At 42.7% G+C, this 61982-nt stretch overlaps 1 protein-coding gene across 1 annotated transcript; it reads left to right on the top strand.

The window, feature by feature from the left end:
- Positions 1 to 24840: 24840 nt before the first annotated feature.
- Positions 24841 to 26112, top strand: LOC310870814 (protein pelota homolog; the record flags this gene model as incomplete). Its single annotated transcript, XM_083782134.1, has 1 exon — positions 24841 to 26112. The coding sequence occupies one exon, from the start codon at positions 24841 to 24843 to the stop codon at positions 26110 to 26112; it is 1272 nt and encodes a 423-aa protein (XP_083638260.1).
- Between the last annotated feature and the right edge of the window lie 35870 nt (positions 26113 to 61982).

The raw sequence follows: 61982 nt of genomic DNA, 5'->3' as shown, positions 1-61982 counted from the left end.
GTATGAAAGTATTATCAGCAGGCTAACGACACGCTCATGGACGCGTTGTTGGCTTTGGGGTCTGTTCTTTTCGGCAAGCGACAACACGGTCAGATCAGTTCTCAGTTGATCGAAATAGCCACAGATTGCTATACTCTCCTCTCCCTGGTATACCCGCATTATGACGCACGGTCTGTGGACTGTGAATGCCAATGGATGGTCCTATATCTGACGCAAAAATGTATTTAGTAAACGGCGAAATGCTTGAGAAACAAGTCTGTCAATTCCATTTTGTCGTGATTATAATTTGCAACGCTTTAATTAAAGGATGAAGGTGACATTATTATAGGCCTGCATGGCAAAAGTCTATAGTTTCCACGTATTCTCATCATCCTCCAGTCACAGAAATGCCGGTGAAACACAGCAATCATCATCATGCCTGCCATGGAATTCGTTCTTAGCTTGGGGGGAAATGCTCTTTTCAGCAAGCCTATATTGAGCGTTACATGTTCATGTCATTCGAACATCATAGCTTAATTTCCACAACATGCTGTATAGGCTACATGTTTACTCTTTACGTGGCAGAACACTCAGGCATGCTATATGTTATATCCATAGAGACATGCAATGGCGTTTTAACAGTGATAAATGTCGCTCTGCTTACCCCCATCTCGGCGCGGTCAGTCGGGTCTCTCCTCAGCAGCTGAAACGGTCAGGGTGGATGGATGCAACCAGAACAGCCGGTTTGAGGCTGTTTTTTTTTATATTAATAACGTCTCTCCTCAGTCACCAAACAAACAACTACTGCTCAAATGAAGCACAGGCTGTTGTTAATCAGAGGAGGAAATGTCGCTGGCTCTCATTAGGAAGAAGAACGGCCATAAAGGGAATTAACTTGTCGACTTGTCGAGGCTATAACGTTTCATTGAATGTACACCTCGCTGCGAACAAAGCCGCGCCCAGCTCAAATTTAAATAAAAAAAGGGGGACGTTTCCTTTTCAGGTGTGAAGACGTTTAAAATGACAGGCTGCGGTATTAAACAATGGAGCAGGCGTCCCGCTCGAGACTCCCTCGCGCCCTGTCAGGTGCAACTGATGCCAAAGGATCACACAGCATTTAAACCGCTGGCTTCTCCCGTTCGGATGCTGCCGTCTCCCTCCGCGCCTGTGCTCAGGCAACAAGCGGCCGTGGCGCTCCCCGTTTCTTTGCCGTGCTGCTGCAATTAAAGTACTCCGCGTGTGAAAGCAGCGCCGGTGGTTCCTGATGCAGGCAGCAGCAGATGACATGCACTGCCCATTCAGACTATGTGGTCGTGCAGCACCCAGTTACATCTAAATCATATAACAATCTTGAGAAATGTTTATATAAGTGGTGCTCAACGTTTTTCATGTCAACGACCACCAAAATGTATAGGCTATCTGGCCACACCGACTCTAGCCCTGGTGGTCCAGTACGTTCGCGAGTCAGAACTAGCCAACGCACTGGACCAGGGCTATAGCGCCGACACCACATCTCAAAATTGTTTTGTGCCATATGCAGGGACCGCCTGAAAATTGTTTTGTACCAGGGACCGCCAAAAGCAAACATTGGAATTCAAAATGTTCGCTTTGATAGACAAGCCATCAGTCCAACTTTACTTTGAGGGATGCTACTCACTCATTGGCCAGTAGCAGCAAGGACAGCTCAGTCACACATCTTTCCCCCCAAAATGGTCCTTTCTTAAGAGTGGATTAGAACAGCAGTTTTATTTTTTATATATTTGAACTGGGGACCCCCACCCTGACAAGCACTTGGAATTGTATAGGTAACAAGCTGGTTTACAAGCTCACAACTCATTGTGAGCTATTTTCACAATATTTTGTCTCTATACAATTTGGCAAACCTTAGTTAATAAGGCATCTATATGGAGCAAAGGAGGAGAGACGCAATACTACAATGGAGCTTTGACTTGCAATTATACAATAAAGACTTTAGGCCGTGCTATTTTGGGTGAAATAGAGCCCAGGCCATGGTGTAATGTAGGGCCTACAGCACACAATAGCTTCTAATCTACATAGTAGACATGTGTCTCCCTGACTTCAGAATCACAGTGTATTTCTGTATGCACCACCTGTTGTTGAAGATTAGACAATTATAGCGGTGTTTTCAGAACCTTCAAATTGGTTGGCTGAGTCATGTAGCATAGCAGGAGAGGAGACAAAACACATCATTGTGCAACAATGTGCGCACACATGTGGGGTAATTTTCTGATTTAACTCAAGTACTCAACACTGTTTTGCACTGAAAGGCCTAAGTATAAAACGTATATCATTGGGAAGTCAATTGATCAAAAATACAAAAAAGTACACAAAATAGATAGAGCCCTAGGCCTATTATATTTGTATTGTGTATGTGGTTGGTTGTGTGAGATAGTGTATACACGGCTGCATCCGAGTGTGTTTGTGTAACATGCCTGTTAATGGACAGTATTTGTCCATTGTTTATAAGCCTGGTTGTCTGAGGAAAAAAATGATCTGTCTCAGAGCCTGCTGGTCTGGGCCTTGAGGTTACTGTACTGCTTGCCAAATGGTAGCAGTTGAAAACAGTCCATAGTTATGATGGCTGGCATGATTTGGGGCTGCCATAACTGAATAGCTAGAGAGGCTGCCTGGGAATCAGAAGGTCCCCGGTTTGCCCCCCCCCCCCCCCCCTCCTGGACCCGGTCTATATGTCGTTGCGCAAGACACCTAAACTGTGCTGTGTTGGTTCACCCATTGCTCCAAATAATTGGGCTGAGTTAAATGTAGAGGACAAATTTCACATTATGTGAAAATGTACTGTGACCGAAATACCCCATTTACCATGATAATCCTATGGGCTTTACGGACCGTCTGCTACACTTTGGGGTTGAGGATTAGGACATTGCAGTTCCCATAAGTGATGCACGATATAATCGGTAGCATATTGAAATCGGCAATAAAAATTCCATATCGGTATCAGATTGGTCTTAAAATATTCCAGATTATTTTCACAGATATTCATGACGTAATAATAATAATGTGACCGTCAATGGCTTTGTAGTCACAGATCGGCCATGTCTGCCTGTCACTTTTGTTTTGTATATTTCTAATGTTTGAAGGCAGCAGAGGAATTTTGTCTAGTGACTCTATAGTCTAGAACGAAAGCCAAATCAGATACGATATGAAATCTCAAGTAAAAATAAACTTTAAATTTTCTACATTTAATTTGTGTACTCAATTATTATCATTCAGTAGTGAAAACAGACACTTGGAAAGAGTAAATGTATTTATTGATTGAATACTTTATTAACAGGCTTTGGGCAAAGCCCCTTAGGGCCTATAGGCTTGTTTCCATGGTCCTCTGTAGAATATCAGAATCGGTCGGTATCGGCAGATATGAGATCGGTCATAATTTCATAATTGTGCACCCCTAGTTTAGGCATCCAGCCAGGATGCTCTCAGTGGTGCCTCTGTAGAATAATAATAATAATAATAATAATAATAATAATAATAAAACTTTATTTGTATAGCACCTTTCATGACATGAAATGCAGCTCAAAGTGCTTTACAGAACAATGGCGAATAAAAAAGAAAAGCAAGGCAACGACATTAAAAAAACAAGCAGTAATGCAATACAGTGAGGACATGAATAACAAAAAATAAAAGATCAATTAAAAGCAATGTTGTAGAAGTGGGTCTTGAGCTGTGCTTTAAAAATGTCTACAGAGGCTGCCTGACGAAGGTACAGTGGGAGCTTGTTCCATGCCGACGGCCCGTAGAAGCAAAAAGCTGCTTCCCCGTATTTTTTAGTTGCCATTTTTTTAGGCAAAGCGAGCAGGCCAGCAGTGGAAGACCTTAGGGGACCTTAGAAGGCCCATAGGATATGGCTTGCCGGAACACGGCCACCCCTCTGGGCGCATTCCTGTGGGTATGGAGTTTATGGGGACCCCTCAGTTCACACAGGTGTGATTTTCACCACATGAATAATGTGCTCATCCCAGGTGAGGTCCCCAGAGATACAGAGTAACTTTAAACTGCTAACTCTCCCTACTGCAGACCCATAATTGAAGGAGATGGGGTCTGGCCTGGCTGTGAGCGTGTGTCTGTGTCTGTGTCTGCGTCTGCGCGCGAGTGTGTGTGTGTGTGTGTGTGTGTGTGTGTGTGTGTGAGCGCATGTGCGTGATGTAGGCATCCACTGTATCCAGATGAGATCAATATTACCTCCTGTAATAATTGAAGTTTGGCCTGGTTTCTGCGGTGCTTTGTCATCGCTCCCCAGTCCTCTATCAAAGTGAAAGGGAAAAACCCACTTTCTGTTATCACAATGAGAGCAGGAAAACTGTGAAAATACGAAAGAACATTCAACCTGAATCAAGGTTATTGTGTGTCTATTTCAAACAGTGTTTTTTGACTGCATGGGGAGTCATATTTTGACGGCAGTAACTGCCCGTTCTAATTTCACCCCCCTCCGTATCGAAGTATTGGACAGTATTAATATGTTGATATTAATGTTTAGGATACCAAATCACACCTTAGAAAGCATGAGTGACTATTTCAAAGTTCAAACACAAAGACCTTTTCTTTTACTATTAATATATTACGAGTTCATACTTCATATCTTACTGAAATGCGGAATCCAAAGGTTTTCTCAAAAATAAATGTATACCTTCATGGTATACAGTGACCTGAACATGTTCAGGTCTTTGACAGTGACCTCATGACCTGAACATGGAGGCACATGCCAGAAACACCACAAAAATATCATTTTACCATCTGAGAAACATTGCCAAAGTCTGACCATTTCTGTCCCAAAATGACACCGAAAAGCTCATTCACCGTTTTATCACCAGCAGGCTTGACTATTGTAATGCTCTCTCCTGTCTGGCTTACCTAAAAAATCCATTGGTCGGTTACAACTGGTCCAAAACGCAGCAGTGTAATGTGTGCTCTACGTTTGGTACAAAGACCAAACGTAGAGCACACATTACACCGATTTTAAAGTCCCTGCATTGGTTGCCTATACATTTTAGAATAGCTTTTAAAATTATTTTACTTGTTTCTAAAACATTGAATGGAAATGCACCTGTCTATTTTTCAGAAATGCCCAGCAGACCCCTTAGATCATCTAGTGCTGGTCCCCTAGAGATTCCAGAGACCCCTAACACAAAGAAATATGGCGAAGCCGCCTTTAGCTACTATGCCCCTGTGCTGTGGAACAGCCTACCAAGGGATCTACGGTTCTCTGAATCTGATGCTCTCTTGTTGTGTTTTGCTCTTTGTTATATTTTTGCTCTTACTGTAAAGCACTTTGAACTGCACTCGCTGTCTGAAATGTGCTATATAAATAAAGATTGATTGATTGATTGATGGCACTGAAGGCTCCATTCTCTTCTATTCAAATATGGGTATACAAGAGCAAAGAAAGACACTGAATTTAAGTTTAGCTGTTGAGACATGCAATAACTCCTAAACGCCACTATCTTCATATAATTGGTCCTCACTAATATTCATGATAAAAGTATAGTGGTTAATTGGAGTAGTCAGCTGTGGGGTGGGGGTAGGGAACTGTGCATTCGTTTGTTTAACTGTATGTAATGTGTTTTGTTTAACTGTATGTAATGTGTTTTATTTTCGTTTTATTTTTCGTTTTGTCATTATTACTTTTGTTCTGTATTTATTGTCAAATCATTTTGTGATAAGATTTTGTTTGTATTTGTGCTGCCATGGGGATGTGGGGGGGGGAAATATATGTAAATTGTTCTGAAAATACTTCTTTGTACTTTAAAGAAAATCAATAAACATATATATATATATTCATGATAAAATGGCACGATATTTTTCAACTCAGTCTGTGTCTCATAGGAGCTGTTGGCAGTTCAGAAACCCGTCCACCAGTGACATCACCGTTAGGCAGATATTATTTTTAAACAATATTTTCTTTTACAAAAATGTAGATTTGTATTATCATATCAACAATGGCTTCCATTTTCACATTGCAACTTTTCAGGACCAGAAAGCCTGCAGTTTCTATTAGCTTGGATTCCCCATCGATGATGTCACTGGTGGACGGGTTTCTGAACTGCCCACAGCCCTCCTATGAGACACATGACTGAGTAGAAAGAAATAGTGCCATTTTATCATGATTATTACTGAGGACCTATTATATGAAGATAGGTTGAAAAGTGAAGTGGTCCTTTAACTAGAGTGTGCTAGAGACAATGTTTTGCTGGCAGCAGCATGAGTCGCAGAGATGGAGTGTAGGAGGAAGGGAGCCATATTTAACTGGGCTTTGAGTGATGCTAGAATGTTTGGCTGATTAGAAACACTTATCCAATCAGCAGAGACTGACAGCTGAATACAGATACTCTGTCCTGCATGATGAACTAATGCAATGCTTCATGAAATGTGTGCGCCACAGCTCTCTTGCTATACAGCATATTGCTGTTGATCCATTGAGGGAGAGACAGAGTCCAGCCAAGACTCTCAGGACCACACCATGGTGTGAATGAGAGTACCTGCATGAATGTGAATCACGTGTGCCTATACGGGTAAATCCTGGATAGTGAAAGATTACAAAAGTCTGTGCGGAGGAAGACCTCGAGAGAATGAAGAAGAGGAAGAAGGCAAAAAAAAAAAATACATCACAGAGACCTAATCTCCATAGCAACAGGGAACCTCTCAGGTAACCTTGGCACCCTAATCATCTCGCTGACATGAAACAAAATTGCGGAAATGAGAAACAGAAGACACGAGGGATGAATTGAGACAGAGAGAGAGAGAGGGGAAGGAGAGGAAGGAAACTAAGAAAGAAATGAATCACTAAGAAAGTGATTGAAAGAGGGTTGAAGATGAACCCTTTAAGAGCTGCACTTTAATTAGTAAAAATCTCAATGCACCCCTATCTTCATGAGAGGGGGAGAGGGGGTGGAATTAGCTGCTTTAGCAGACAGTTTGAGGGTCCAATGGAGTTAAGAGGTTTTTTCCGAAGCGCTTTTGAATACATACATTTAAAAAATAAAAACAACCAACAGACAGATTTAAAGGGTGCTCAATAGCATTGATTTATACAAAAGAAATACCTCAAATATGGAATTATGTGGTTTCTCCCTATATTGTCAATAGTAGTGTGTAGCTGCCGGCACACTCATACAGACACAAGAAGCAGTAGTAGGCCTGGGGAGCGCTCTTGAGTCAACATGGAGTAAGACGCAGAACATGTAAAGTACTAGAACGGCACAAAACCTTCATTTTTCTGCGACATATTATCTTAAAAAGTTGTATTAAGTATTTGGATTGTTATACTTAGCCTAAACTTAGCAAGAAAGGCAGATGTCAGACTACAATCACCACGGCGTTGAGGCCTGCTTCGCCTACTGAATCCCCATCCTGGAGTGATAAGGGCAACGTGTGCTGGGACTTCTCCGCTCAGACTTCACTAAGATGATGCAAAAGGAAGTCAGAGCGGTCTTATGTTGCCTTCACATGGGCAGACGCAATGACACAGTCTACCATTCATTGTCAATGGAAGCCAGCGACATGCCGATTTAAAGACGCAATGATGCATGTAGCTGCTTCAAATGATACTGCCATGCGTCTTTGCGTCTGCCCGTGTGAACGCACCGATGCGATGCGTTGTAAGCTTGTAGATCAGCTATATCCACTATTTCGTAACACAGTTTCAGTATAAAATATAAAATATGGCGTATTTTGACAATAATACATTAATATTATTTTATTATTATTCTTGGTATCGGCCATTTTTTTGGTAGCCTTTTTATATCTGCCCCGTGCACGTTTTGTTTACAAAGCCTTTTAAAGCCGTAAATCAATTAATCGCCAAGTAAAGTCTCATAATCTTGACAGCCCTAGAAGCGTGTGCAGCAGCATGCACAAACACAGTGTGCCAAAATAAGATGTCATGTCATGTCACATGTGCTGTAAAGTGTAAACCCAAAGATTGTGGAACAGATGCACATGGGCGTTAACGCTCAGCCTGGAGGGCAGCAGTCCAAGTTTAAAATCTCTTACTCTGACCCGATCAAAAGGGTTTTATGAAACACATTTAACACTGTGGTTTTCAACCCTTTTCATATCAAGGCCCAGTATTTATTCGGTATTTGTATCACGGACCACCATATGATGAGATTTAGGGCCGATTCGTACTCCTATTTTACCGCTGTTTCGGCGCTGTAGTGCCGAAATGATTTCGGCTCGTCAGAAATTTTCAGTAGCACCGAAGAGCCGACTTTAGGACGGTACCCGCCCCCCCGAACCTCAAATGACGTCAAATTGTAGGCTCTAGTAGCGCCGAACCGACTTTTATTCGGCTCTAAAATAGGAGTATGAATCGGCCCTTAGCCTCTCAGACCTGTTGGATACGATTTTGTCCACAATGCTGTATCGATGTTGGTACCATACTGTAGAAGAGATAACAGGCAAACGTGGATCAAAATAACAATTCTTCTACATTCTCTAATTGTAGACTTCTTGTAAATTAACTAAGAAATGCAGTGTAACAACAATTGAACCCTCGAGAGTGTAAAATGAAAGTTTCATTTTACGATCTAAAGAGTTATAAGATCTATATGGACCTCCTCAAGGACCACTGGTGTTTCCCAGATCACTGGTTGAACCACTGTTTTAAAGGAGAATTCCATGCTAGAATGCTTTCTTATCTTTCTTACCTTTCTTTGTAGTTGTTACGTCCCCACCAAAGAGGTCCAGGTTTTTTTTTGTGCAAAAACTCCTTATTGGCTATTTTCCCTACCATAAGCACTCAATGAATTGCATTGCATTGAATGGGAATTGAATGGGGCTATGGGGTGTTATGCTAGTTCGCTTATTTCCATCGAAAGAAGTAGTAAAGTGTGCCGCTTGGGATATTATTTACATTATGAAGAGATGATATATACAAATAAATTATAATTTTGAGCAATGGAAATAAGCGAATTAGCACAACACCCCATAGCCCCATTCAATTCCCATTCAATGCAATGCAATTCATTTAGGGCTTATGGTAGGGGAAATAGCCAATAAGGAGCTTTTTCACAAAATAACACCTGGACCTCTTTGGTGGGGACGTAACAACTACAAAGAAAGGTAAGAAAGCCTTTTAGTATGGAATTCTCCTTTAACACTATGACTCACTGCATTTTGGAACACCTGGATTTTGCTGATGATCCAGCACTCCTATCACACATGCACCAACAGATGCAGGAAAAATCATTCAAGCTTGAGAAAGCAGCTGCTTCGCTTGGGCTCAAAATCAACGCATCAAAAACAAAAGTAATGAGAATCAACAATAAAAACAACTACCCAATAACGATGGACCAAAATCAACTAGAAGAGGTAGCCAGCTTTACGTATCTAGGAAGCATAATCGCTGTGGACGGAGGAACGGAGGAGGATGTCAGTGCCAGAATCGGAAAAGCAAGGATCACATCTTAAATAAAATCTGGAAAGCAAAAGACATATCACAAGACCAAACTGCAAATCTTCAACTCAAACGTCAAATCCACCCTACTACGTATACAGTTCTGAAACCTGGAAGATAACTACCAACATACTCAACAAAATACAGACATTCTTCAACCGCTGCCTCCTAGGAGTCTACTGGCCCAACACAATCTCCAATGCCAACCTGTAGGAACTCACTACACAAGACATGATAGAAACACAAATCAGGAGGAGGAAATGGACATGGATAGGACACACGAAGGACTGCGAAGACACAATAGATCAATCACAAAACATGCATTAACATGGAACCCGCAAGGCAATAGGAAGAGAGGAAGGCCTAGAGCCACCTGGAGAAGAACAGGAGATGAAGGCACAAGGGCTGTCATGGCAACAACTGGAGCGGAGGCAGTTGATAAAGGAGGTGGCAAACTGTCAAGAGAGACAAAGGCTTAACCAGGGTAGTAAGGCAGGCAGGGGTCAAAACTGGAGAAGCGGTACAACACTGGCAAACAAGTCCAAGGGTGCTGGCAAGAATCCAAATTCAAAGGACAGACAAAAAAAGAAAAGGTCAAACATACTGACAGCAGCCAGAACTGAAGCTGAGGTGGGATTAATTACATACATATATTCACTAATCACTAGTTTGGGTCCCGGGGAGACATCAAATTTCAGTATACAGTATGCACTGTAGATGTTAACCGTTGGGGGACTCGGTCAACGAAGTATACATGGTAGGGTTTAAGTGGTTCCATGCCTTACTCAAGGCCAGGGCACCATGAATATAGCTACTGATAATGCTGCTGATACTCCATCCATTGTCACGCTCCATGTGTTTGAACCAGACAGTGACCTTGGCTTTAAGCCACTCAACACAATGGCTTGAATGTGAAAGCAGAAATTAACCATGTGAACCCTGCCGTCCCGATTCTGCGTGACGTTTGGTGAAAATAGCACATCTAAGCTCACAACAAGGTGTCAAAATGCGATACATTGTAAGCTTGTAGATCAGCTATTTCCAGCAAAGTTGGAAAATTTGACGTTGAGGGATAAAAGGAGTGGACATAAAGCATATTATAAAGCCCTACAATTGTGCTACGGTTTCTATGATGTAGCATTGTATGGGATTCATGGTACAGTAGCGTGTGTGTGTGTGTGTGTGTGTGTGTGTGTGTGTGTGTGTGTGTGTCGAATATCGAATATATTATACAAAAAAGTCCCCATAGAAAATGACTTGTACAGTATATAGTAACAATGTTATTGTAAAAACAGGATACCAGTGGAAGAGGGACAGTGTGCACGCTGCTCAGATCCAATAAAAAACTAACTTGATACATGTTTTTGTATTGTCACTGTCAAATAAACACAACAACGTGATCTACTTTCCTACTATTTTGATTAATAGGTATGAACCAATCACCAAAGACTGCCGCTTTGGCAACGCCAAAAACGGCTGCCTTGGGAAGGGCTTTCAGTCTGAATAATGAAGAGAAATTAAATGAAAATTCAGGCTTTTTTTTATATTGAAATGTGTGTGCACGTGCATTTGTGAGTGCGTATGCACACATTTGTGTTGGCGAAGAAGGGTGTGGCTTTAATCGGCTATAATCTGAGGAGAGGGCAGAGAGGGGGAGGGTAGGGTAGCCTGGGGTATAGCGCAGCCAGGTCTGACTTTTACTTTAATCCCAATCCCTACTCATGTGTGAGCGTGACCTAATCTCACGCAGCAGAGAGGAGGGGTAGGGTTGAGAGGAGGTCGGAGCTGTCCACAGCTGTAGAGGAGATAGCATCCGAATGGACAGCACGTGTGTGTGTGTGTGTGTGTGTGTGTGTGTGTGTGTGTGTGTGTGTGTGTGTGTGTGTCCGTGAGTGTATGATTATGGTACATCAGACAAGTGATGTAAGTGACTTACTTTACTGGAATATTTCCAGTTAACTTTAATTAACCACTGCAGCCCTATAGATTTCAACCATTTGAAAATAAATGATACACAAGCTCACATGTATTGTATCGCTGCTGAGCTTGTTGCAGAATGTCACATTTGAAAACTTCAAATGTGACATTCTGCATAATGTGTAATTTCTTATTACTAGTACTTTACTTTAAGTATAGCCTATATTTTGATACAAATACTTATTATGCAGATGTACCAATGTAAAAAACTTTTGAAAATAGCAGATCTACAAGCTCAGAATGCATCGTGTGCGTAAAAGTACAATATTTGCCTTTGAGATGTAATGGAGTAGAAGTAAAAGTATTGGAAATCGGAAATACTCAACTCAAAATTACTTTCCACCACTGCCAAAATGACACAATCCGTCATTTTCAAAGGAAACAACACCCACTCACAATCCCTAGTAATGACTATACTAGCATGACACACATTACAGGTTATCATTAAAGCTATGAGTCAGATCTCTGCATAAGAGATAATTCCGTTTTCAAAGAATGTCCCACTCACCCCCAGCCCCCATTACTACCTGCGTCATCACCTGTACGGAGTTCAGAGGCCCTGTAACATTTATAGTCCAAGAGGTGAAGAGGCCCTGTAACATTTATAGTTCTAGAGGTGAAGAGGCCCTGTAACATTTTCCTATTTGAAATACTACTAAAACTGCATTTCAGGTAGTTCATCTTTTCCAACAACTGCCACATTCAAAATGAAATATGTGATGGTGTTGTAGGAAACACACCTACACACAAAACACCCTGCTGATGATGTGTTTGATATTATGGTTATATCAAAATGTAATAGTATGTTAGGTATGTTAAGAAAAAGTCCCCTCTCTTTTTCCTTTGACAAATCAAACCCTGCACTTAATGGAACAGCATGTCTAAACGAGGAGAGGGAGACTGGCTAGATAGGATGTCAAAGCAGAGCTGAAAGGAAACAAATGAGGCGGCCAGAGAGGACAGTGGAGAATGAAAAAGAGAGAGAAAAAAAACAATTATGGATGAGTCAGAGGAGAAGGGGAAAAAAGCTAATGATGGAGAAAGGAGACAAACAATGAAACTGAGACGGTAACCGGGGGAGAAGACAGATCGAGGAGACGGTAATGGTGTGAGAGGGGAAATTAGAAAGAGAAGCGAGAGGGAGGAGGGACGGAAGGACGGAGCGCTGACAGGAGTGAGGGAAGAGACGAAAACGAAAAGGGTTTGGGAGGAGAGAGGAAATGTGATTTTTGGATGAATGAAGACCAAACTTTCAGTGGTGCACTGTGCACCACTGGGAGGTCTGAATGCATACAGCGTGTGTGTAGTGCTGTGTACACAGTACACTCACACATGAAAGTGCTAATGCACGTGTGTGTGTGTGTGTGTGTGTGTGTGTGTGTGTGTGTGTGTGTGTACCTGAAAAACAAGGAGATGCCATGCATGCTCTGATGACCTTTATCACTGCATCACAGAGCACAGACATGTCCTGCACGCATGCACACACACACACACACACACACACACACACACACACACACACACACACACACACACACACACACACACTTCTTTATTTGAATCCACAAATTACAATTAATTTGAAACAAGGGAAAAAATATAACGGGCTTGACAGTTCATGTTCACTTAAAGATACACAAGGCACCTCCTCCTCCACACAGACAAACTGCCTATAACAGCCGAAACAGAACAGTATTTGGCAAGTTGTTTGGCTTTGCTCTTTGTCATGCCAGCTATTCTTTTATAGTTTAGTAGTAGGTACAGGCTTCCGAAAATCAGTATGGCAAATCTACATCGATACCCCAGGTTTGTTATAATTCCAAGTAATGGTTGTCTGGTTGATACTTAGAATGTTTATCTTGGAATGCCTGGTCCATGTACAAATCAAATACACAGCCCACCTCCAGAATCAGGAATTCCTTGTGACTGGTGTCAACAAAAATAACATCCGGTGAATTTGGGATGTTAGCAAAGACATTGCATGTGCACATAGCTATACCAATCTGGTAACACTCTTGAATGTATATACATTGCTGCACTAGATGGCACATACTGTATTTTCACCAGATTGACAGATTGTACTTGGTTGGTAATGCACGCACACACACACAACAGGTGTTTGCATTGCATAGGCTCAATTAATGAAAGCACAAAACCAAACATAATCACCCTACTGCCGTGCACCATTACACCCTCACAGGTGAATGGTCTGTCCACAGCAGGACATAATATGATAATGTGTTGGTCTGTATGGCTATAGCCGATTGTCTGTTTGGATAACAGATTTCATCCACATGTAAGCCACGGAGTTATTAGACATCGACTTTTTTCCCTTTCTTTTTTTACAGTCATCGATTCATTCTGTTCTTTCTCCCTTGCACGCACGCACACCTAAACCTTGCATGTTCATCGTTTTTGTAAAACATTATGTGGGGGTTCCTATACGTGTCTTTTTGTGAGTGTGCGTGCGTGCATGTGTACAGCATGTGAACCTCCTGCCCAGCATGCTTCTCTGAATTCTGAATTCTCAGAATGCAAGTGGGTTCTCTGGTTTGCATCTTACATAAGACACCAATGTACAGTATGACATTTTTAAGGGACCAAGCTCGAAAGGACTTTGGTCCCTTATTGTATTTGTTCTCCTTCCGCCAAAAGTAGCAGTTCTGCCCCGCGAAAAAATCGGAGCGAATAAAGATGGTGTTGGAGGCAGCTATGCGATTCTTAGACATTGGTGAGATTACTGGGGAAGATCTGGATGACATACTAGGACTCATGGCCAAACCCAAGTCCAGGAACGTAGGTTTGGCCATGAGAGATTGCGTTAAGCTCTGTGTCTGTCTGCTGTCAGATACTGGAACAGTGGGGATATAATTATGTGTAGTGCACTGCAACATTTCAGATGGTGCTTTACTTCATGTGATGTTGTTCTATAATTATACCCACTCAATGTGACATCCACTGTTTCACAAACAGTATTTCTCTCACACATGCACAGTGTGTAGGAATGCAGTATACAGTGCTTGCAACTTTTTATAAAACACATACCCCTTTCCATCTCTTGATTTTGATTGATTGATTGATTTTATTTGGTGATAAAAGAGCACGGAGCAACTTTCCGACATACAGTACAAGTCAGCATCACAGAGGGGCAAAACACAATTCCTCATTTCCATTGCGGTCCTCAACAAAAAAAAACATCACAACACAAAAATATACAGACAAATGTCAATACACTACATAACATGAGCTCTTTCTAAAATAATGTGCAATCCATGCATTTTTCAAATTATTACCCCAAGTGAAATCATGCAACCCAACCTCCCCCCCTCCCCATAGCCTGGCTAATAAACCAGACTAATATCACACAACACTGTCGCCGGCAGGCAATTTCTTTTTTGCCAACGGCTGATTCGGTCTGGTTTATTAGCCAGGCTACCCCTCCCCCCCCCCTCTCAGACAGTGTCAGGCCAGAGGGCTGCACATTGCCGGGTCAGAGGTTCTATGGCCTGGCTCTCCACTGATCAATAGCACAGAGTATAGGAAGTTACTCTGACCTTGCCCTCGCTTAAAGGTGCCGGCACAAAATAAATATAATTGAAATGATGCAGAAAAAATATATAGGTCTAAGGTTAACAATCTTTCTTTAAATAATTTGCCAACTAGAGTTGGGCAGAAAAGCTAAATACAGTCAAATACTACTCTGCTGAAGTGCTCTGGTTTGGCAGCCTAACAAAGATGGCCACCATTAGGGGGCATTACTGTCTCTTTAAGGCCCAAGCCGTCACCCGCAGACCAATCAGCAGCCAGATAGCGTGACGAGCATGTCCTTGCCAATGACCTTGATGGAAGAGGAGCGAGAGAATTGGCGGGTGGATGCTAGGGAGGGAAGAGAGAGAGAGATAGAGAGATGGGGAGAGAGAGAGAGATGAATGAAGGAGTAAGGAGTGATGAGAACAGAGGAAAGCGAGAGGGAGAGATTGATAAGAGGAGGCACATGGACGCAAGCAAGCAGAGATGCCCTGCAAAACGCTCTCTCCTCGCTCTGCTACCCTCTCGCTCCTCTTCTCACTCACTGAATCTCTCCAGCCACCATCCCCTCCTCCCATCACTCCAGGAGCCTACTGACAGCTGAGCGTGCACGCATCCACCACGCGGTTGCATAATGCTCTGGATGGGATGGAGGGGTTATGGAGAGGGGGGGAGAGGGGCGAGAGGGGTGAGGGAGTTGGAAGGAGAGTGACTCACAATCCACTCCTCATTGGGAGAGGAAACTTAAAGGGACAAGACGCTCAAATTGCTGAACAATTGCTACCATGCAACATCGTCCTATAATATTGTAATGTACATGACTGCTGCTCGGGTAAAAACTGCGACTCTTAAAACATTTTCACGAATCACGATCCTGCAATGGTGTCTCAAAACTCACTGTACTTTCTACAGAAATGAGGGGCCATACTGTACAGTAAAAGAGCAGTTTCTATACTATACCAGTGATTCCAGTGATGAACCTTTTCATGTCAAGTACCCCCAGATTGATTTGGCCGCGGAAAACATTTCTACATAATGGAATACTCTTATACTGTACATAGCGAGAAAGACCATACTCTAGCTTTGGATTCATAGGGAGTAGGGACACTGGATCGTTGGTACAAGGAGGTAATGAATGTGGTTCCTCTGGAGAAACAGTCTTATCTCCTCCGTGATAATATGGAAGGGTTCACGAAGACAATGTACCTTATTGAACAGTAGTGAAAAACAAAAAATGACTAGTAACCTGGAATATACAATGTCAAGACGGTGGTGTACTTGTTTGTCTTACTTATTTATTATTATTTTCTCTTTCCGTTTGTTAACGTAATGTCTGTATTGTGGTACTTAATTTCTGTTGTGTTAAAAAAGTGTAGTTCTATATGCACTGTATACTGCAACTGAACAAAAAGTTAAATCTCAGAGCCTCAATAAAAAAAACTAATAAATAAATAGCAGATGTACAGTACAAGCTCAAAGCACAGCACGAAGTGACACGCTTCTTCTTCTTCATGTCCGGCCATCCACTACTGTATATCACGTCTTTCCAGTGGTTGGCGCAGGCGAGTGCAGCGGCATTTGGTTCGGCCAGGTCACCTCCAGTACATTGTGGATGTAAGGGCCCAACGGCTTTGACCGCAGGTATGTCAGCACTTTGAAATGGAGCGAAATGTTTGTCTGTTTCAGTCTGAAGTATCCATTGTCTGTAATCTGTCTAATTATGGTTTATGTCTAATATCACGCAGATCTGATGCTGTACACAATCTTTGCATGGTGAAATAAATACGTTAAAAGCATGGATGGAGAGCTGCCTGTGTGACGTTATTGGGGCTGACACACAGGAATAAACAGCACGGCATTAGAATGGCGCGTCAGTCAGGTCCAGCTACGGGATCAATTCCTTGAGAGATCCGAGGCTCTCACAGTGGAGCATAACTACATCTCATGATGCGGTCCATTGTTTGTGGTTCACCACACACACACACACACACACACACACACGAGCATGTTAGTTTCCATTTTTTTCATGGATGCCTTGCGGTGTCCTTCGCTGACCCACAGACGGTTCAAAGTTTTCCAGGTGGCCCAAGGTTGGTCATGCATATGGCCAGTCGCAAGACGTTCATCTGGGGTGATGCCTCTCTCTGTCCATTGGGTTGTCTGGCTGCCCAGGTTGTTCCACTGGTTATGCCACTCCGTAGTCCTGGCAAGTGGCAACAGATGATGTGGTCTCCGGTTCTGCAGCGGTATCCAGGAAGCTGCTTCTGGACCAGATGATGTGGTCTCCGGTTCTGCAGCGGTATCCAGGAAGCTGCTTCTGGACCAGATGATGTGGTCTCCGGTTCTGCAGCGGTATCCAGGAAGCTGCTTCTGGACCAGATGATGTGGTCTCCGGTTCTGCAGCGGCATCCAGGAAGCTGCTTCTGGACCAGATGATGTGGTCTCCGGTTCTGCAGCGGCATCCAGGAAGCTGCTTCTGGACCTGAGCCGTTTCTGGGGAGCAAAGTGTTTGTGCAGTGAGCGCCGGTTGTCATGGGCCTGCTCTGTACGCTCGGCTTTGCGGGGACTGGGGGGGGGGGGATGCCAGAGAGGGCGTAGAGGCAGGGTACGGGGGTTGTTTTGATGCACCCAGTCACTATCCTGCAGGTCTTGAGCTTGAGGATAGGGTCTAGTTTGCGTGCGTGGCTTGATGCTGGGCAGGCATATTCGGCGGTGGAAATTCACAGGGCTATAGTGAATAGACACGCTGTGAATGTATAAATGGATAACGTGTTTAAAATGACGTGTGATGCCATGTTAACATTTTTTGCGTCTAATCATATTTCCAGATTTTCCACCCTACACTATTTGTGTGCTGTCTGCATTCATTCCCACACGTTGTGAGCTTGTAGACCTGCAGTTTTCAGAGCGACACTGGCAGCCAAATCTAGTCTGAATTGGATCTGTGCCACATTCAGATTGCACAGTATGTTACACAGTATCTCTAGTCATGTGCTCAGAGTCAAGACTGATCTGTCCGTTATTACATATTAACATTGACTAACATTGGCAAAGTTTGCAGGATTGGTCAGTTTTGAACAAAAAGCCTCAAATCATGAACGCAGCCTGCAATTTATTTGACATTTTTCATGCACTTTCTATAGGCTGAGAAATAAATTCCACCCTTTTCACATTGGCCTGTTATAGCGCCACCAACAGGTGGAGTTTTGCAAAACACATTTTCGGAACAAAATGCCCCAAATCATCCAATTGCCATCAAAGGCGTAAGAAGAAATGGCACCCTATTCACATTGGCCTATTATAGCGCCACCAGGGGGCCACAATAACCTGACCTGGCCTGGTTTTAGCTGTTGCTTTTTCCCCTCAAAATCTGAGATAAAGGAACGCAAGCTAGAGGGCTCGGTCATTGAGGATGCCCAGTGAAAGGTTACCCAAAGTTGCCTTAAGATGGACCCCAATTGGAGAAAGAAAGAGAGGCCGACCAAAGAACACCTGGTGAAAGACAGTGTTGATGGAGCTGAAGGAGATGGGTCTTTCCTGCAACGAGTTACTAAGGACACACAAATCTTGCATTGCCACAAAGTGCCTGTTAAAGGGACCAAACCTGCCCCCTTTGACATCATGCACCAGCCACTAACCACCACCCTGTTAACATTCCTTCAACTAAATGTTTTCTCCAAGTAGTGCGATGTGCTAAAGTGAGCCACATGAATAATGAGGTATAGGCTCGATTTAGCTCTGCCTGGGCCTGGCTCTGCAGTTCGCTACTACCACATGCCATAATGGGCCCATTCAATGGTAGGGTTCTCTGGAGTAATGGTATAAAACACTACAGGGACTCCCTTTGTAGTGTCTGCTCATTTGTCTTGTGTACAGCATGATGGCCTAGAGGTTTATGCTGCAGGTTCAGTTGCCCTTACCCTGCATGAGTGGCTGTAAATTGTAAATTGAGACTTATTGTAATGCTCCCCCTGTATGATGTGGCTTGTTAGTGAGAGAGAGAGAGAGGGGGGGGGGATTGCAAGAAAGGGGGAAGTACTACTATACAGTGTCATATGTCTAAAGGCTTCAGTGTGACTCCCGGGACCAACACGTTCATTCGTGTGTCAATACATCCAGTCACTCAGACCAGAGGAGAACGCACTCCCTACAGACCTCCCCTAAGGACTACACCCCTGAGAGGTCTTCGGACACGGAGCTCCTCACCATCAGTCATACAGACCCTGCCCCCTGGAACTCTCTCCCCTTGGAGATTCGCCCGACGGGGGGACGGGGGGGACGGGGGGGTGGAACGTGTGTGGCGAATGGTTCTCGAGTTACGTGCATTACAGACGTACACGCGTATGTGTATACGTACAGACAGAGACGTGGTGCATTTATAGATAGATAAGATTATTACGGACTGGATACAATACTCAATAACCACTATTATGTAAACTACTACGCCATTTGTTTAAGACAGGAACATGCCTTGGATTGTCCAATGATGGATCTTATAGGTATGAGAGGGAAGTGTAAATGTAGTATTTAGAAGAGCAAATGGTTGGAGCAAGTCCTGTACAGCAAGTCCTGTACATCAATCTACAGTACCTACCCATCTGCCAGTTATGATTATATATATGATTCCAACTGACGTTTATCTGCTTGACCCAGTACATGTTGAATCACTCTCACCTGCGTAAGCACCATATAGGCTGTTAAAATGAATGGACAGTATCACTCGCATAGACTCTACAGGCAGTACATTAAGCCTATATTAGAGCTTTTTATATCCGGTCCAAAATGCAATGAGAAATTAATGCTTATTGGTTGGGACCAGAGCGGGGGGGTGGGTCTTACTCGAAACCCACATGTACAATAAGAGCAGGGTGTGGTAGCCACGCGCCTTCCACAGCATACCCTACTTACCATCATTTACCAAAATGCTTATCATGGTGATTGAAAGAAGACTTTAAAGTAGTGAAAGTTTTTGACTATTTATTAAGGTAATTCAATAAAATCAAGTGTATATTAAGCCGTGTCCGCGTGCTCAGGAGTAGGCTAAGTCTGATTCGTTTTCGGTGCAGGTTGGCCTCAGCCATCGTCACCTATCCAGTTTGTGATTTTCATGGACAGGATCTCGAGGCGAAGTCGTGGCGGAGATGGTTTACTATTCTTCACCACGTCCTCTGCACAATGATACAAGGACGCGTCATGTTCTATTCTTAATAATTCCGTTCGCTTCTGGAAAATAACAGAAGACATAACACATTGTCTGCTGTGTTGCTTTTCGATGTGTACACTGCATTTTATAGAGGTTTCAAGAGAGCACAAAGTACTTTTCTGAACATACCAAGTATCGCGAGATTGCACGTCCACCGTTTCCTGTCTGGCAGCCAAATCTCGCAATACCTCCGAGACAGAAACGATACGAGCAGCTGTTTAGATCCTCAAATAAAATGCTGTAGGCCTACTGTGCAGTGTGCACATCAAATAGCAAGCGATTAGAAAACAACCTGTGATTATTATGACAAAGGTCTCAATTGTTCAGAAAAAATGTTCATGAGTTGGTCCAGCCGGCTCCATTCACTGCCATGTATTCATTCATGGAACTTCGGGTGCCAGGTTTGCTCCCATGAAAGCATCCATTAAAGTGTCATGGCATACCACGACGTCAGCCGTGTCACTTCCTTCTGTAACGTTCCTTGGACTTACCCCAATCCAACCCTTGATACTGACTGCCAAGCAGGGAGGCATTGGGTCCCATTTTTCAGAGTCTTTGGTATTGGTATGACCCCGACATCCCAGTCTCAGGGCGGACACTCAAATCACAAGGTCACTGAGCTGGTATATCTACCTACCTTCCTTTTTGTTTATTTTGACGGGACAAACCGACCAAACCTGCCTACCGGGTGGGTGGGTGGGAGTCAGTCAGTCAGTCAGTCAGTCCATTATACCCTATCCCTTCCATAACAGCATGCAGTTTGTATTTGCTTTCCACCATGTATGTATTGTGCAACCCCTGGGTTCTCCATTTTAACACAGAGTCTTGCACGGTCCAATCTAAAATGGTTCCGCTCCGTCAGAACCCGCTATAGATGAAGGCGGCCGTATGAATCACTGTCAGGGTGAAGAAGACAGCAATGACAGCTAACTAATAGGAAAAGTCCATGGCTTAGATTTACCGTAGCAGAGTATGATTGGAATATTTGGTTTATACAGTTGAGAGTACCGGTTAAGAGTTACGACTCTGATTAAGAATTCAATATGATAGTGGAGATTGTTTTCACACACGTGCTCGTACGCGGCAACATACATGCGCTGATGTTTCAATACGCGTCACACGACTTACACATAGGCAAGCATACACATACTGTAGAGTGTAGACCTACATATACACATATCCATGTATGTAGACAATTAACCTGCATAATGTGAATGTTTCGATTTTTTATTGCTTGACTGAATGCTTAGTCAGAATTTCATGTAAACGGCACAAGGTAGCCTACAGTCAGACATTTAGGCAAAGGAGAAAAAGGGAAAAAATGTTGGCAGTGAATGTCATGTCCTTTCAATGGGAACGCCACTGATGAATTATTTTAACTTGCTTTATAAACCAAAGCAAAGTGCTTTGGTTTAGTTTCGCATGACATTTCATATTTCTGCCGCCATGTGACTTATATGACTATGAATGAATACCAAGGAAGTGCATTTAAGATACAAAGATGAGTCAGTTCCATCTAAATGTATCGTGGTGCCATTATTCCCTCTATCGTCCCTGTGCTCCTCTTCCTCCTATCCGTCACCTCCATCACCTCTCACATGCTCCTTTCCTCCCCCTCCTTCCCTCCCTCTGCATCTATGAATGAATCTCCCAGAGAAGGTGGATGAACGGTGAACAGAAGAGGAGAGGCTAGAGACAGAGAGGAGGGGGGAGGGGATTAAATTTAGCATCAACTTCTAATTCCACCTCTTTTGTATAACGTTTCTATAAATAACCCTTCAACACCCACAGAATCTATGTTTGAGCCACTGACTGAGCAAGAGAGGAGGAGGGATGGGGGGGGGGGGAGAGAGAGAGAGAGAGAGAGAGAGAGAGAGAGAGAGAGAGAGAGAGAGAGAGAGAGAGAGAGAGAGAGGGGTAATCAAAGTGGCAGAGAGAGGGACTGGGGGATGAGGAGAATGAGAAAGGGGGGAGACAGAGAGGAGGAAGATATAGGGGGAACAGGGTGGGAGGTGTTGCTTAGCAACAACATTCACGTGAAGAGGGAGATGACTGGCCGTAGTAACACACTTCTGCCCATGCAGGAGCACGTCGTGCACGCACACAGGCTTTCAAACCCATACTCTTTCGCGCACACATGCACACGCACACACACACAAGCTGTCACAACGATGGCAATATAGATCTACTTCCTATTACGTATATTGAGTGGGTTTAAGACAGACAGACGCAGCGGGGTACAGACCTCCCCTCCCTTCCTCCCAGCTAAGGGAAGTCTCTTTGATGGGGATTGCCTCATGCTTGTTTAGAGGCTGAATTTCACCGCAACGTTATATAACGCTATATATACGGCTCTTTTAATGGACAAACCGAGAGCAGCCATTCCTCAAGCTGTGGTAGGCCGGGGCCCACTTGTGGTGCGTCAGGATATTTCAAGTGACCCCCTAATTGGCAAAACACTACAAAAATCACACCCGTGTGAAGTGAGTGGCGCTCTTATCATAGTCATCTCATTCTGGCCAATCACAATTTGCGTCCTCACTTTTGTCTTCAATGTTTGTGTCTACACACTTTTGTCTTCAATGTTTTTGTTTACACACTTTTGTCTTCAATGTTTGTGTTTACACAAACCCTCAAAGCTGGACATAGAAGGGTCTAGCGCCCCTCAAAAATATTGAATCTTTTTTGCAAACAAAATATTTTGATATGCAGGGTCCATATACTTAGTTTAGGGGATACTTGACATGAAAAAGTAGTGAGCACCATTCTTGCCAGTCCACTCCTCAACAGGCTTCCACAAGTACTTCCACAATATATTCAACATATAGGGTTCACAAACTTTGTCATATACAAACATTAAATTCCCATTGACAATGAATGGAACATTTTACGTCATAGTGTCTGAGCAAATAAGAACATGTCTATTTCACGCCATGATGATGTACGATGATAAGAGCACCCCTCACTTCACACGGTGTGATTTTATTCAGAAAACTATTGACCTACTGTTAATGGGAACTTAACAAGTTAATTCCATTGATCCAAGACTGAACACAATTGATTGATTGATCCTTAAAATGAACATACTCTGTAAAAGGTCAGATGGGAGGGCCTATAATGCCTTTGAGATTTTTCAAACGGGCCCAGCTGATCCAGAAAGGGTGTTGTGGACCTCTGACCAAGAGAGCACAAAAACTGACCTTTGTAATGCATTGGCGCCACATGACCTGACATTTTGAGGAACTGCAGAATTCATTCCGGCCATGTCCAGCATTTGGAAAGAATTTATTAAAAACGATGTTCACTTGTGCAATGACAGAAATCGCCCCAAAACTGTGGTTTACAACATTCTGTCCACTTAAAGAAGACGTACACAACAACCTCTCCTCCTATTTACCTTATTACTTGCGCAAGCAGAGCATGCAAGTAATGTTATTAGTCATGTGCTACGATGCGCATGTCCCTTAGCAGCATATGATATGACGTCATATGCTGGCACGGGACATACGGAAGCAGACCGTGCAGGTATGTTTTCCGTCATGCTACGAAGCGTATGTCCCATGACGTGATGCAGACATGTACCAATGCCAGGGTATAATTGGTTTACGATGGTGACGTAATGATATGTTTCAGTGTTGGGTGGATTAAAGGGACATATACACATCAAACCACCCGAGTAACCACAGTATACCACTAATCAACTCACACATTATGCGAATAAAAAAAACTAGAGGATAGAAAGAAAAAGCAAAACCGTAAGGACCAAAAAAAACGTAATAAAAACCGAATAAATGAAACCGATGGACAACGAAAGGAACGGCTTTCAAAAAGACGGAATTCATTCATTCAATTTTGGGTACTGCACCACCTTTCTCCATTCTGGAAATGACCACCGGGACACGTGGATTGCAGGCGTACATACAGAGATTCCTCTTGTTTATTGTAAGATAAATTAAACTAGAACTGCACTCTGTCGAGTGCCTACTTGCTTGTTCCACACTAGTGCGCAGGCAGAGCGCGCAAGTATACTGTAGAGTCTGTCGCCTGCCACAAACTATCAACTCTATGCTTCTCTGTGAAAGGAGAACATGAATTACCTTCATGTTCCTCTGTTGAGGAACATGAAGGTAATTCTATTTAAGCATTTCAAATTCATTCTTTCGTTACGTAATTAACAACAATCAATTACGTAATGTTGTAATTGATATGGATGAGTGACGGCTTTCGATGGCGTATAGGTCGATCGGTGTCGGGTGGAATTAAAGGAAATGACACCACTGCCATATCAAGCACAAGTAGTCATTACGTCATACGCTGGCACTGTGCATACACATCAAACGGCGACATACGAAAACGAAAATTACTTGCGCGCTCTGCTTGCGCAAGTAACTATTATACTGGAACTCCATATTTGGGCATACCTGACACCATACTTATATCATAGTGATGATGTTGTGACTGTTGAGACAACTCATCTTAAATAATGAACGCACAACTGTGTCTAAAGGACATTATCATTTAGATGTTGAATGACCATGATGGCACTTTATTGCTTACAAAACGAAGCATCAGCACAAAGATTAAACGTCAAACCCATAACCTCAATATTCTGCATAAAGAATAACACGTCCTGTAAGCTCAGACATCGCTGAAATCATAACCCATCTCTTACCCGGTCACCCCTGTTACTGCACCCTCACCACCCCTCCTCTCAGCAACCATGAAGTTGCTTCATAAAGCATTCCAGAAGTACGGCGCTGGCCAGGTGTCTCTCGTGCCAGAGGAGGGCGAGGACATGTGGCATATCTACAATCTGCTCCAAGTTGGTGACAGTCTTAGGGCCTCCACCTTCAGAAAGATTCAGGTACCGTCGTCTACCGGTAACGTGGGCAGCAACAGGGTGCGGACGACCCTGACTCTGTGTGTGGAAAGCATCGACTTTGACTCCCAGGCCTGCCAGCTGAGGGTGAAGGGCAGAACCATACAGGAGAACGAGTATGTCAGGATGGGATCATACCACACCATTGAGCTCGAGGCCAACAGGAAGTTCACCCTCGCCAAAAAGGTCTGGGACAGCGTTGTGCTCGATAGGATCCGGCAGGCATGTGACCCCACCCAGAAGGCGGATGTGGCGGCAGTGGTGATGCAAGAGGGTCTGGCTAACCTGGTGCTGGTGACGCCTGCCATGACCCTGCTCCGCGCAAAGGTGGAAGTCCCTATTCCTCGCAAGAGGAAGGGCAACTGCAGCCAGCATGATAAGGCTCTGGAGAGGTTCTATGAGGCGGTGATGCAGGGGATTCTACGTCACATAGATTTCGACGTGGTCAAGTGTGTCTTGGTGGCCAGCCCCGGGTTCGTCAAGGACCAGTTCCTAACTTATCTCTTCATGGAGGCGGTCCGGCAGGACAACAAGCTGCTGCTGGAGAACCGGCCCAAATTCCTGCCGGTCCACTCCTCGTCAGGTCACAAGTACTGCCTCAAAGAAATCCTGTCTGATCCCACCGTCACCGCTAAGCTTTCTGACACCAAGGCAGCAGGAGAGGTGAAGGCCCTGGGTGATTTCTACAAGATGCTCCAACATGAGCCCGACAGAGCCTTCTATGGGCCAGCTCATGTGGAGAAAGCTGCTGATTCTCAGGCTATCGACACCTTGCTGATAAGCGACGAACTCTTCAGGCACCAAGATATCGCTACTAGGGCTCGGTATGTACGGTTGGTGGACAAAGTGCGAGGCAACGGTGGAAAAGTCCGAATCTTTTCGAGCCTTCATGTGTCTGGCGAGCAACTGACTCAGCTAAGTGGAGTGGCAGCTATCTTGCGATATGCCATCGCTGACCTATCAGAGGCCGAGGACAGTTCAGATGACGACTTATCTGGTCTAATTGCAATCGATTTCAATGAGTTTGTTGAAATGAACGAGAGACAAAGGGAAGCTTTTATTTGGCAAAATAGAAAGGAAAGCAGTGAAATGTTACTAGATGAGGCATCGTGACTAAACATGTTCAGAACACATACACGTTAATTTAACTTTCAAAGCTAACTAATTTCACACCTAAAGTACCTTGGATGCACTTTGAGTATCTCAAAGGTGCTTGAAATGCTAATGACTGAAAGATAAGCAGTGTATGTGGATGCTCTGTTATTGTATATTACAACAATAATGGAGCGTATGGAAAAACGTGAAGGATTAATTTATGTGGCACAGTTCAGATTTATCCATCTCTTTTATGCAATTAAAGAATTGAAGCAAACAAAAAAGCTGGATACTGACCAGTAAATGGAAGCAACAGTCTGATGATTTTATGGAAGGAAGAAAGTGACTGTTCCTCACCGAGGAGACAAATAACAGTGGCCTTGGAGAGACAAGCTGAAGGCAGAGGCCCTGGCAGCGCTTGAGGTAGTCAAGGAAGCAAGCAAGCAAAGGGCAAGTTTGGAAGATGATGACGACCACGTGTGAGAGAGAGTCGGAAGAGAAAGTTCTCCCTGTTTGAGAACGTTTCTGGCTCAAACTTAGACTAAAGACTCCGTAAGAAAGTTAGTTGAACACGGTCCTCCAGGGGTGTTCCCACGAGGAAGATGTGGGGGTTCTGTTCGATGTGAACGCCACACTCAAAGATCTCAGCAGGATGTTTGAGATAAATAAATGCAGCGTGGAAAACGGGTAGCTGGAAGAGCAGACTGAATGGAAACAGTACTGCATCACAGAGGAGAATGAACATCTCACAAACTAGCTGGCTACATCCATTCAAGACCTAAATGGATGTAATTCAGAGCTTTAATGGAATCTTTTTTTTATTGCTCCTACAATGTCTGAGGAACCAGAACAAAATAAACATACTCTTATGTACACCATACACAAAATGTGACGATAAAGAAACATAGAACCTTGAAGATGGGACAGAAAGAAGAGTGTGGGAAGAAATGCTTCTTTGGATCAAGTCATCTTTCAGTTTTATAGCCGGGGTTATTGTGCCACCCCCTGTGGCTCTGTAGAAGGTTCGCCTGTCTGTCTGATCTGTTGTCTGAAGCTATAATCTTGAACTGTTCTGAGCCACATTTATTGTGCATGCTATCCTATAGGCAAGCATAGCAGTATCTCTGCTCTTTTCCCCCACGTTAGTGAAGAATATGGGATTACATAATTATACAATGCTCTTGTGTTCTCCTGCCTTTTGCAACTTGCATAGCCTACTACAGTAGACCTATTTTTGGTGATTAGCATCTAGGGTGTCGGCCTTCCCAGGGTGATATAATTATCCTGGAGCTGAAGTCCGGTGGCTAGCCTATCTGTATGACAAAAGAGTTTGTTGACCTGAAGGAACATCAAAGACTTGCCACTAATAATATGCAAACAACTGTCGACACCCACGCCAATGTAGAGTGCTTAAAAGGTAGACCAAGAGTACAATGAGTTGTCAGTCAGGGCGCGAGCCTTGTGTGGAGACGTTGGCCACTTTGCTGGCTGGCGTGAGTCTGTCTATGCTGTAAGCTGTACGTCGTTGAAATAAACATCTTGGAACATCATCTCGTCTCATGTCTGCCGTGCACAATTCTCCTCTGTATGGTATAAAATATACTTCATTAGATATTTCACTTTAATAATGAAAGTAATGTCAGTGGGATTGTGCTGGGAATAAGTTACTATTCCCAACACTAATATAAATGATTACTATGGAAATAGAGGTATTTAACAAACACTGTATTCTAACAAAACAAAATATCACTTATTGAGGAGACACTAATAGAAATGATTACTATGGAAAGAGGTATTTAACAAACACTGTATTACACAAAATATCACTTCCATTCTAATTGTTTCCTTTGCACTCTCTACACTCTATGTGTCTAGTTTACCCTGTTGTTGACCATGGTACATGACATTTACTCTGACATTGCAATTGTAACTCACTCTGGATTTCCTACATTCCAAAATTATAACTTGTAGTTAGTCAATAAAAAAAAGACACCCATGTGAAGTGAGGGGCGCTCTTATCTCATCTCATTTGAGCCAATTACGTTGCGTCCTCACTTTTGTCTTCAATGTTTGTGTTACGCAATGTTTGTGTTTACACAAACGCTCAAAATAGTCCATTCATTGTCAATGGTATTTAATGTTTGTTTAGGACAACGTTTGAGAAGTTTGTGTTTTCACACACACTAAAAGCTGGACATAAGAGGGGCTAGCGCACCTCCACAATCACACCCGTGTGAAGTGGTGGGGCGCTCTTATCATCATACATCATCTCATTCTCAACCAATGGCACATCTCCCACACAATCACGCCGGCCAATCACAATTTCCATCCTTACTTTGTCTCCAGTGTTTGCGTTTACACACCATTTGTGCACATTTATCCGACATACCAAAAGTCCGACATAAGCAAATCACCCGTTGCATCGGCATGTGCGGTTAGTTTAGGTTAGTGCGTCGGGCTAATGACTGTCGGGAAAACTTTTGTCTTTCAATGTTTGTGTTTACACAATGTTTGTGTTTACACAAACACTCAAAGCTGGACATAAGAGGGACTAATTAATAGGCTCAAAAAGTAAACAGAGGGATTACTTTTGTTATTTATAATTATTTATTGGTAATTTACTAAATCTAGCTTTAAGTTGTATTTAACTGTTGTAATAATAATAATAATAATAACTAGAAAAGCTTTGAGTCCTTTCAGGACTGCTTGGTCCTTTAATAATAATAATAATTATTATTATTATTTTCCTCTTTTAATGGTGGTTGGTGCTAGGGGTTAAGATAAAAAAAATGAGGGAAGGAGGCAAGCCACTTAGCTGGTGGAGAATTTGAAATGCTTTATTTTCCTTTGTGTATACATGCCTGAAGTGAATCTTACAAATTTACGTCATATTTGGCGGACATCTGACCTAATTTCTCCTTTCATTGTCAATGGCAAATATTGATGTGGGGACAAAAGCTGTATATAGGCCTAAAAATCACACCTGTGTGAATTGAGGGGCGCTCTTACAATCTTACATCTTACAACATCAATAACATAATGTTTGTTTAAGCAATGGGTGCTAATGTTTGTTTAAGTCCTCTCTTTATTGTCTATGGCGTTTTCCTAAACAAACATGGCAAGGTTTTAGCCAGATTCAACCGCCAATTACTTTGGATTATAGCCCATTAATAAAATAAAATAAATCACACACAGTGAGTGGTGCCCACTGTTGCTGCCACATGACATCACTGCTTAGACATACACACAAAGTCACTTGGAGAGGTTTATCACTGCTCAAGAATATACATAAAATATGTGGACAAACGAATGCCCAAGAAATGTGGTGCTGGTCAACCGGTTTGCAAGATCAGTTCATGCTTTCAACAACCCCCTGAACTATGGACTATTGTGTTTGTATAAATACTCCACCAAGCTGGATGCATCGCGGTCAACAGTGAATTCAAACTCCAATTTGAATGCGGCCGTGGATTTTAACTATATGGTTTTCTGCACGTGTGTGGATTTCATTTTATGGCCCAGAAAACACAGAAACTGACCTTTTAAACACATTGGCACCTGACCTGACATTTTGAGGAGCTGCTCAGAATTCTTGCCATTTTATTAGCCACGTACCAAAATACTTTTTTTTAAGTAGTAAGTAATAAACACTGTTTTCTTCATTAGTCTAAATTCATCTGCTAATTGATTCCCTAGTGCTGCTGTGGTTGGCTGGATGTTCCAACAAGGAAGTGAGCATTTCTGATCACGCCTCCCTGAGCATTCACCTTGACGGGCGCATGGCAGCTCCTCTGCTCCCATTGGAGGAGAGGCAAAGTAACAGGGAGCTCAGATTGGCTGCCGGTGTCCAGCCTGTTGCTGGGCTGTTTCCATGGAGATCACTATCACCATCTCCCTCCACCACATCCATTGCGAGAGAGAGAGCAAGAGAGAGAGTTATAAGGGGAGAATGAAACGGAGATGCAATGGAGAAAAAGAAAATGTAATCGAAAGCAATATATAAGAGACATGAAATAAGTGTATACTGTGCGTGTGTGCGTGCGCTTGTGTCTGTGGTACATGTATAAGTGGCTGGCTGTACAAGTGTACATACTGTACATTGTACTGTATATGTTTGAACAGACACATACATAAAGGGAGTGAGGGAGAGAGAGACAGACAGTCATTCATGCTGAAAGGGAGGTCAGGGATGCCGTAGCAGGTGGAGAGGAGGGAGGGAGGGAGTAGAGTCGGCTACAGACGGACTGACTGAGGGCTATATAGGAAGGAATTCTGGGACTACTGCAGTTAAAGATGGCTGACTCATGAGACGCATCTCCATGCTTTCATCATTAAGAACACGTCAATGCTTGATACAATTATGTCGTTCCGAATTCATACTTGCGTGTGTGAGAGAGAGGAAGTGATTGTGTGAGAGAGAGGAAGTGATTGTGTGAGAGAGACGAAGTGATATTTTGTGTGTGTGTGTGTGTGTGTGTGTGTGTGTGTGTGTGTGTGTGTGTGTGTGTGTGTGTGTGAGAGACGAAGTGATATTGTGTGTGTGTGAGTGAGTGAGTGAGTGAGAGAGATTAAGCATACAGTAAATCCTGTGTTACTTTACATTAGGAGTGCAGCAGCAGTGAAATGGAAATCTCAGCACTGCATTGATTTACTGTCCCCTGGGAGGGCTGATTCCCCAGACAGAGCAGTACAATATGTACCTTAGAGGGCTGGGTCTCCAGACAGAGCAGCACACACGTACAAGATGCAAATGTGCAATGCATACATACATGCATGCATGCGTGCGCACATGCAGCTCTAAAAGCTGTAGGCTACTCTGGCATTTTCACTTCCTACCCAGGATTCAAAACCGGGTCATCGGCGTGACTCGAGTGCTGCTGAAATTCTTATCACTGATAAAGCACACGGGAGCAAGTAAGTGTGCCCTTCAAGCGGTGACCTTCAAGCAGCACCACTTTGTCACCCAGACCACAGGATCTAATTAGAAGAGCAGGGAGATCAAATACAACCACCACAGTTCCATTAGTCATGTTGAATTAACATACTCCATCATACAGATTGATATAAGAAACATTTTATTCTGAAATTAGTCATCAATGACACTTGCCACGTGTTTGGCTCACAGATACGTGCTGCAGAATGCAAAGCATCTCCTAACCAAGAAGGGACCTTTTCCTTCCCCAAATCACACCGTAGCTCATTCAGCATGACTGGATGCACGCGAGGCCCGAAGTCTGCGGATTAGAACACCCATTACCAATTTGGCATTTAGCAAACGCTCTTAATCCAGAGCGACTTACATTAAGCAAGATAAGAACAAAAAGTATGCCAATACATCACATACATAAAAAGTAGTTATCATAAATCATACACAAGCCAAGAACGTAATAGTAGAATATCTATATAACGGAACTATGCATGCATACTTTATAGTGCTATGTCTACGTGAAAATGCTATAAGTCTACATAAAATGCTATCCAAGTCTACATAAAAATGTCATGGCTAGGGCAAGTGCTACGCAAGTGCTACCCATTTCAAGTACACTGCCGGATAATTCCTTCCAGATAGCTGTACGTGATGTAGGCTGTGTATGCCTTCATGGAGCAAGGTGTAACCCATGGAGTAAACGATGAGGCATGCATGGTCTTAATTACTGGGTGTTCCTCGTTCACTTTATCCCCATCCAGACCGACAACTTTCATGTCCACTTCTCTACAACTAAGAATGTATTGTCAACATGGTGCTAGTGTCATGCAACTAATCAATTCAGGTCACTTTCACCCTGGACGGTGACCTGTAATGGCATCAGCTAAACAGCAATGAAATACTTCGACAAACCTATAGTACCACACTGTAAAAAAGCGTCATTAATTCCTTTGCATACATTGTTTACATATTTCCACTTTCGATTAATTGACCAGCCATAGATAATCCTCAAATGCAATTTACTAGTAGGGTATTACTGACACAATTTTAATACTATGCACGCATCTGTGAAGAAGAAACATTTCCCCCAAACATACGTTACACAGCTGAGGCATATACATATGTTATGACATTGTGATTGTGCCCACAACACTGCCATTTTATGACGGTGTTGCTGTAGGTCAGACTGCAAGGTCACAACAACATGTTGCATTGTAAGGTTGGGCGATGGTCTAAATTTCCGTTATGTGAGTCACTGTCTGGAGGAGTGTAGAACAAGTACCTCAGAGGTATAAAGATCTATTCATTATACAGGTACTGCCACAGTAAAACAAAATGAGGGGGAGTTATTGCATAGTAGAGAGGAGATATGAGATGCGAAGGAAGGATGGAAGGAATTAGAATGAGAAGAGGTAAGGTAGGATGAGAGTTGGAAAGGAGATGGGTGGATGAGATGAGTCTATTGTACTGGTTCAAAACCAGTGGTCCGGGGACCACCAGTGCTCCTTGAGGAGGTTCCAGGTGGTCCCCAGCTAAATGGAGAGTTGGTAACCAAATGGACCCAATTGTTATTGTTAATGTCAACATTTTCATTCATAGCCACCATGAGATGTGGATGAGCAACCCTGCAGTTTCCCCCTAATCCAATGTTCTCTCCCTCCGAGTCTGTACTGTAGTCCCTAGCTCCCTCTGCTGGCTTAGTGTTGGAATGGCAAGATCCAGAAATCAGAGTGGATATTATTAGCCAAGTATCAAGTACTGTACAATACACTGAAAATATGACCCCCCAGTCAAACAACACTTTGTTTGAAATAGACACTCATGCTTTCCAAGGTGTGATTTGGGGTCCTAACTAAGGATGAATACAAAATTAATATCAATATCTTAAAACCAAAATGTTGAATTGTGGGTTTGAGCTCACATGCCCTTTTGATGTAAATTAAAAGGGGCGGTAACTAACTACCTGTCAGTGGGGAGTGTTGGTTGGGAGGAGGAGTAGGACTAAGGCCCTATACATCCTCTCTGGCGGGGGGAGGGGGTAACTACCTGTCAGTGGGGAGTGTTGGCTGGGAGGAGGAGTAGGACTAAGGCCCTATACATACTCTCTGGGGGGGGGGGGGGGGGGGGGGTAGTACCTGTGAATGGGGAGTGTTGGCTGATGAATGAATGTCAACATCGTACTACAGCCAAATACTGGGGGGTCGAATTATGACAGGCAATACCTGCTGTCAAAATATGACCGTCAAAAACACTTTGTTTGAAATAGACAAGCATGCTTGTCCTCTCTGGGGGGGGGTTACTACCTGTCAGTGGGGAGTGTTGGCTGATGAATGAATATCAACATCCTAATACAACCTGATACTGGGGGGTCAAATTATGCCAGGCAATTCCTGCTGAAAAATATGTCTCACTGAAAGAGGTTTCAAAGCATGACAGGCTTTCTTGAATGCTGTAGGCATTTATACATTGTGCCATGCCCATGCGTTGTGAGCGTGTAAATGCCTGGGTGACATCAGACTGCATGGGCGAGTGGATGAACTTTGACCAAGAAATGCAAACAGTATGAAAACAGTTATGGACAAAGGTTTCTGAAATGGCCAGGGTTCATGGCCATATATATAGCATGTCATGGAGACGTGACAATCACGTGATATCACAATGCATGACCATATATGGGGACATTCCCGTATATGGGGATTGGTGTGATGGGGAGAGTGACGGGGATTGTGGATTAGGTGTCAAAAAACATTTCATAGTATCAAAGTTTAGTAAACTGTGACCTTTGGTCGCAAAAAAATACAAATGTACTTTGTAATTAGTACTTTTCAAATTTAAGTATGTTTCAAATATATTTATGGTGAATTTATAAAGCACAGGATAAAATACGTAACATTATGATTCAAACTATTATGAGGTGCTTCCCTGTTTCCATGCATGCACAAAATGAAGAGATGTAGCCTACAATGAAATTAAATACAAACAAAGACAAACTGTACATGGGGTGAATTCCATGGTTCACAACCAAGGCTTCCTTTGCATTTCAAATATGTACTACAAAAACCAAATAGTATACTTTAAAGGAGTATAGTTCACCCAAAGCATTGCATATTTTCTATATCAATTACACACCACATGGAGCCTTAGAATTCATCATTTGATAGATACCACCCTATAGGAGTAGTGAGAACCTTATGAAAACCTTATGAAACCCTGAACATTTTGTTATCAAATAATTTATAAGAAGAAAAACAACAAAAAAAGTGTTGTAACCTGCCGTTTTTTTCTACTTTTTAATTATTTGTTTGGCCCAAAACATTGTGTTTATTGTCATGATTTGTCACGATCCGAGTTGGCTTTGTCCGCGGCGTAAACGTCTTTAAATAAATACTTTCTGAAAAGTGTATGAGGAAAATGAACGGCGATTTATTTTCCGGCTCTCTCGAGGGGGCGGGACTGCGACGCTCTATAGCCTACTGGTAGGTAGACAAATGGCAACCAGAATAAGTGAAACTCCTCCCTATGCACTGGCCCTATCGAAAGTCCAGCTTTGGTGTGCCCTTTTCCACCAGTCATAGACATATAGCTCCAAATCCAATGCATGCCCATTGCCCACATAACACAAACAGAATGGTGGAGGAGAGATAGCATTGTTCTAAATGAAAACTTAGTGTGGAGTCGAGTTGATTAATTTGTATCGGCACTGCACCGCTGAACATACCGCACAATGAATGGTCAGCGTATGAATGGTCAGCGTTGAAGATCTAGTTCTGCCGTGCACGGTCCGATCCAGAAGATCTGTTGTGCTGGCTGCTGATTTCCCGGTAAGCGCCCCTATGGCTCCGGCCGGGTGGCAATCGCCAATCGATCACCTCCAATGACAGCAGGAGCAGCTTTCAGAAGATCGTGGTGATGTCCCCGGTAAGAACCCCTATAGCTCTGTCCGGGACGGGTTGTAACGATCATCTGATCTCCAAACAGCAGAACACCCTTGCAGATCACTGCACGCAGCTGCTGCCATGTCCACCTTAGTTCCCACACAATACCAACACGCCACATGGCCTGTGCTTGTCCAAACGAGCCCCGCTGGTTTGATTTGTTTCCCAATAAAACTAATCACAGTTGTAACGACGACTGAGGCTGTTTTAAACTTAATGTAGTGCCCAAGTCCAATACTTTGGCTTTGGTTACCGATGGCCGATGGACGTTCAGACGTGTGTAGGCTAGAAGAACTGAAGTCCAAAACGTTCCCATTCAGTTTGTATTAAATCATATTCATTCAAGGTCCAAAGTCCTATACTTAGGTCTAGAAATTAAATACAATACAATAAACATAAACGGCCAATCAACGCATATACAACGACTACCAGCCTAACAAACACAGTAAAACAGTGTGCCTCTGCCTATCAGCAACACCTGTGCCTAATCAGGGACAGGGCTAAATACCCCTGTAACCATGGCAACCATGGCCCTGACCATGCCCCATTGTGACATCAACAATTAACATAGTCAAAGTCATATAATGGCTCTTACAATATGTTTTTTATTTTTTTCAGAAAACTGATGGATTAGAAGATGTTTGTAGAATTGGCCTCAGGTGTTAATGTCACGTTCTAACGGTTCTGGTGAGGTGAGGATCCAAAATCAGGACAGCCAGGCCCAGGCAGGTGGTGATCAAACCCTAGCCCCTTTTGGGACCCTACGTAAAACTTTTCTGATATTTTGTTGAGGTTTACGTTGGGTCCCTGCTCACTACTGTATTTTCGTATGGAAATTCCTATATGCGGAAGTGGAGATTCTCTCTAAAATAGGACCCGCGGCATGTGACGCCATTATTTTCCTTGAGTTATTCTGAATTCGGTAACTTTAAGTAGCTATACATCCAGCTGCGAATATCTCCTGTGGCGCGGAAGCCGTTAAGTATTTTTAATCTTTGTTTGACCGATTTGGTCGCTTTATTTCTTCTTGTTTGTTTACCGTTTATTGTACCGCCTCCCGGTGTGCGGTTGGCTTGTGAGGCTACGTCCCTGCCTCTGATCTGCTGTGTCATAGCTATAGCGCCACTAGCTAGCCAGATAGGCGGTACAATGAGGTGTCAATAAACAAGGAAGGAAAAGAAGAATCCAAGCTTCCAAATCGGGCAAACATATATTAAAAATACTTAACGGCTTCCGCGCCACAGGAGATATTCGCAGCGGCATGTATGGGTACTTATACTTTACATATTCAGAAAGCCTCATACTGAAGAATATCGTCATAGAGCGCGGGGAGGCGGTAAACATGTAAACATGAGCCAGTAAATGTTTTAATCAGGTGGCATGGACGACGTGGAACAGGACCCAATGCACTGGGTCGAACAAATGTCAGAAACTTCAGTAGCATTTGGGTTCTGCTTGGAGGGCTAATCAAACCCATGGTTGGGTGTTGGTGAACAGAGACGGATAAATCAAACTAACAAAATGAACTGACACCAAACAATGACTCTACAAGGACTGACTGGGGAACAAGACTAATATACACAAGAGGGCTGATTACACATGAAAAATCACACCTGTGTGAACTGAGTGGTGCAACTCCCCTCTCTCTCTCTCTCTCTCTCTCTCTCTCTCTCTCATTACACAGAGACACCCCGTGGCCCATGTTTGTAAACTGTAAACTGTACAATTGTAAATTGGTCTCATTCAGCTGTAATCGGCTTCCAAAATTAGTGGGAGGGGCCTGTTTCACAAAGAATAACACAAATGACAAACGTAATGTCCAATCCACCCCAGATTGTATTCAGATGTCAAGGGTGGTATTACAAAAAAAATGCTTTTTGGGGGATAAGACCCCTCCTAATTACTTACACATGATCACAATCATCACAGGGGTGACTTGACATTGTAATTGGCTAGCTAAATCAGTGGGATATGGGCCTACATTTCCTAAGCTGTCTGTCCCAATTTCCCCAGAATTGCACCTTTCCTGTACTAGGCTACTTGCGGGTCCATATGTGTTTGGTTTTACATACCAACAGTCCTACAGTCATGAGTCTGAGACCCTACCCAAAACCCTAACCTAACCCTAACCACACACAGACGGCACGGTGATATTTAAGCCGCCACGGGTTACTTTTAACCCACAGCATAGGTTACTTTGTGCTTTATTGGTCGTCCACTCAGAGTTGACAGTTCTTGTATTGAGTTGTGCTTGAAATGTACTGTAATTGTTAATAAATACTTCAATCAATCACTTTCAACCCGCAGAGCATGTCGGGAGCGACGGTGTTGTCGGACTAATGACTGTTGGTATGTCTAACCAACGTAGACAGTACTTGGTTTAGACTAGTCATTGGTTAGACCAGTCATTAGTCCTACAACTACAACCTATCTCAAATCCTCACCCTAACCCTAACCTCCCACGGGGCAGCACACCTAAACCTAACCTTAACCCATGTCTAACCAATGACTATAGTCTAAACTAAGTATGCACCCCCACACCACAGGCAAGCTGTGCCTCTGACAGCAGACTGATTACACCTCAAAATACATACATCAATAATAGGATTTATTACATCACTGTACCCACACTGCATAATTTGGTGTTCATATATTTGAACGGGTAAGGACTAGTCATTAATTTATAATCTTAGTGTTGGCCCACAGGCTGGGAGTCACTGATATACAGTCTGTTTATTATGCATTACATTTAATGTGAATCTCTCTTCTCCAGGTCATCATTCAAGCAGATACAGGTATGTCTGAGCTACTGAGAATTCACACATTTTGCTCCAAATGATGGCAGAACAGCTCGCCATGACTGTATTTATGACACTGCACCTGGTTTTATCTGGAAAAAGTGTTATTCAAATTACTATACAATATTACAATATTTGCTATTGCCTTCGAAATCTTCAATATAGTGTCTGTGATTGTTTTAGTTTGCTTGCTGTACGTTACAGTATCCTGCTAGAGAAAAGGGGAAATATATAAAATAAGAAAATAAAGTTTGCAGCCCCAGAGAGACAGTATCTCTCAGGTGCCTAAAGTATAATTTATTAGCACTATGCAGAATACAAAATACATTTTGACCATTTTATGAGGACATATAACGGGATTAGACAAAATAGGCCTATACTTGAATTTGAATTACTGTTGTGGTTGCAAGGTCACACAATCGTGGAGGGCCTGTTTAGCTCAGCTCAAAATCAATGAGAGCTGTATCTTTATATCATTGAATAGAATGTTGTTCAGCAAAGGTAGACACAACTAATATAGACACAGATACGAGAGATGACACTGAAGTGCACAGTCTCGGTTCTAAACTGGATTACAATTTATATGCATTTGATGTATTATCTTGTGTTTACTTTTATTTCAAGAGGGAAAGCTTGAAGTCGACAATCTGCTACCTTTGAAGTGAACTGGAAAATAAATATACCTCAAAGTCTATTGGTCGCTTGATGAATTGTATGGATACATGACCACCTAAACACACGCGCACGTGCGCGCACACACACACACACTCCGCATCTACACTTGTGTGTGCATGCGTGTAATTGCATGTTTTGCCTTGTGTTATATGTGTGTGTCCTCTGTTTCGTGTTCTTATAATTCTACTGTCATGGTTATTTCTTCTTCCTATATTATTCTCTTTCTCTGTGTAAATTGTCATTTCACATGTGTGCAAAGTGAGTTGTAAACAAAGGTAATTAGATTTGACAGCTTTATTATTAGTAATGTCTCAAGCATGTATTGGCTATTTAAAGTAGAACTTTTCAACATGACCACTGGGGGGCAGCATTGTAACTTCAGATAACTGATACATTAGTAGCCTAATACTATACTGCTGGTGGAAACATTAGGGAAAGCTTTAGACTGATATGGCATATTGAATTACCTTATTCTTCGTACAAAATCTATTATATTGACAAAATGTTTCATTAGACCTAATAGGTTTCTGATTATGACGATAGTAATAGTCGTGACATGTGAAAACTAACCCTTGCACCATAGAAAGGCCATTCAATGTGCTTGACTTGGACACTGCATGCTCGAAGCCCACCTGACAAAGTATGAGCTGTAAATAAATAATATACTAGGCCTACAAATAACAAGTAATAGTAATACATTCCCATTTTGCCCTAGACCTGAAATCGGTACCAAGTAATGATATCCAATTTAATTTTAACCTGAGACGGTCACAGCAATCATGACGTCTTGGGTATAGCGGTGCTGACCCAGAAGAACAATAATTAGTGAGCTGGAATGGGTGCCAACGCAGCAAATAGGCTTTTCTCCTCAGTTCACGCTTGACTGATATCAACAAAATACCACTTATAGTCCTGACGTTTCAGCCGTGGCTTTTAACAAGGTACCCAGAGTGCAAGCATACGTTGGCCCAACATTTCTTGCCTGCTATCTGGGTAGACTGTGTGGTGGTGGCCTTAAAACAGGTTCCCACACGGCAGTCTGCTACTGCTACTGCCGTAGCAGACTCTCGTCAGAGGTAAATAAAATCATGCAAAAGGACATACAATGAGTGCTGGCATTTGCTTCACCTCAACGTAAAGGCCTAGCCTATTACTAAACAGTAAAATTCCCAGTGTTAATTCAGTCCCCACAACAATAGTATATTGATTGATTGATTGAAATATTTATTAACAGTTTGCAGAATTTACAGTACATACAAGACCGGTGTGCGACTAAATAGCCTATAACTCAGGAAAGAGTCTATATAGGCCCTGACCTAACCTCTAAATGCTAATCCTGACCCATAAAACAACCATTGTGAGGTTAGACCAGGGCACGTTGTCCTCATAATGTTTATCATTTCCCAAATTCCACTATACTTGTGGGGACATTTTGGCTCTCACTAATACAAGTGCACACAGCCAAGTTCAACCAACCAAAGACACACAGGTAGGCGTTCTAGCCTAACTTGGACTCAGGGGTGTGGAACGCCTTTGCCTTGTATAGGCCGCAGTGAATAGGCATGTTCCTACTCACTGGTACCTTCATTTTGGTTTTTAAATATCTACTGTAGATGTTGTGGAGTCTCGCTACAATACCACCAGAATAATGGGCGCGTTACTATGACAACCAGACAAACGCCATCTACTATCCCAGTGCGATCCTACACCAGCTGCGGCTAATGCGGCCGCCGCCCGATTAGCAATCAGCGACAGTCGCAACCTGTCAGCCGCGCCCTTTATAAACGCCAGTGGAACTTAGCCCTGACACTGGCTGGTTCACCCAAGAAAGCTCGGACAATGTATGTCGGCAGCTTGGCGCTGGATGGCTTGTAGGAGTGGGGCTGAAAGCGCACACGGGAGTGTGTGCCCCCCATAGACAAGCGTCATACCTGGAGACCCTCCTGACTCGGTTCGGGGACGAGTAGCAGAAGACGGGACCCTCGTATCCACCGGCAGACCACCGCACGTTAAGGTCGCAGTAAGACAAACGTTCTTTCACGATCACACGTTGGCTAAGAAGAGGCACTTACAGACGCTTGAGAAGCTAAGGATAATAAGAAGAATTGTGAATGAGTACCTTGTTGATGTTAACTGAAGAGAAGACGTATAGTTACCTGTGTCACGCTAACCCTGAAGAATGTGAACGAAGAGGATATTGATGATGTTATCACAGAAAGTACATTCTAGTTAAAGTGTCACATTAGCCCTGTGAACGAAGACAGGCCCCTTTCTGTTCAGTTAAACCTGTAAAAGACTTTAAGTTGGCGAGAGCCCTACCTTACCCTGGTGAAAGAAGACCAAGGCTGTCATTAGAAAGAAAGACGCTGTTGGCTGCTGTAACATACTGCTACGGCGGGCCCACTGTATAGAGATAAATCAGAATATCAGTACTTGTGTACCTACCTGTTGGCCGAGCCTAAGGGGCCCTAGGTTACCTACTCACCCGGACCCGAACCAAGTACTTTTACTCTGATTACTCACCTTTATGTATCCGAGTACTTCTACTCAAAAGTACTCTTCGGTACCCTGTGGATAGAGAAAGTCACTTACCTTTATACCTACCTCCGGGGAGCCTCCTGGCGCCTCTGGAACCTGGAAAAGAAGAAGAAGGAAAGTTATGGAAAAGTCTAGTTGGTAGATTGCCTAGACCGGAGTCTCAGGCCCCAACCCTGTACTTACCTTGTGCTCTGACCGTTGCTAACCACCCCTCTCATCCTCTGCAGTGTCGTAACCCTCCTAGGAGACCGGACTTCAAGAAAGAATGTTGTCTGATGAATTCTGATGTAAAAATTGACTATTGTTTGACCTGAACTGAAATAAAACCAGGGGTGCCACCGTGCGTCTAACCCCTGATACTGCACTCTGAGTCCTGTTTCCCACCCGACCTCTCACAATGTATTGTAGACTGACATAACAATGGATGCCACTTGGTGGCCAAATAAACTGATCACAAATCTCATAATGTTAAAACAGTTTTAGAAGCCACTTTTAGGCCAGTGGCAGTGCAATACACACACACTCACACACACACACGCACGCGCGCGCACACACACACACACACACACACACACACACACACACACACACACGCACAAGTTCCCATTCTCCTGCATCTATTGCTAACAGTTGCAGCCAAGGACGAGTCACGATCAGTGTAATAACTTCAGTAAGTGGTGTGGTCGTGTGGATTATGTCTAGTGTACACCGTCTGAGCACAGACCTTTCACTTTGCTTGTGTTCGTTTGTCTGGTTTGGAATATATAACCTTTTGTCTGTCGCCTGGCCTGGCTGCATGTGTGTGTGTGTGTGTGTGTGTGTGTGTGTGTGTGTGTGTGTGGGGGGGGGGGGGCATAGACTGAAGAAAAGAGGGACAGGACACAGCGTTCGCATTGGCCTACTGTATAATAGGCAGAAAATGAAGCCTTTCTCACAGCGATTTTAAATCTGTTTGGGCCCAGCTATACAGGCGGGACCAGTGGGGGGTGGGTGGCTTCAACTTAGCCTGGTTAATAAACCAGACCGAATCAGCCGTTGGCAAAAAGAAAATTGCCTGCCGGCGGATTACGGTCTGGCGAGGCTCAATTGTACGCCCATTTCCTACACCAGAGAAATGGGGCGGCCAATCGGGACACGGTATGCAATATGGGCGGGCTTTGGTACAGTGACTTTCAATGCTTGAGACCTTTGACTGACAGTAGCTCTGACCAATTGCGTCAAAGAGAAAATGTTTCAACCCGCCCCCCTGGAAATGAAATCCAAGCTGAGCCTCCCCAGACTAATATCCCAGAACAGCAATATTCCCTCATCAGCAACATATATATGCATTTGATGTATTACACGGCATGCAATTATACGTACACGAGCGTTTGATTTCCAATAACTGCATCCTCTGAATTAAATTATATTTTGCATAGGATTCACCCACACACTCTGCAATCACTGTAATTAGTCCCCTTGGATTCATTCGTTTATAATTTCCACCAGCAATGCACAATCCTGACTGTTTATTTAACTTTGAGAATAGGCTACAAATGAATAAATCAACACTGGCGATTATAACGTGCAATGAATTGATTTCACTTCAAATTGTCTCCAGTCTTGAAGGGCAAATAAAAGGAAGCTGTATAAAGAAAGTAATTTCCTTTTAACGAGGACATCTGAGGCATATAGATAATTGAAATGTGGACAAGACTTAGTTGGCTTTTCCTAAATGCTTGGCGTAGATTGAAGGTTGGAATGTGATGCAACTTCTGCAAAGGTGGCTGATTAAAAGGCAGCGGGCTGAAATAACTGGAAATGCTTTCTTGTTTCTCGGTCGTGGCATGGCAAATATTTTTGAGCTGTTGAAAATATACCTTCGAGTCGGCTTCAAAGGCCTTTCACGTAAGCCATTTAACCCAGTCCTGACACTGCTCTTACCATTTTTGTTCTCTCTGAATATCATCGTTGAATAATGGCGTGCACAACCGTGTCCCTGAGTTTGGATCAAGGTGCTCATGATGCCAGACACTCGGCTCGCACACAAAGCAGCCTGTTCGAGAGCAAGAGCCCAGCGGCACCTCAGATGAACCTATGGTTAATTAGTCACAAAAAGTGAACAAAATACTCAGTGACTGTGAATGTTTCCCATCTGAAAAGAGCCACGTACGTTGAGGCCCCGATAAGCCTCTTTTGTGTTGACGTCCTTCATTACCCGCCACTTTCTGCCGCTGAAAAAGGATGATGAACTGGCGAAGACAAAAGTGTCAATTATGTTTCGCTTGAGAGCTCAGGGAGTGCCTGATCTTGGATCAGATGAAAGCACGACGTATGTAATTATAGGACACCGTTGGCAATGGTATCACTTAATTTGTGTATAATTTACTAGTCTCAAATAATTACGTCGCAAATAGTCTATATTCGACAGATTAAGTAGAAAACCAGGCACATAACATCTTAGCCCATGGGTAATTATAAAATGTATTATTATTATCTTCAAACCCTTATAAAATCCTACTTATTGACTCCATGGGTCTATACTTGGTCCACTTCTTGTTTCCCCTCAACATCAAATGTCTTCAGTGAAAATAGGCAATCTACAAGCTCAGAACGTGTTGCAAGCTTGTAGATCTGCAATTTTTGGCAAAAACATTTGCCTGTTATGACAACAGGGATGCTAGCTCAAACAACACGTGCTGTCTTGATTACGCCGTCCTGTTGACAAGTGGACCTCCGCTGAATTAACTCAACTGGTAATCATTCACACTGATAAGCCAAGAGAATGCTGCTTTCTCAGGCTGCTTTCAAAGCGCCTTGGATTCTCATTTACTCTAGGGCCATTTTTCGTGGTCCAGCACGACAGAGAACATTTTCCTCCTCGCCAAACCCAATGCCATTTTTCTCTCTCGTCACATCTCTCCCTCTGTCTCCACTTCCATCGACTGGCTTATTGATTCACCAACCCACTCTTCCCCGTCGCTCTCTCGCTCTCTCTTAATCTCTCAGTCTACCACTCCACCTCCTTACACTAATCCCTCTATCCCCACTTTTTCTTTTCTCACTCGTTCATGCCTCTCTTTACGCTTTCTCGAGCGAAACCCTTCTCCCTGTCCAATTCTCGCTTCCGTCCCTCGAGTCCTGCTTCTTTCTTGATCAATTTCCACAGCTCTCTTTAAATCAGGAACCCTTTCTTCCTCTTTATCTCCTACAACCCTCGATGTTGTTCATGCATCTAACAGGCCAGGGTATAACCCAGTCCCACAGAGTCACATGGGTTAATGGGCAATTAGCCTGTGTAATTGCTGGTTAATAGTGGCAAGTGTAGGTTGCCTGCACATCGATTCAGGCCAGAGGCTAAAGATTTACCCGTAAATCCAACTTTTACTTATAGACTTGTTCTAAGACATCATTATATCATTACCTGTTCGGTTGCGGAACATTGACTTACTGGTCGCTAATTTGTATTCAGTTAATGCACTGACCAGCACACTGCAGTGATGATTTAGACCAGACACGATCAGGGGTCTTTTTATGAGTACACAGTCAGGTCTCCATAAAATGCATTTATTGTTAAACATCAGCATTACTTAATGTAGAAAAATTGTTTTGATCATAGTTGCCTGTTTATCGGTGGCTCATATTGTCGGCTGAATTATGGCCTTTAATATGAAAAAGGTTGAAGACCCAGTGCACTGGTTTAAATTGAATTTGGTGCGGAGGCTGCAGGCTCTGTTGTTGGGGGCGGGGCTACAGTGAACCGAGCAGAGGAATTTCCCTTGTGGGATCAATAAACCCACCCACCCACCCACCCACCCAAACATCCATCCATCATCCATCCATCCATGAGAGGCATAAAGATAGAAAGAAAGTAACTTAAAATCCAGCTGAGTCAGAGTCTTTACAGACAACTGAAGGTACCTGATGCACATATAAATGACAAGCAAAAGTAGTTAATCTATATGGCTTACATCAGTGTTATAAACATAGTCAGGCAGAAAGCTGCAGGCTGCAGCAAGAATCTATGCACTCAGAGAGATAATGTTGTGCTTTGAACTTGCACTGTGACCTTGACTGATCTGCAAAGATTTAAAATCAATCGCACAGGCACACAGTAACATCGTCATCGTTTATGTAACACTGAGAGTGTAAAAAGTGACCCAATACATCAAATTTCACAGTCTGCAAGTTAAAATGAACATTTAGGATGAAGTGTCAAAACAAAGTTCTTTATCACACATTGTAGCCTACGGTGTGTGAGCGGTAAAAGTGTTGGTGCAGCATATGCTCTGCCTCCAACTCATCTGCCAAATCGAATTAAAACGGTCCAAGTCACTGTCGCTGCTGTGGCATACAAACAGACGCCAGTGATTACTTGTTCTGCTGCTGGCAGAGTATAGCTACACATTCGCTAGAATAGATCAGGGGTCTTCAATGGGGGGCACGGGACCCCTAGGAGGTCCTCAGAGTTATTACAGGGTGGCACTGGATGACAAATCTTTGTGTGATATATTTTTACTTTAACCCCTAGAAACCCTACCGTCCATATTCTGAGGAGAGCCTTTGCCCAAAATAGCAGATCTACAAGCTCACAACGTCTCGCAGCGTGAGCTTGTAGATCTGCTATTTTGGGTAAAAAAAAAATGATAGTATAGGGAAAAAAGATCAGATCCAATACAGATTGAAAGGTCATGTTTAAGTAGTTAAATGTAAAAGAAATACACATTAACATGAATCCAACATACACTGATTTAATCTGTAACACTATTTCATACAATATGTAGCGGGTGGTCCATGCTTCATCTCTCTCTCAATGAAGGGGTCCTTGGCCTGAAAAACGTCAATGACCTCTGCTCTATAGATAGAAGACAAAACTAACAGAGAACCAAAGTTGTAACACGACGAGGCTACATGGTTTACAGGACAGTTGGATAAAACCACACTTACGTGTAATTCTACTATTTAATTATACACTTGTAATAGGACTATACTGTATTATTATTTGATTCATCTACAAGCGATCTACAAACTCACAATGTGTTGCAACGAACTGTGAGCTTGTAGATGTTCTACTTTTGCTAAGTGTTTAGAAAATGTATAGGGATGCCAGGTTTATATACTGTGTACAACACACCGACCAAAATCACAACATGGTTACAATTTAAACAAATACAAGAATTCGCTGCAATACACACAACCTCGGAACGGTCGCCACCAGATCTTCCTAAACATAACCTCAGTAAAACTATGCCTAAACTGCCTTATTCCTAAACATAACCTCAGTAAAACTATGCCTAAACTGCCTTATTCCTAAACGTAACCTCAGTAAAACTATGCCTAAACCGCCTTATTCCTAAACGTAACCTCAGTAAAACTATGCCTAAACCGCCTTATTCCTAAACGTAACCTCAGTAAAACTATGCCTAAACCGCCTTATTCCTAAATGTAACCTCAGTAAAACTACGCCTAGGTTAAACCGCCTTATTCCTAAATGTAACCTCAGTAAAACTATGCCTAAACCTAGCCTTATTCCTAAACGTAACCTCAGTAAAACTATGCCTAAACCGCCTTATTCCTAAATGTAACCTCAGTAAAACTACACCTAGGTTAAACCGCCTTATTCCTAAATGTAACCTCAGTAAAACTATGCCTAAACCTAGCCTTATTCCTAAACGTAACCTCAGTAAAACTATGCCTGAACCTAACCTTATTCCCAAACTTAACCTCAGTAATATGATGCCTAAAGTTAAACCTAACCTTATTCCTAAAGTTAACCTCAGTAATATGCCTAAACCTAACCTTATTCCTAAACTTAACCTCAGTAATATTTTAGGAACGTTATTCCTAAAATTAAGTTTGACTGCTGAACCCGAATTTCCCGACTTAATTGATAGTGTCTTTCCCTGCTAAACACGAAAAGCCCAAGTTATGTTTTATTCGTTTTATTGGGCGATTTTGATGCAACTCTAGATTTTTTTATAATGGGATGAATCTAGAGTTGCAACAAGCTCCATCCACTTCCTATTCATCATTTTTGGTTTGTGATCTGCTTGTCTTAAATGACGTTAAACTCACCAACATTGCAGCTGCAGACCAAGCTTGAATTATCCTCTTTCAATCTGCCGAGCTTGTTTTTCATAAAAATTCACCGTAGAGATGTTATGAGCTACTTTCTGTCAAGACATCCTCTGCAAATGTGTTGCAGTTTGGAAGCACTCGTTTCTGTTAACGGGTCGCGCTGCTGCCTCCTGCATTATGTGCAAATTCGAAACAGGTTGAACGCAGGGCCGTTCAGTGACTTACGACAAGTGCTTCCAAACTCCAGCACTTAGAAAAATAATCACTTGCAGAGGATGTCTTGACAGAAAGTAGCTCATAACATCTCTACGGTGGATTTTCATGAAAAACAAGCTTGGCAGATTGAAAGAGGATAATTCAAGCTTGGACTACAGCTGCAATGTTGGTGAGTTTAACGTCGTTTAAGACAAGCAGATCGCAAACCAAAAATGATGAATAGGAAGTGGATGGAGCTTGTTGCAACTCTAGATTCAACCCATTGTAAAAAAATCTAGAGTTGCAAATTGCGGCTAACCTAAACATATATATGTCCGCAAAAGAAGTGGGGGCGAGTTTTGCGGTTAACATTTAGACCACACAAGCTAGCTCGACATACTGTAATCCATCCACCGCAAACAATGCTCACAACAACCGTTCTGTAACAATGCACCGCTCTAATTGCTTGTGGGTGGGTTGTCATCACTGTTAAACCATTTAATATTAACCACTGTCACATCACGGTGTGTCCCATATTGGTTTGACATCTTTTGACATGAGACATTCTCTGCATTCACGTTCCATCTCGTCAAAAGATCAGGACCTGCCTAAGCACACAATGAGCATAGCGAGATGACTAATTAGTCCCACGAGTGAACACAATGCTTGGCGACAACGTATCAATTTATCTCATCACATAATGAAGTGCAGTGACTTACCGTAGCTAAACAGCTGAAATCAATGTCGCCTCGACTCGGAAGTGACCTTAGCTGTGCCAGACAAGAAAAGTGGAGGGAAATAAAGCAATTAGTAAGAAATCACTTGATCTTATAGTGAAGAACATTTCTTCTTTTTTGGTCCTTACTAAAGCCTCATTTATACTGTACATACAGCAGCGTGTACTGTAGCTATACTCAAGAATCTCACAAATGCATCACATATTCTATTCAACGCGGTGCTGAAAACAATGCCACAAAGGGTATAGTTACTGAAATAGTTATGCCGTGGCTGGGTTTAACAAAAGCCAATCTGGGTACCCATTGGCAAAACACAAAATGAAAGCAAATTATGCTGTAAATGTTTATGAATTAATAGACATTTTGGAGATTTTAACTTGCTGCAAGATACAATGTAGAATGACATCACTTCAATGGTGTAGAATAATGTCATTATTATAGTGGATTTACAAATGGATGCATTAATAACATAGTAGCCTACTGTAGATACTTCAGGACTCTATAGGGGTTCCCTGACTCCCTGAGGATGACCCCCTCAGTGTGATAGGGAATGATTTATCTTTAGGCTACAATAACCACTTGAACCCTTGATTCTCTATTCCGAGCCAAAGGTCAACTTTTGAGGGTTTAAATGTCTGAAACATGAATCCAATATGTAGTGGGGAATCCCTTTTTATTTTATTAGCTATAGCATTTGTGACATGACTATTCTAGTAGGCCTATGTCCATTCCGTACTGCTAGGGACGTTTGAGTTGCCTGGTTTCCAGTATATTTCCACTTGGCACACTTGGTGCCTGAGAGGAAGGGATTGAGAGACGCAAAGATCAGTAATTTAACAGACTTTTGGCTTACGTTTTATTTGACAAGACAATGATCTGTAAAACATGTACAGTAACAATTTCCCCAAAAAGCAATACAAAATGAATAATACGTCTGTGATAAACAACATAAAAGAACAAAGATAAAACAAATGCACGAAAATGATTACATCTCCAGTGTTTTTCGGCATCGCCAACATCAAAGGTGACCCCCCCCCCCCCCCCCACATCCCCACCTGCTCTGCTTGCATCAAGTTTTTTCTTTTTTTTTATATACCTCCTCTCATCACACTGTTCAGACCAAAAGAAGAGATGTGAGAAATGAAAGGCTAAGAAATAACGTAAAGAAGGCACGTCTGGCTCCATGATGAAAAGCTGTGATGACGAATGAAAGTGCAGGGGTTGTGGGGGGGTAATAAATGGGGAGAACACATATGAGGGGAGGAAAGGAACAGTGTGGGGAGAGAAAAATGACAGAACGGCGGTTGCTAGTGATTCAGCACACTAAGTATGTATCGCATCATTCACAGCTTATACGCTCGGCATCAAACATAATAACTCAGGGAGCACAGTGATGAAGCAAAGAGCCTGGCAGAAACCGCAACCCTGGACCTATCTTAATATGTAAGTGCTAGAACCAGAGCCTTGAGATATATATATATATATATATATATATATATATATATATACACACACACACACACACATACACACATACACACATACACACATACATACATACATACATAACCAAATACATACATAACCAAATACATACATACATACAGTTAACACGGCTGAAATCACCAAGGGCCTCCCTATAGCCACATCCTTATGTAATCTTCAGTAAACTAATCGCGCCGCACATGTAAACGGACAGCCGTGGTAAACAGATAGTTGCCATTCTAAACAACAAACTTCAGTTCCAGGAGGCTAGGACTTAAATGCTTAAACCCAGATCTGTTTTTTTGGTCCTGGTTGGACGTAGCGTGTGGAAGGAACACGTTATTCCAACCAGTTCCTTTCCCCTCCATCAGGCGCCCCGGCTGGCCAGGGGGAGGCAGATCTGTTTAAACCTAATCACTGCCCTCAGAGTAACAACTCTTTTAAATGCACCCTATACAATTTGGGCTCTGTGGCTGCACGTACCGTATGACCAAAGGTTGCTCTGAGGCAGAGAGCGGAAATGCGACTATATTAAAGGTTTGACGAGTCATTGGGGCATACGGTTCCCAATAATGGCCTTATTTACGTAGCTTACATTTAATGTAGACTATTGGCAAATGCATAAAAACATTGTACCATATACTATAGTGTTTGACTGAATTAACACATAAGAAAAATATTTTTTTGCAGGATAAAATGACAATGAAAATTACTATAAAATTACTAGAATCAAAATTCACTCCCCGCTTTAACCCATTTTGGTGTCAGCATCATGTCATGCTTTAGCTATTGAAAAATAGCAGATCTACAAGCTCATATCGTGCCACCGAGTGGCGCGATACGAGCTTGTAGGTCTGCTATTTTTGAAAAATCGAAGAGTGACTGACATTTTTAGAATCTGATCTCAGGTCAGAATGGGTTCATCAGACCAGTGTGTGTCCGGCGGAAACCTCGTATGAATCTGATCTCGGGTCAGAATGGGTTAAGAGAGCTTTTCAATATCTGTGGTAGTGTTTTAAAATACATAGTAGGCCTATGTGATTGTCTGACACTGCATGTGTCAAGGTAGCTGTACGCATGTACTATTGGCCTGAAGCTTAATTCGTATTGTGACACGTTTTGAGCAAGTGACACCGTCATACTACGCCTACAGAGTATAAATTAGACTTGACTCTTCTTGCGAAACAAGGAATTAGTTTTAACCTAATACTGTAGGTCCATGCAGCATGCAGATATTCCCTTTAGTCAAAGTAAGCACATTTGGACACGAAAGCAAAGCAAACATACAAAAAACTCCAAAGAAAAACAAGGCAAATATGAGGCCAAAGCTCCTCCACCAAAGCTATAGTGACAGATAATTAAAAAAAAAAACATGATTGTCACAAATATCAAAAGCACAACAAAAATCGAAATATTGCATTGATGCTGCGACCTTGAAGACAGTGAGTGAATGCTGTGAGGAGTGCTGTACCTAAAATACAGTAGGTATGAGACAGTGAATGTTCTTTCTTCCTCTCTTTCACTTTTCTTTTGTATGCTATGTCCAATCACTGGCTTTGTCTTCCCGTCTACCACCACGTCCCTTGATTTCACCTAGGCCTATATCACATAACATATTCATCTATTTACAAAACTAAAGTATCTACACATTGCAAGTATTGTGTGCTTTTGGTGGTGATTTTGTGCTCCGTTATTTCCTTAGAAAAAACTAAAAACAAACAAACAACAACAACAACAACAGCACTGCACACCTGTCTGTCACCTTGACGAGATTTGTTCTTTTCACCTCTTGGGTAAAACGAAGAACTCACGAGAAACGCAACATGAAGGTGAGATGGAATGCCTGCCTGTGTGTGTGCATGTGTGCGTGCGTGCGTGTGTGTGTGTGCGTGTGCATGCGTAATGCACTCTTGTGTTGGTGAGTGTGAGAGTGATAGCGATCTCACGCGAGCTACATCTTAGGCATCGTTCTCGCACAACAACAAAACAGCCTGCCAAGCCAATTTCCAAGACAAACATTCCCTCTCCATCTAGCTCTGGACATCGATGGTGAACGTTCATGGTGTTGAGTGAGTGAGTGAGTGAGTGAGTGAGTGAGTGAGTGAGTGGGTGGAACGCTATGGAAAAAACATTTCAAACATTCAAATTTGGCTGTGAAAAATGGAGAGGAGATTCCGCCAACAACAGCCTTGGGAAAGTGTTTTCAACAAGCCATCGATCATGCCATGCAGAGTAATAAGAACAAGGAATAAGATCCACACCATTTTGTTTTTATATATTCAAATAAAATAGTGTTTCTTTTTTTAAGTGACAACCTCAGTTTACCTGTCAAAAGTAAAATAGTAATATACATTTTTTTCCCCGCACAATTTGACATTTTGACAAATTGCCTTTGCCCTGTACAGAGGCACTGGAAACACAGACACTTTTTTTATGTGTACACATTTTCACCAACAATATATTAATCATCAACAGTATTTACAGTGTTTGTTGATCATTTCATAATCTTTGACATCTGGTAAAGACCAATTTCACACAGTTAGGCATAGTTCTTGCTCATCATCAGTGACATTTTCGCACAAAGCTATATCGCATGTGGACAGAGTCGGCTAAGTTACAAAATTCATTATTCCATAATACACCTGTAAGTAAAGTGTTCAGCACACATTGGAGAGCAAGACCATTTTAACTGGACTGTTAAAATGGCAGTAGTGGCAGTAGGTTTCCAATATACGCTGAATGTTATGACTGACACACTGAAAAGAACATTCTCTGTTTTTGGACAGGATTTGTGATATGGTTTCTTAATATTAGGGGAATCTGCTAGCCTGCAAACCAAGATGCTGTGTTTAGTCTTCTCAAAAAGGCAGCCTCTTGAAACAAAGTTGAGACTGCAAGTAGGAATCGCAGCCTCAACACTTTCCAACGTTGCCAGGTTACTAAGCTTCAAAAGCAACGCAGAGTGCAGTTCACTGACAGTTGTTTTGGGCTGAAAACTGACAACATAATTATAAAGGCTGAATGCTGTTTTATTGGACCATTGCCAGGGTGCTTTCTATTTTTCCAGGGTGAGGCCAACTATCAGAGTCATTGCTGAGGTCTGACTTTTTATTGAAATTATTTCAAACATTTTGAGAGATTAATTGAACCTACACTCGGAGAGCCACGATGAACGAGAGGCTTTGTACTTACCGGAGACCAATTTAGCTGACAGCTGTACTGAATGTAATTCAAGCCCAACCGACCGCAGTGTTTTAACTTTTTTCGGAAAACGATTTGAAACACAGTATTTTCGACTGCCCCTGGTGTGAGACCACAGTGGGTGACTGATGTTTTACCCAAAGAACTGGAATGGGACTGAATTTAGAATGGCTCATTCCCGGTCCGTGGTCATTGCGATTACCCTGTGTCAGGGCAGTCTATTACTCTCCAAGTAAACACATGAAACGGGATATTGTGTGGCCTTTTTATGGTTATTTCACAAAATATCACATTGCATATGCCACATTATGCCTGATTCACTGGGAATGCCAAGTGCTGCCTCATTTTAGTGGAGTACATTTCTACTTGCCAACATCACACCAGAGTACCAGCAAATAGCTGTATCGTAGTTAGTTTGTGGGAATAATTCAGTTTATCTACAGCACATGCCAAAAGTGACTTCCCAGATATTATTAGATTAACTGTACACCTTGGACTGTCTAAAAAGAATCTTCTAAAATTGAGACAGTCCAAGCATGCATAAGTTAGACTCTAAATTATGCAAAAAGGAGAACTTGACAAATTGAATTCAAGGCTTATTCTTAGCGAGATGCTCAGCACGTTACGGTGAATACGTTTCCACATTTGGCACATCAGCTAACCTCAAAATGGCATGTTGGCACGAATACCTGAAGTCCACAGTATACTCAGTAAGAAGTGGAAGGTTTTGAGCAAAATGATGCAGAGAAAAACAGGGGAGCAAAGAGATGCAGGATTCAGTGTTCTCAGTGCGAAGTGTGCAGGTGCCAGGCGTTCAAGTTTGTCTTTCTTGTATTCCCCAACCTCCTCCTCTTAGCAATTGGTGCAAATGATATGGTTGCTTACGGTATCGGCAGGGGTTTCATTCATTCATTGGGCCATTCAGTGCTTGCCTGCACTGCGACCACGAGTAGTTGTGAGTTGTGACCATAGTTATATTAAAATTCTAATATAACTCTATGGCAGAGATATTTCAACTTGTGCAATAAGACTACAAGGATAACCTCGCATGGTCAATTGTAGGCTACTAAGGACTACAGCATGAATTTTAAATTAAAATTGTGCCACAATTTTTTTTTTCAACTAAATATTTAGTTTTACCCGTCTAAGAATATACATCAACATCAAATCCCACTTCCGTGTGTGTCACACGCTTCACAGAGACGAAACCGAAAGCACATTGTAGTCTAGCAGCTGGCCATGTTGTTTATCTTTCGCCAGAAACGGTAATATGTCGGCCACGATGGGATAAAAAATCACTCATTTGAATGCCAGACGGATTTGACAAAAAGACGGATTTTTGAGTATCTTTCCTGCCTGTTAGAGAAAACAGGCAGGAAAGAAATCATAGCAACCTGCCTAGCAACCTGGGCACAGTAGAGGTATGTGTTTGGCTTCTGCCGGTGGATTTTAATATAAAACGATAACCCGCGGCGCGGGGGGGTTTGGCTATCAAAGGGTAACTATGATAACCCGCGGTGCCGCAGGCCTTGGCGACAAGGGTGTTAAGAGTAAAACTATTTTTACATAGCAGCAGTTCTATAGATCTGGCAGGACAGTCAAAGTGTCCTGCAGTGCCAGCTGAGAGCTATCCCATCAATTAAATGACTCTCTCAGTGCACTGATTGGTAGGCAAAATGAAGGTGCCTTGGCCGCTCACATTCACTCTGTGCTGACGTGTATAAAGTTATACAAGTAACATCCTCCAGCCCAGCCTCCACCTGCTTTGGTTCTGCCCTATATGCACCCTGGAAGGGTTTCAGTTCTAAATGAATCCTCATGGGGGAATTATGCAAAGCAAAACTGCATGTTTTATCACTCATTAGCCCTATACCAAGAGTATAGGCTAATGAGTGATTCCTGAATCGTTACAGAGGTGTAATGATGGGTATTGTGTGGTGAATGCTGTGGTGAGTGGGTGTTTTCACAATAGAATGACACCACCACAAGTATCGCAGCTCTATTGTTTGATCCTGTGAGCTATTGTAGCTCTGCCTGCTTTGGAGCTCAGCAGGAAGTCGCGTGGGCACAAAAAGATGCACGAGGGGGATCTTATTGAGTATACTGACAACGGTGTCGCCGCCGTGTTTGTCGGTGGTTTCGATGGTGAAATATTTAGCGTCTCTCAGTGGGTGTACAACCCACATAAAGCAACGGAGAGAGAAATGCCAACAAAGCTAGCCATTTTCGGGATAAGCGATGGACAAATAACTTAAGGGAACGCGCTTTCTCCATAATCGTGACAAGCATCAGGTAAAGAAAACAACATTAAAATGTATAAAGGTCAAAGAAGAGTAAAAAAATAAAATAAAATCCTTCTCAAACCCTTATTTGATGGGGAGCGTGTGTTCTGCTTCTCCTGTCAATTCACTGTAGATGAGATGAAACTCGCCTACATACGACATGCCTTAACGTAAGATGTTCTCCAGCTGGCGTGGCTACACGTACATGGCGGCCGACACAAAGCTCTCCCCACGTGAAATGTTGGCGGCTGGTGTGTCGTGGTTGGCTGCCTCCAGGTCCTTTTCCAGGAGGCCGTCAGTGGCGAGGGCTTTGTGTTCTTTTTTGACGTTGTCTTCCAACACTGCCGGGGCGCCGCCGTTCAGAGCTGGGTTGTTGCCGTCGTCGTCCAGGTTCTGTTCGTTTGGAGAGGAGAGGAGAGGAGAGGAGAGGAGAGGAGAGGAGAGGAGAGGAGAGGAGAGGAGAGGAGAGGAGAGGAGAGGAGAGGAGAGGAGAGGAGAGGAGAGGAGAGGAGAGGAGTTCTGTTTGGGTCATTAAGATCTAAGCTCTGACAACAGCAGTATCTCATTCACATAACCCAACAGTCTATACTTATGAGTTAAGTTCACTCTACATGTCCGCCCCTGTAGAGATACAGCAAGCTCAAAAGACACATACTACTGTCTGTATATATGTCTATGTGCTCCACAAGACTGTAAGGGTTGGCAGTGACTGTTCACATGGGGGGGGGGGGGGGGGGGGAGAATTTGTGCACAAAAGGCTGACCGTGAGCGAGGTCTGGTGTGCTCGTTATGTGTGCATGGGGCATTGTGTGAGTACATGCACCTACATTCAAAGAGCCTATAAATGATCTGCAGCTACTCAGTCAGGCAGTACAGTATGTGTAAACTGAATGTTGGATGAATGACAGTCCTTGAGCTTTGTGGGATTACGGTCACATACTGAGGAGGTGTTTGTTCAACCTCTTCTTGAAGGCGTGACTTTTCCCCCTTTCTCTTCTTTTGCAACAGTCAGAAGTGTGTCGTAGTTTATATTAAGAAGTTGTGCTCAAGTTTATCTATACTTTTTTGGTGCATTTCCGAAAAATGTAAGTCTTGTGTTTCCTACTGTATTTTTATATGCTGTTTAATTGTGTGTTGAATGTGCCGTTTGTTGTCCGGTTTTGTAACGTTTATGCTAGGCAATGTTTGACTGACGGTTGTCTGACGGTGGCGATACGCAAGTGTTTCATTATACGGTATGCACATCAGTTTGAGTAATGCTGATGTGTATTCCATAAAGTAGGCCCTATATTGTTTGTTCTACCGTTTGTGTTGTAGTATGACATCACATTTGGAATTGAACAATGGGCATTAGAACTATAGTTCATAAGTTGTATGCATGATAATTCATGTTGCACGTATTGTCAAGCATTGTCAGTGTGGTATATTTCATTTCATTGTGGTATGTAGGTTATTGTCTAGACTCTACAGTAATTCATGTTGTACAGTATGCAAGCATAATGCCTTCGTAAGATTGATATGATATTGGTGTGTCTTGTGTTCTAATCGACACCCCTCTAGTGAATTCGGGGAAGCCGGCCCCGCCTGCCAGTATAGAACTGCCCACATAGATACAGTCCTTTCAATTAGCCCTCACTAACAATATGAGAAGCCTCAACTATGAACAACTGTGAAACACAATGAACAATGGCTCTTGGTGAGATATGACCTTTTAAAAAATAACACTGCAGAGAAATAAAAATGTTAAAACGGTGGTGTGGTATGGTGGTGATATACTGTAGAGTTTGCTGGAATTTATGAGTTGACAACTTTTAGAGGTCAGTGACTGCAGTAAAAAAAAACGACCCCTTCATTAAACACGATCTCATTCTGTCCACATAATTTGACACGCTGAGAAAGGGAGAAACCCCACAGCCCACAGCTGACTTAAATGTTCATCTAATTTGGCTGAGAATAACCACCACACATTAAGCCTGACAGTCTATCTTTTAACCTCATCACCTTTCTGTCATTTCACATTCAAATTACTGACAGCATGAAGACCAAACATCAAACACATACATAATATTGCTTTTTTAATATCCGTTCTTTATTGAGTATGTGTGTGTGTGTGTGTGTTGTGAGAGAGAGAGAGAGAGAGAGAGAGAGAGAGTGTGTGTGTTTGCTTAAAGAGTGAGCGTGTGATGAGGAAAAGTGAGAGTGTGTGCATGTGGGTATGTACATGTATGTTTAAGTAACTGTGTGCGTGCGTGCGTGCGTGCGTGCATGCGTTGCTTGCATGCGTGCGTGCGTGTGTGTCTGTGTGTATAGTTTGTGCGCCTGTGCATGTTTGTGTGTGTACCGTGATGGGCTCTCCTCCAGTGGGTTCATAGTACACTTCTCCTGCACTGAGTGGGGCAGTCTCTGTGTTCATGGGAGGCTCTGTTGGCTTGTTCAGCTACAGAGAGACACACCGTTAAGGCTTGTTCATACAGAGAGACACAACGTTAAAGCTTGTTCATACAGAGAGACACAATGTTAAGGCTTGTTCAGCTACAGATCTGACACAACGTTAAGGCTTGTTCAGCTACAGATCTGACACAACGTTAAGGCTTGTTCAGCTACAGAAAGACAACGTTAATCTAAGGCACTATTTATAGACTGCAGTCACATCCAGTCCAATCCAATTCAAATCTGATTCATGTCTGATTACATCGGACTTGTGTGTGTATAGACTTATTTAAACAACTCAGATTTCAATCTGGATTTGGCATAGATCTGATTCAGGCTGGATTTGGCTGCCAGTGTAAATGGCACCCAACTAAAGTGGTCCATAGTTCAGGCTATCTCCTGTTTCTGTAGTGCCATGTGAGGCAGCCTCTGGACATGACACTAGTAAATTGCAGAGACTTATGTTGTTCATTCACAGACATCTGCAAGACTTTGAGAGTTTGAGAAGCGAAAAGGACAACTGCGGGAGGACAGGAATGAGAGCCGCCCACTAATGGACCTCTTTGCAAGCAAAACTAATTATTCTGACACATGCAGATGTCCAGTCGATAGCCATTAGCCCACATTATGGCTTTCCAAAAGGACTGTGTGTGTGTTGACCATGATCGTTATGACAATAAGCATTGATTCACAGGCGTGACAGCCACTCACCATCTCTGTACTGCTGCCTGCCTTCACCGGGGGTGGGGGCTTGTGCTTGGGAGGGCCTCTGATTGGATGAGAGAGAGGGGGAGAACAAAACATTATTGATCACGCCGTTAGTAAAGATGTCTAAATTGGTTGCATGGATATGCATAAATAATCTGTGTCACCATATTTTATACTTATTACAAGCACATAGCAATGAGCTTGTAGAACTGGAGGAGGATGAATCATACTTAATGTGATGTGAGGTAGATGCATGCTGGCACACAGAAGCCCATGTTTTTTTTTGTGCTAAAGGAACAAGAAAAGAAAATATATTTTTTGTAATGCCCAGATTTTGTTATGCCCAGAAAGTTAATGGTCCCTTTTGAAGAAATAAAATACAAAATACAAATCTGTGAGCATCTTAGCCAGAAAGTAATCGTCCATTCATTCATCATAGACATGGAGCAAGTCATTAGTCAAGCGTTGTGGTTAGCCAGTGCAGTCTGGTGCAAGGTAAAAGCACATTATAGCATTGCTTGTGTGCGTGCGTGCGTGTGTGTGCGTGCGTGCGTGCGTGCGTGCGAGTTGTTGCATTCATCTGCAAACTTATTTTTATTTTTGACTTGTAACTGTATCCCTTTTCTGTCCTTATTTTAAAAATAAAATAAAATTAATCAAAATAAAAAGTAATAAACTAAAATGAAAAAGAATACGTTAATGTGACATGATAGCTGTAGTCCTGCCACTAAATGTTCCTAGCTGCGTGAAAGTATGTTTTCCAACCACATTTAAGTCTACTGCAATGGCAGTGTCATAAACACAAGTCACTTGAAGCATATCGCTAAAGATGTGTTGATCGATCTTCTGCGCTGTCAGAAGAACATCATTTCACTCAGTTCGTACTTTTATTATCCCATTCTGGGCGGGCACCCATTTTGGTGTCAGCATCACGTTATGCTTTAGCTATTGAAAAATAGCAGATCTACAAGCTCATATCGCGCCACCGAGTGGCGCGATACGAGCTTGTAGGTCTGCTATTTTTTGAAAAAATCGAAGAACGACTGACATTTTTAGAATCTGATCTCAGGTCAGAATGGGTTCATCAGACCAGTGTGTGTCCGGCGGAAACCTCGTATGAATCTGATCTCAGGTCAGAATGGGTTAAATTCAAATGCCCTTTTATAATGTGTTTATTTTGTTCTGTGTCTTGATGTCCTTACACTTAATGTTTTATGCAAAGCACTTTGCATTGCTTTGTTGTTGTACAGTAATGTGCTATTAACAAACTTGCCTTGCCATTGAAATACAGTACAGGGGTTCTAACATGGCATTGTTTGTGTGGAGCTTTTTGGATGTGAGGCATCATTGCATTGCTGCCGCGAGGTCCAACGGCTATCGGCTATTGCTTTTTTGTTGTCGTTTTGTTTTGGCTCCCAACATTACACCAGGCAAGGTTCCATCACTTCTTGTTTACAAGTGATTTCTGCAGAAAAGGGAGCTAGAGCACTCATGGCTCTCTTACGGCTGGACTTGTCTGCAGAGTAATACAAATTAACAGATAACAGCGGAGTTGACATGAATGGATGAAAGTGGTTTTATTTGTGCTTGATTTAATAGAAGGAGAAATCTCGCAGGATGTGCCCAGGCCAGTCCAGGCGTCTGACGACTTTGCAGTTCCAATACGCTGTTGCCTTGAAGACACTGAACAGTCTGACAAAATATTTGGGGCAAAGGTTCATCGTTGCCAGAGATTAGCTGGTAACGGACGGAAGGAAGGAAGGAAGGAAGGAAGGAAGGAAGGACGGACGCACGCACACACACGGAGGGAGTGCAAAACATACTCTCTCCCCATGCCTTCGGCCTGGTGGAGACAATCAGTAGCTGCAAGCTCGCAGCTTGGCATGAAGGGACGCGTTGTGAGCTTGTAGATCTGCTTGTAGATCTGACAACGCAAAAATCTAAAATGACACAGATGCTTTCCCGGGTTTAGTGGGTTAAAGAAAAGGTGTCTTGGACCTTTATTATGAGGATGAATTGGGGTGTATTTATGCCCCTGCCACAAACCTAATTTCCCTTTTGGGGAAATAAAGTCTGAATTGCTGGTAAGGTCAGGTGGGCATGTTAGATTACACTGTACTTTATTGTCCCACAGAGAGATTCGTTTTGACAGCCCGTGAAACACACAGATATGAACAACATAACCAGTAAAAAGCCTGAGGGCGAGAAGTGACCTAGGTCACGTGCACACATCCGCCTGGGTGACTGGCGCTGGCGCTTTGGCATGGGGGGTCAGATCAACATATGGAATTAATTCTGTACTGGCCATATATGGAGTGTGTCTTGAGAGTACAGGGTTTGATGAGGTCAGATCAACATATGGAATGTCAGAACAGGTCAACTCCATATATAGAGATCTAAGGGTGGCAGCGGGGGCAGTGTCTTGAGTGTATAGGGTTTTATGAGGGCCCAGGTAGGGCCGGGCCTTAATTTTCGGGCCTGTTGAGAACTCTAGTTTTCAGCGGCTGCCGGGCGCGGCTTACTTTGGGGCAGGCCCATCTGGACAGGTATCAGTCAAAAGGGAGACAATGAAGAGGAAGAATGGATGGGGAAGGGTCAACAAAATGTTATGTCAGAACAGGTCAGCTCCATATACACTATGGAGATCTAAGGGTTTGAAGTTTGAGGTGAGATGTAGAGTTGCTGGCCAATATTGATGACATCAGGGATCTCCATATATGAGAACCTTTATGCCAGCTAAAGTAAACTTGTTTTTAACCTTTAAAAAAAAAAATCTGTAACCCTAAAAGTAAATTTGACTGAGAGACTGCCATCGCGCACATTCCAGAGGAGAAGAACCTTTTTTTTTTTTTTTCAAAATGAGTTAATAGCACAGGCAGACTCTTCACATACTAGAGCTAGTCTGAAATAAGTGTCAAAGCTGAAATTGACATGTAAATATGAAAAAAATGCTTAAACATGTAGCTATTGTAATGTTAGACACCACAGAAGTGAACCTTTCAAGCCTGTTTTCTCAACTCGCTGTTTTCTGCAAGACATCACTCTATAAGCCATATCTCCAAAACTGGTGGGTCAAACTGAACAACCAATATGTCAATTTCAAGCTATGATTCCCTGCTTTGATATGAAATGAAAAACAAAACTTCAAAAAAATCCAATGGCAGTCTCCCAGTCAAATTTGGTCACATATAATGTCCAATCATACAGGAGTGACATCACAATTATATGTAATAGACAGAAAGACAGAATTCATCAGGAACAGAACTTTCCTTTCCTTAACCCATGAATTACAAGTGTGCAAATGGCTTCTCACATGAAGAAGACCGAATACATGAAGAATTCAAGACAGAATTCATTTCCCAGTGGATTCCTCGTGGCTCGCGTCAGTACAATCACACTTGTAATTTCCCAGAATTGCACCTTTCTAGTTATTATTCGAAATATATTCCTTTCCAATTGGCCCTTACTTTGAAAACCACTGTCCCAGTAGGCCAGTACACAACATTATCAGTCTGAGGCAGTTAGTTCAATGCTGCATTAGCATAGTGGACAAAAGTCACTCTCTCTCAGCTTGTCTCACATCCATTTTAGGGTCTATAATCTCTGTCCATACTGCATACTATATCTCCATCCAGATGGCAGTAATGTGAAGTGATGATTGAGGGGGTAGGGGGTACGTGATCATTATAATTTGCTGTTGTGTGAGTGCTGTCGTGTAGGCGGGTGATGACTCTGTCGCTCATGACTTTGAAGATGTACTTTGGCTACGTTACGGCGTGTGTTTATGAGGTATGTGAGAGAACATAAGCCCATTATGGGCATAATATATACTGTACCATCTATAACCAATGTGCTAGGTCGACTCTTAACATCGTTTTAATTTCAGGAATAAGTGCAGAGAGCAAGATATTATGTCTATG

Source organism: Protomyctophum parallelum (genome assembly GCF_964188405.1).
Source record: "Protomyctophum parallelum genome assembly, chromosome: 1".
Classification (NCBI taxonomy): domain Eukaryota; kingdom Metazoa; phylum Chordata; class Actinopteri; order Myctophiformes; family Myctophidae; genus Protomyctophum; species Protomyctophum parallelum.
The sequence above is the reverse complement of the archived record's forward strand: the minus strand, read 5'-3'. Positions and strand labels throughout refer to the sequence as shown.